Source organism: Prosopis cineraria, unplaced genomic scaffold (genome assembly GCF_029017545.1).
Source record: "Prosopis cineraria cultivar Desert tree isolate PC_DT_omini unplaced genomic scaffold, ASM2901754v1 PC6, whole genome shotgun sequence".
In the NCBI taxonomy this organism is placed as follows: Eukaryota; Viridiplantae; Streptophyta; class Magnoliopsida; order Fabales; family Fabaceae; genus Prosopis; species Prosopis cineraria.
In genome coordinates, this window is record NW_026555337.1 from 12,646,520 (window position 1) to 12,718,608 (window position 72,089).

Below are 72,089 nucleotides of genomic sequence, written 5' to 3' on the forward strand. Positions count from 1 at the left end.
TTTTAAATTATAAAATATAAAAATTTTTGATAAAAGTAAAATTTTATTAATATTATTTTTTAATATTACTTTTCTCATACATCCCCTCTATTTAATATTTTTTTATAAATAAAGTATTAAATGAATAGTATTTTTAAATGTTTGTATTTTTATTTTAAAAATGTAAAGTTATAAAGTGTCAGGACACGACTAACAAATGAAAAGAGAAAATACGATCATAAAACAGGACACGACTACTTTGTTTACAGTTTATATTAATGATACAGCCACTGAGACTGGGGAAATAAAGGAGAAGAATAAAAGAAAGTGTCTTCCTTTTAATTTTCTTTTTGACGAAATTTTACTTTATTTTTTTTTTGGGGTAATCAGTGGGCTTTGAAATGCCCAGTATTATTCTGATGAAATTTTACTTTATTAAATAAAGATTATATGAGCAGCAAAATGAGGAAAAACCTTGAATTATTTTGGTGATTATAACTTCCTTTTTTTCTTTTTGAAAAAAGAATCAATTCGGCATAGCAGCCATATGGAAAATAAAATCCACAATTTTAGATTAAAATATATAAGAAAATTATAATAATTTTTAATGACGACATATTGTCAAATTTTTAGAGATTTATTGCAAAAATTTAATTTTAAGAAAAATTAATGGTAACATTTAAAAATTTACAAATAATTCTTTGATTATTATAGAATGTCTTGTTTTTTCACCAAAAAATATATATGTTTTTCATTATAATGAGATACTTAAATTTTTTAAGATAAAAAATGGAATATAAGAGCTAAAAAAATAACATTATGTTAAAAGAATTGTCACTTAATATGATCTTGTGAACACTAATTTACACTAAAGAAATTGTTTACTAATATCTTAAGATATATATATATATATATATATATAGGGAGAATAACAAATAAATCCCACAAGCAAATAAGTACCATAAAATGTAGTAATTATTTTGTAGTCTCTAGGACTTTGTCTGACAAATTTTTTCTAGCCCTAAGTAAAACAATAAAAAGCAAAGGTTTTAATAAATAAACTAGAGTTATTAATACTAAAAGTAAAATTGTTAGTATATGAAGTGTAGTTGTTAGTTTAGTTATATAATATTATATGCACGTTTTTTATATTAACAACTTTAGCTTGATAATTAACAATTTCAGTTTAATTATTAACAATAAAGTTAGTCATAATTTTAATTTAGACATATAATAACAACTACATTTTCTATGTTAATAATTTTACTTTTGTTATGAACAACATTAATTTAAATTTTAACAACTATATTTTTTTATTATTTCATAGAGGATTATAAACATAATTTTTCAATAAATTATGACAGATAAGTCGGAATCTTAAAATAACTACCCATGGTACTATTTTTATTTACCATTTTCTTTATATATAATAGACAACATTTAAAATATAAATAACGTTATTCATGAATATGATAAACTAGATGGGAGGCGTGCGAATTAAATGAAGTCCCACATGCCTTTATCTATCTATACATACATACATATATTATTAGCATATAAATAGATATACAAATGTTATATATAAATATTTTTAACATATTGTAATTATAATTTTACAATATTTTAAGATGAAATTTGTGAAATTTAAGTTTATAATTTTAGTCCCATGGCATGAATCTCATTTCTAACTTTCCTGAAAAGAAGGGCAGCCTGGCAAAGGATCGAGAGAGTCGCAACTATCTGCTCGGTTCTTACACAGACAGGGGTAATTTTGTCATTTCACTCTCTGATATCATACACAAATTGAAGTGGTAGAGTGAGAGTGGAAAAAATGGTTAAGAGGAACTGAGGGAGAGAGAAAGGTGAATCTTTTAGAGAGAGTGAACAAAGAGTCCTTGTGTGGCCACTCTGGAGACAGGAAAACCAACTCAAATTATTTGGTTTTCTGTAAATTCGTCTGCTTCGTCAATCTCCATGTTCTTCTTATTCTTTCTCTTTTCAATTATTTCTCTGTAACTTACTACTCTGATCTGCATATTCCTTCAGTTTCTTTCTCTCTCTAGTCGTCTTCTTCCTAAGTCGGTACGTTAGCATTTTCTCAATCCGCTGACTGACTCTTCCTCAGACTGTATCGCTCTCCTTTTCGCTTCTTCTGTTGCTTGGAAACCTTCAACCCTATCACCGCTTCCGCCATGTCGACGAAATCTAGGTAAATGGTGCTCGGTGTTTTTGGAGGTGCTTGTGTACTGCGAAGATCTGATTTGTGCTTTTGAGTTGCTTTTTTTGCTGGGAAATTAGGTGTGGGGTTTACTTTAAACTTGTTGCTTAATGAGTTAATGGGTTTGATCTGTGGATTTGGCACTTATTATGCGGTTTTAATCGAAATTTCCACACCGGCAAAGTTTCCCCCCAATCATTTTCCGTCTTTTCGATTTAGATTTCAATGTTTTTGGTCTTCTGTCTGATATCTGAGTAAAGTTTAGAAAATGGGTTTCACTTAGTATGTGTTATTTTTGCTAGTTTTTGATTTTTGCTGATTTTAGTTGTCTCAGGTTTTCGTGATCCCCAACAGTTTTTAATTTTTTCCCTAGAGTTAATCTCTGGCTCTCAATTCATCTTTATCTTAGTTCTTTGATGAGTATGGCTTCTGAAAATGTCGTAGTTACTATTTTTGGGTTCAGATCCATGTATACATGATTGGACTGGACTATAAAAATTCTGCATTTCGTTCATATATCTTGTCCCTTACATTTCATTTAATTTGATATTGATATGGTGTCAAAATTATGGATTTGTTAGATCTAGTTTATCTGAAACTCCCAACAAGGCGTCGCCTGCAACACAAACTCCGAACAAGACATCACCTGCAACGCCAAGAGTTAGTAAACTCAGCAAAGGAGTGCCCAAAGCAGAACCTGAGTCCCCATCACCTTTACAAAATTCACGCCCTTCTGTTGAACGATCGCCACGATCTGTGAATTCAAAGGTCACTGTCGAGCGCAAATCACAAAAACTCGGCACCGCGCCTGAGGTAAGTTATAGTAACTGTACATTGTACTGTCTGTGTGTGTGTTTGTTTCATTTTTTTTCTTGGCTTCATTACCAGATATTTAGCTACGCTGGAGTTGGTTTTTCTGTTGTTTTTCCTTTTCTGTATTTAGATAAAATTTTCAACTTTCTTGCGACATACAAGAAGTCTAACGAAGAAACATCTGGTCTGTACAAGTTCACTTAAGTGTCGGTTGTGCTATTTTTCTCCTGCAGGATTTCAAACTTCAGGTGAATAAATTTTATCCGGAAAGGAAACTTTTTAGATTTCTGAAATTCAAGTGGCTTCTTATCCTGTAATCCGAGATTTCCAAGATTCCTTTTACTATCTCAATCTGGCGATATGCATTGTTCGAGTTTTCAGCAGTCACGCATTTCTTTAAAAGTTGTACGTACTCTAACATGCATTTGTTGTATTCCTTGATTTTCAGAAGCCACTTCCAAGAGTTGCTAAGGGTTCAGAATTGCAGACCCAGTTGACTCAAGCTCAGGATGATCTAAAGAAAGCAAAGGAACAGCTGATTCAAGTTGAGAAGGAGAAGGGAAAAGCAATTGATGGATTGAAAGAAGCGCAGAGAGTGGCTGAGGAAGCAAATGAAAAACTCAAGGAGGCATTGATGGCTCAGAAGCGGGCTGAGGAGAACTCTGAGATTGAGAAATTTCGAGCTGTTGAACTGGAACAGGCTGGAATTGAAGCTGTAAATAAGAAGGAAGAAGAATGGCAGAAAGAGCTTGAAAGTGTGAGGAACCAGCATGCTTTAGATGCTGCTGCTCTTCTCTCTACCACTCAAGAGCTTCAGCGAATTAAGCAAGAACTTGCCATGATTACTGATGCAAAGAACCAGGCGCTAAGTCATGCTGATGAAGCTACTAAAATTGCTGAGATTCAAGTGGAGAAAGCTGAAACTCTTTCAGCTGAATTAGCTCGGGTGAAGTCTTTATTAAATTCAAAGCTTGAAACAGAGGCTGGAGAAAATAAGATTGTATTGGAGCTGAAAACTGAGATAGGAAGTCTCAAACAAGAGCTTGAAAAAGCAAAAGATTATGAGGCAATATTAACCAAGAAAGAGATTTATATCGAACAACTTAATGTGGAGCTTGAAGCTGCAAAGTTGGCAGAATCTTATGCCCACAGTGTGCTTGATGAGTGGAAGAAAAGGGTCGAGCAGTTAGAAGCAAAGCTTGAAGAAGCAAATAAGTTGGAGAGATCAGCATCAGAATCGCTGGAATCTGTAATGAAGCAGTTAGAAGGAAACAACGATTTGTTACATGATGCAGAATCTGAAATTGCTACACTCAAAGAAAAGGTGGGTTTGTTGGAAATGACAATTGGCAGGCAAAAAGGTGATCTTGAGGATTCAGAGCATCGACTTCTCATGGCTAAGGAAGAAAGTCTTGAAATGTCCAGGAAGATTGAGCTTGTGGAAGCTGAACTTGAAACAGTGAAGGAAGAGAAAGCCCAGGCTTTAAATAACGAAAAGCTTGCTGCTTCTAGTGTGCAGACTTTATTAGAAGAGAAGAACAAACTTATCAATGAATTGGAGAATTCTAGAGAAGAAGAAGAAAAGAGTAAGAAGGCAATGGAAAGCTTAGCTTCTGCATTACACGAAGTGTCTGCTGAAGCCAGGGAAGCCAAAGAAAAGCTGTTAACTAGCCAAGCTGATCATGAAAACTATGAGACCCAGATTGAGAATTTGAAGTTGGTCTTAAAAGCTACTAATGAAAAGTACGAGTCTATGTTACATGACTTGTCTCAAGAAGCCAGAGAAGCTAAAGAAAAGCTGTTGTCCAGCCAAGCTGATCGTGAAAAAGATGAGACAGAGATTGAAGATTTGAAAGCAGTCTTAAAAGCTACTAATGAAAAATATGAGGCTATGCTTGATGAGGCAAGGCATGAGATTGATGCTCTTACACATCACATTGAAAAATCTAAAGACGACTTTGAGGAGTCCAAGGTTGAGTGGGAGCAGAGAGAAGTTCATTTAGTCAACTGCATTAAGCAAACTGAAGGACATAACTCTTCTCTGGAAAGAGAATTGGGTAACTTGGTTCAATCACTCAAGGAAAGTCAGGAAGAAGCTTCTGTCAGAAAGGAGGAAGAAGCTCAGCTGAAGGAAAACCTGAAGGAGGTCGAGGCTGAGGTGATTCACTTGCAGGAAGCTCTTAAGGAAGCAAAGGCTGAGAGCATGAAATTGAAGGAGAGTTTAATGGATAAAGAGAATGAGTTGCAGAGTATTGTCCAAGAAAATGGGGAACTCCGAACTAGCGAAGCTGCTTCTATTAAGAAGGTGGAGGAGCTATCTAAATTGCTTGATGAAGCTACAGCCAGAAACAAGACTGAGGAAAATGGCGATCTTAGTGACAGCGAGAAAGACTATGATTTGCTTCCTAAAGTAGTTGAATTCTCTGAGGAGAATGGGCATGCAGGAGAAGACATATCCAAGGTAGATGTTTCAGCCAATCGGGAGGGATTAAGGCAAAACTCGCAGGAATCAAGTATTATCTTGAATGACAAGTCTGAAAAAACTGAATCCCCAAAGCATGAGCATGCGAATGGAAAATCAAAGGAAGATGAGAATAAAGAAAAGGATGATTCAGTTGAAGATGAGTTTAAAATGTGGGAGAGCTGTAAGATAGAGAAGAAAGAGTTCTCACCAGAGAGAGAGCCAGAGCCTGAGTCCTTTGAAGAAGAAGTTGACTCAAAGATAGAAGGTGGTGAGGGATTTGATCAGATAAATGGACCCTCTTCAACAGAGACCATTGATAATGGTGGAAGCTCACCATCAAAGGGGCAGCAGCTGAAGAAGAAGAAGAAGCCATTACTAGGCAAGTTTGGAAGCCTGCTGAAGAAAAAGGGTGCTAGCAATCAGAAATAGAAAAACAAAATACTCACTTCTGGCTTCGCCTGTGGCCAACTATCAGGCAGGTATATTGGATATTAATTTGTTTGCACTTGTTTGCCTTCTGATTTTTACTTCTCGGAATAGCTTTTAAAGGTTCACGAGGTTTGTAATATGGTTGTAGGACCTTTTTTCCTTAGTTACTTTTTTTTTTTTTTTGGATGTGGTTCTTCATGTTGGCAGTAAATTGTATGTGATGATTTTTTCTTAATTCGTTTCTGGTCTTGTCCCTTGCCATCCAATTTAGATTTGACGAGAGAAGTGGCAAGTTGGATTGTATTTTTACTTCATCTGATTTCTAATGAATGTCTAGATAGAAGTTCCATATTTCGTTTCTGATGTTTACTTGGAAGTTGGAACCCCCTTGACGTATGGTGGGAATTATTATTACCCTCCAAATAATGCACACATTGAGATCATATTACTTATACGAAGTATCGACACCCAAATAGAAAATAAGGCCATGTTCAAGTTTCACAGTAGGCTTATCCTTTGGCATGTTTTCAAAAAGGCATCTGCTTAGTGGAGAACTTCAATTATTTTGCTTCTGGGGCTAATCAAGAGACAACAAGAATGTACTCTGAAGCTAGTGAAGTTGGGGATTGAAAGCATTTACCCCCTCATTGACCAATAATTCAATATCCAATATTAATATTAATACAACATATCTAATGAATGTTGTAGATATTTTACTATTTGGCAACTTAATATCTCTCTCTTCTTTCATCTCCCAAAGTCCAAACACCCCTCTCTACTGGCTCCGACCTGAATCTCCCTCTGCCCTGTTGTGTCAGGAATGAGGGAAAGGATTTATCTTTTTATTTTTATTCTGCTCCTGGTTTGATGCAGTATCTATTATACCTTTTTAATTGGTCAATAATGCATACATAAAGGTTGGTTTAATTGATAAGGATTTGATCTCTTGTGAGTTCAAATTTTATTATCAATGTGAGAGCTTTTATTGGTAGGGTATTTGTAAGTGTTTTTTGAGTCCAGTAGCATGTCTTGGTCCCATTGAGTGTTGGAGATCCCACTCACTTAAATTTTTTGAAATCAATAATAGGTCTACCATCCGTTGATTCTGGCATTCTTTTAGCAAAACTATCCAGTTACCTGTTTAATGGCTAATCCAAATACAAGCATTGTCGATCTAAATAGAGAGTTGCTTTTCTATTGTGGTTTTTGTCCATTGGCAATATTCAAACTCTCAACATTAGTGTGGGAGAATTGATTCTTTTGCGAAACCTCCTCATAGTTGGTAGTGTTGGTGGCATTTAACTAGTCCAGTTGTGAAATCATCAAAAGCTTATAAATGGAGTATTATATAGTTGTCATCAAGAAGTTAGGGCATCCGAACCAGATGAGGATGGCAACGAGGCTTGAATAGTTGAGATTTACGTAGGGTTCTAGTTCTGTGTTAAAATTGTAATAGGCCTATAACTCTCAAGTACTAATTTTTTGTTGATGGAAGAATTTTATTAGTAAACCATTTGTAAATAAATTTGTAAGCATTTTTTTTTTTTAAGTTCAAAAGGATGCCTTAATCTTAATAAACTTTCAGGATTCAATTTAGGTAAACTTTATTTTATTAAAAAAAAATATAATTGAGGAGAACTTTATACGGAGAAGATTTTATAATTTTTCATTCAAAATTGCAAGTGGCATGAGGAGGTATGAAAGTTGGTGAGTGCAAGTTTTCTATTGATTGTTGTATTTAGATGTTGCCCGTATAATAGTGAATATGTGTGTGTGTGTGTGTGTGTGTTTTGCCAAATAATGGTGAGGATTATGTATGAGGGACAACGACGTAAAAGTTTCCAAATGATTAATTAATTTAATTTAAATTTTGAGTATTAACTTTTAGAAATTTGCAAATTCAGGCGCTTAATTTTATAACTTTGTTATGAAGAATTTGTAACTTATATTTTAAGTTTTAACAGAAAAAATAAATTTATTTATTTTTCAATAATGTTAAAATTTTAAAAATAAATTATAAATTTATTACAATAAAATTATAAAATTGAGAGTTAAATTTGTAAATTTTTAAAAGTTGATACTTGAGACTTAAATTAAATTAATTAACCTCTTTGTCATTCTCCCTTAAGCAACATAAGACACATTTTTTTCATGCAATAAAAGGAGACACCTATTTTTTTTATTATAATATTGAATATTTATTTTGAGTCAAATAAGGATAAACAATATTTTTTCCCCAAAATTCCAATAACACTTTGATAAACAGTAATATTTCTATTAATTTAAAAAACATGCATACACAATAATTTTTAATAATCTTAAATGCACCCATAAACTCTCTGCTTAAGTAGGACACATAAATGTAAAACCATTGTACTAATATGCGTGCTTGCATGCGGGTGTGTTTTATTTGCATCTCTCAAACTTGAGACCTTATTTAAAGAGAACTATCACTCAAATCACTCAATAGTTACAACCACACATAGAAATTACATGATTTTCATAACTTAAGATTGCTTGGTTTGCAAGCTTTTCATTTTTGGTTGAGATGAAGTTTGGCAAGTTGAGCAACATTGGCAGCCTCCTGAATAGCCATGGAAACGAGAGAGGCATTGGCTGAAGCTTCTTGCTTGAGTTCATATTCAAGTGTTGTTTTGATGATGCTTGACTCTTCTCCTTTCTCTTTCACTTCAAATCGAATCTTGAATATAGTAAATCCTAATTCTAAATATGCTCCTTCAATTAGTTCATTTTCTTTTATTCGATTTTCATTGTCCATCTTTGTCACCTTCTCTTTGCAAGAAACTATTCCTGTTCCCAGTTTACCTATTTTCAATAACATTGGAAAGGAAGAGAAATTGGGTCAGATTAATTAAAATAATGGTAAGATTAACAACAACATCAACACTAGGCTCCTTCTTATTCTATTTATAAACTTCTTTTTTTAGAATATTTTTTTAATTTAAAATATAAGGTGTTTTGTAATATTATGTAAGGCACATGCCCATAGTATTGTTTTCAACATTGACCTCCATTGATAAGGCTTGGTTGGGCTCGGAAGTCCATGGATTTTTCATTTTTTAATTTAAATTTCTAATTATACTAATATACAATTTAACAAATTGTTATTTTTATATAATTCAAAAATTAAAATAAACAAAATAATTTCAACAACTTTAACCTAATAATTTTCAATAATTTCAATCACATATTAACTAGAAAAAAGAAGAAAAATGTAGTGCCTAAATGATGAGCCCGATCTGAGTTGTTCTTAATGGATTTATAAGGATTAGATCTAAAAATTAATTTTTACAAAAATCTCTCATTTTCAAGTCCAGCCTTAAAAAAAATATAAGGTCATGAAAAAGTATAAAGTTTAAATAGATAGTCCAAAAAACCTAGCTCATATTGATGACTCTACTTCTCTCATGTGTCTGGTTCTGAGTTCAAACCCTATATTGGGTGATCCCTCCCTCCCTCTCTTCTTTTCATTGGGGACAAAAAAGAAAAAAAAGACAAAAAAAATAAAGAATAAAATAATTACCAGGAACTATAGTTTTAAGGAAGATACTTCCAAGTCCACCATCACCTTCAACAAGCTCCACCTTCTGAAACAGATTTGGCATTTCTTTCTCCAGAAATCTTCCAAGTCGAACTGTGCTGAACAGATCCCACGTCTCTTTTGCTGGCACTCCCATCTCTAGCTCATGCTCTACACTCCCAAACATGTTCTTTATTTTTTTTTTCTCAATGATTCGGATACATATGCTGTTCTTTTATTTGCTCCTGACTTGAGTGGTTTATATAGGATCCCATTGAAAGATTGTAGGAAGAATTTCAAATAAGGGAATTAATTACTAGTGGGTCCCAAAAAATATGAAATTTTAGTTCAGTTTAGATGAATAAAAATGAAAATAATTTCAACAGTAAAAAGATCAAAGTACCCTCCACTTATTTTGTAGAATTACTAATTGTTAATTTTCTTATTTGCTAATTTACTAATATCACTTGTAAATTACATCAGTTTGTCAGACAAGCAATAACATTAGTTAAATTGCTAACTTTATTTATTAATTTACTAACATCAATTTAACAACTGATATTACTGCTTATGATTGAACAACTAATATTAGATTTTATATAATTATTAGTATATCAATTCATATAATTTACAACTCATATTAGTAAATTAATAAGTGAAGTAAGAAAATTAACAATCAGTGTTTCTACATAATAAGCCAAAGATACTTTGGATTTTTTACCTTCAAAATTATTTTCACTTTTAATCCTTAGACTGAACTGAAGTTTCAAAATTTTTTTGAGACCCACTAATATAAGTCACATTCTTGGTCTTTTTTGAAATTCTCCTGAGATTGTATGAGGAATATATATCACATACTTCCTTCGATTCAAAATATAAGCATTTCCTCTCAATTAATCTTGATTTAAAATATAAGCAATTTAGTATATGTAAAAAAATTTTTTTATTTTACCCCTTATATTTATTAACTTAAATATTTGTGTAAATACATCTCACACTCATCATAGAGTGAGTTGGTAATTGCAACTAGGAATAAAAAAAAATATATTTTTTATGAGAATGAGAACATTATTAATATGTGATTTTTTTTTCAAAAACTGTTTATATTTTGAATCGAAGGGAGTGGTGTCTAATAATTGCCAAAATATGTTACATTAAAAATTAAGGATTTGAATCTAATAAGAGGTGTGTTCCTTGTCGCACAATAAAACCATCAACTCAATTAAGCTGCTGCAAAAAGATTATCATATAATATTCAAGATATATTAAATTTCAAATTTTTGAAAAAGATAACGTACGTGATTGGGTGTTCTGATAATGGGAATTAATTTGAATTTTTTGAACAAAATATATTTTAATAATTTTTAAATATTAATAAAATTTAATAGTTATAATTAAAATATTCATGAATAGATTCGAGGCTCTTGCCAAATGAAAAGGTGTCTATGATGTCACGTTAGATTCAATTAACAGAAAGGCTAGCCGACATGCAATAATTATGAATACCGACTTTCAGCTATACCTTAACACCAAAATGGGAAAACCGGTTTAAACTTTATTCTACACATACATATCTGTACAGTTTGGTTGTGAAGCAAAATCAATAAAAAACTACTTGGTTAAGTTACAACTTGGAGCAGTTTAATAAATTTTGAAATACTAACGTTTGGTTAAATAATCTTTGAAATATTTTTTTTAAAATACTTGCTTCATTAATCTTAAAAATAATATTTAATCAAAATATTAGCATACAACATTTGTCATTTTCCAATAATAAAATTATTCACAATTTTATATACTTATTTTAAAGACTAACAATAATTCTCCATAAATTCAAGCATAATACTCGTGCCTAAACAATTGCTCCCCATGCAAATTTGATCGAACTCGTCTAACATTAAGTTTGTATAGATATTTAAATTGTTTCCACCCCCGTGCATTCTTTATGTATGCAATGTGAAACTTGGAAAACTAAGTATGTGTTGAGTTTTTAGTTTATAAAAAATTCATTTACTGAAAGCTTATTTGGCAAAAATTAGTTTAATAAAAGTTAGTTGTTGTAATAAAATTTATATTTGAATATATTTTTTTAAAAATTAATTTGATAAACTAAATGTTGTTTGAATTAATGATAAATTCTGCTTTTGAAATATATTTATGAATATGTAATGATAAAAAAGGATATTGATTTATGATAATTAAAATTTTTTATTATACAAATATAATATATTAGAAATGTGAAAAATATTAAAATAACATAAAATTTTATGTTAAATAATAAGAATAAATAATATATAGTTTAATACTGGAAAAAAATTAAAACATAATAAGGGTATTATATTCATTTATAAAAGTAAATACAACTCAACTCTCATTTGCAATTTTAAATCCACCAAAAAATAGAGTTAGCAAATTCACATTTAATCCCATCTCAACCCACATTTATACATAATAAGTGTGTGTTTGGTTATTTATACATGTGATTTATTAAAAAATTACTTTTAATTTTTTATATAAAAATTAGGGGTAGCATTGTCATATCAAAAATTAATGGATCACATTTCAAGAGCTAAGAAAAATTAAGTTGCACAAATTCACATTCAATAACTTTTTCAAAACACATTCATAAATGTACCTTCATTATATTTTTTATATTTAAACAACTTTTAACTTTTAAAAAGTGTCGAAAGAACTTTCTAAAAGTTAAAAGTTCTCAAATAGACCCTAACTCTTTGGGATTGTAATTCCAAATGTGATTTTATTTGATGAGCTGGCTCCTTCGTAGTAAAGGACTCTACATATGGATTATAATTCCATTACCCTTCTAGTGCCCAGATCACACTACCTTTACAAGTGCGTGGCATCTTCTTGGCTCCACATGTGTGTTGATCCTTAAGTGTTTTGGTTCACAAATCACTATAGCTCTTAGGGAGTCTAGATTTCTAACTTTATATATAAATGCAAATCCATAACTCTTTCAGCACACGTTGGCTCTGCATGTGTGCTGATTTGAGTTGGTCCATATGCCGTTCCATGGGTGAATCTCTATTATTACTAGAACTTAGTTCACAGGATCATTCGTTAAGTTATAAGATCAAGTGAAATCATCATCTTCAAAATATTTGGTTCATGGTGATGTCATTGTTGCACATGTACATGTCCCGCACTATGTATGCCAATTTTTGTTTGGCGTGTTCTTGTTGGGCACGCCAAATCAACCATTCCACAAATGATGTCTTAAATCTAACTTCCAAATCAAATGGTAGGTTCCTGAGTTCCTTTTCCATAATTTCCTCGGGTGCAAATTCCTAGAAAACATAGAGAACCAAAAGAAAGACATTAAGGTGACGATGATGCTATCCTACCGAATGCTAATACTACTACTACTACAAAAAAAAATCTTTTCATATCTCTTTTTTAGGATATTTCACATCCCTATCATGGGGGACATAGATCCAAGTGACATAAAAAATTAATTTATTCACATCACTTTTATGAGGGACGTGGATTCTAGAGAAACCACGTCCCTCTTTTGTAAACAGGGACGTGATTTCTCCTGAAATAAGTATTAAAATAATTTAAATTTAAATATTTATCATTCTCATTTTATCATTTCAACTAGTTATAGATTTCACAGATCTCAAAATTAAATAAAAGAAAAATAAAATTATATCAAAATTGATGAAGTAACTAAAGATAATAGAGAAGGCTCAATTAGAGGTTAGAAATATCTACAAAGAAAAAAAGCTTGTGGGTGAAAGGGGCACTAACTAAATATTGCTGGCTTAGGGAAAAGAGGAGGAGAAGCTGTGGAACTCGGCCGTGGGTCTTGAAGCTATCCGTCAAATAGGGGAAAGAGAAGGAGACGACGAGAAGAGAGAGTTGTCTATCCAATGCTCACCATTGAATGCTAGCCTTAGGTCTCTATTCAGTTTGTCGGCCATAAATCTCAATGTTGTGGGTCTCGATACAGTGGGAAGGAGAAGAGAGAGTTGTTTTGTGGAGGATATGAGAGATCTGCAGTGGGGGGAGAGGAGAGACGTGCTGCTGTTGAAGGGAAAGAGAGAGAGAAGTTAGGTTTTAAAATATAAAATGATGGAGCGAGGAAGAAGCTCGATTTGATATAAAAAAGCTCACTAAAATCCATATTGCTTTTTTTTTTAAAAAAAAAGAGACATGAAAAATATTCAAAAATTAATAATTAAAAATATCTTATTTTCTACAATCCACATTCCTTTTTTTTAAAAAAAATAACGTGATAAGTTATCACGTCCCTTTTTAAAAAAAGTGACGTGGTAAGTTACCACATCCTTTTTTTAACAAAAGGGACATGAAAAATGTCTAAAAATTAATAATTTAAAATATTTTATTTTTTAAAATCCATGTCAATTTTTTTAAAAAGCGACATGAAAAATGTTTAGAAATTAATAACTTAAAGTATTTTATTTTTTATAATCTATGTCCCCTTTAAAAAAAACGACGTAGTAATGCTTTTTTAAAAAAAAGAGACGTGGATAGTCTTACATATTTAACACTTATTTATAAAATTATTACCGCCTATATTTTTTATGTCACTTTTGCAAAAAATGACATAAATAGAGAAACGTAAAATGTATATTTTGTAGTAGTATATTTTGCTAGATGTAGGGGCTTGATGCTCTTTCATGATGCATGCTTGTCTATAAGAATTGAACAAATATAATTTTGATGTAGTGTCAGTACTTTGTCTTTCATTTATATTGGTTCATGTGTTGAAGGGATTGAAGAGTTTCATATGTTGTGTCTTGCTCTCCCCTTTTAGAGGGAAAGTGGTAGTTTTTTCCATAACCTCATATTCCATTTTCTTAGGGCCACTTGTTGTAGTTTTATCCAAACTTTCATTTCCTCCCATTTTTTAATTGGTGCATGGTAGGTGTGTTCATGGAAGAAGATAGGACCGGACCAGGACACCCTCGTCCTGTGTCCCGTCCCAAAAAGAAGATTAAGATTGAATTTTGATCCCGTGTCCCGTCCTGTTAAAAGTCGAGATAGGACTGGGACAAGATCGAAATGTCCCGCTGTCTGATAAATTGGATAATATCGAAAAAAGATTTAAATAATAATGTTCATTACAATTTTAAACCATGTAATTTATTAAGTTTAAAATCAAAACAACATAAGTACATGAATCACAACAATTTAAAGTTAATTATTAAATTATATTAATCACAACTATACATTATAATAGCAAATACAAGTGATCTTTAGGCTATAAGAGTAACAACAACATGCAAGTCAAGTACAATATCAAATCATTGTTTTTCTACTTTAGTAGAGATGTACTAAACTAATTACTCTTCTAAAAATAAAGTAAGAAATACGTTATAAATAAAAGTTATTAAATAGATAGATATAAAAATAAATTATACTAATATAATTAATATATTATAAAGAAAGATATTGCCATATTTACTCAATGTCATTAAAATTATCAATATAAAAAAATTTAATTTTAAATAAGAATTGCAAGTATTGAAATTATAATTGATATAATTAATATGTTTAAAATAAAAAAAATATATATATATATATATATATATATATTTGGGTCGAGATGGGACGGGACGTCCTGATGGTAATCCCGTGTCCCATCTCGTCCCATCCCGTCCTGAACCCCTTTCCTGTCCCATCTCATAAAATCCCGTCCCGATTATTTTCAGGCCGGATAAAACCCATCTCAATATGATCGAAAGTATATCAGACTAATCGGGATGAGTCCAAGTTGAACACCCCTAGTGCATGGGTGTGGTTTTTTCTCAGCTAACCTTCCCCCTTCCGGAAGCTTTTTGGCATTCTTGGGCCTGGGCCAACAAAAATATGCAGGCTTTAAGCTCAGACTTTATTATTGTTTATATATATATATATATATATGTTTGTTTGTTCGTGTATAATTTACATGTTTTGAATACAAGTTCTCATTCAAAAAGATCAAGTGCCAAATCGCAAACACTTTTTGCAGTTGATTTTGGATAGTTTTCATGTTTTACAGGCATGTGTACAAGCATATACACCCCATGTGTTTTGTGGGATTTATCTCCACTGTTGGATCGCTAGTTTTGACGATTGAAAATCCTTGAGAAAGATTGTTTTGCAACTTAAAGACAAAACAATCACGTTTAAGAGATTCAAGGGAAAAAACCTAGAACAATATTTTATTATTTTTTTATTATTTACAGTATCCTCTTCTTAAAAACAATCTTATTCAAGAGACAATCAGGTACTTAATATGGACACCTCTTCCCTTATAAGAATTTGAAATTTAATTTGATATACTTGTGAGCTTTCATCCCCTTCTAATACACTAAGAATGTATTCAAGTCAATGATGCTGGGGATTAAAAGCATTCACCCTCTTTAACCAGTAACTCAATGTCCATTATTAATTTTAATATAAAATAATAAAAGTTACTGTTGGGAATTAAATCGAGGATAGAAACATGCCCAATGTAGTCTTTTCTATAAGGCACATCAAATGCACCATGTGAGAAAGAAAGAGAAGAGAGAGTTGACAAGTTGGATAGATGAATTTGAAAATTGTATCATGTTAAATCATATCCGTTATGATAGGTATAGGATGATTATTTTGTAATAAAACATATTAATTATAATATCTTAATAAAAAAGATATTCTGGACTCGGTCAATAAGCAATTCTCAATTAATTCTTAATTTTGGCCAAAACTTATTTAATCAAATATATTAATTTAATACTAATTTCACACGGAGAAGATTTTATGATTTTTGGTTCAAAATTGCAAATGAATGCCATGAAGATGTATGAAAACTGCGAATTTTAGTCTATTGAAAAAAAATAAATTCTTGTTAAATATTAATTGTTTTCCCTTTTTCCGACGGCTCTACCTAATCATATCGATTTTATATTTAGATGTTGCCCCAATAATAATAGAGAGGATTATGCGAGATAAGGCACATTTTTTTCCTGTCCCATTTGTACATAGTATTATTTTAATTTTGTATGGAACCTTAAGGAAAAACAAAATTATGACAAATTAGCAGCAAAAAAAAAAAAAATTATCCATATCCCCTGTTGGTATTTTGTGGTTTGATATGGCCTTACATTATCTATTATTTATAAAATGATTAAACATTATTCTTGAATTGTTGGTCACTGGTATGGTGTCTATAATATTAACAATAATGATCCAATGACAATACTAACACCTGATTAATTCTTTTAAGAAGTACAAGTGATTAATAAAATTGATTTTTGATTCAAATAATGATGAACAATAATTCTTCAAAGTTCCAAGAACATGTGGATAAGCAATAATGTTTCTATAATCTCAAACAAATACATAAACAATAATTTTAATGATCACAAATGCCGACACAAACTTTCCGGTTTTTATTTTTGAGGCATAACACATAAATTCAAAGCACAAATCTTTTTTATATGCATCTCTCAAACTTGAGACCTTATTTAAAGAGACACTAACACCTATATCACTTAAATAATTATAACCATAAATAAATTACATGATTTCATAACTTTGAATTGCTTGGTTTGCATTTTCATGGCTTTTGTTGAGATGAAGTTTGGCAAGTTGAGCAACATTGGCAGCCTCCTGAATAGCCATGGAAACGAGAGAGGCATTGGCTGAGGCTTCTTGCTTGAGTTCATATTAAGTGTTGTTTTGATGATACTTGACATTTCTCCTTTCTCTTTTACTTCAAACCGAATCCTAAACATAGTAAACACTAGTTCCAGATATCCTCCTTCAATTAGCTCCTTTTCTTTTACTCGATTTTCATTATCCATCTTTGTGACCTTCTCTTTGAAAGAATCTATCTCTATTGTACCTGTTTTCATTAAAATTGGTGGGGAAGAGAAATTGGGTCAAATTAAACAAAATAAATAACAATAACAACAAAAACATCAATGTTATATTTGTTAGAGTAATATTCCTTTGTTTCAAAATATTTGTTGTTTAAAGTTATTGCACACAAACTGAGAAATGAAATTAATATGTAAAAACATTTTGTAATTTTGCCTCTAATTTATTTTTTTCCTTATAAAGATAAATATTTTGAAACGGAGAGAGTATATCCTATTAATATGTTGACAGTATTTTAATGTTTTTAAGGACATAATAGAAAAAATATCATTAGATAATGTTTTGGAAGTTAAAAAACCAAATAATATGAAAGAATTTTTTCCCAAGAAAGACAGATATTTTAAAATGGAGGGAGTATAATGACTTTATTGATGATTAATAATTTGATTTATAAATTACTGTTTGATTTAATATTTTCATCATATTGGGTTGGGTTTGTTGAGGCCCAAAAAGAAAGAGTAGGCCATTGTTTTTAACAAAAAGGGCCTTCAACCAATGAGCCTTGACCCGGTTTGATATGCTTAATGGAAGTGTAAATATGGTTCCTTTTAATATATTGGTAAAAATTTGCATTTTTCCTATAATTATTACTCTCAACTTGTTTTTATCGAAACTAAAGAAAATTCTAAAACTCATAAATTATATTTTAAAATTTAATAAATTTTCAACTTCACCCCATTAAGTATAAGTATAAGTGAATTTATTTAAAAGGGTGGTTCATTAATTATTTTCTTTCCATTTTACCCTTTAACAATTTCCAATAGCCAAAAAATACTTAAAAAATTATAGGAGAGAGAAATTATTTTTAAAAAATGATGCATTTAAAAATGGTAAATTGAATTTTTTATTTTTTACATATTAATAATAATTTAATAACCTCTTTTTGATTTTAATATGAGATAATTGAAAGTAATTTATAAATAAAACTAAAGAAAGTACCTACATACATACTAATAATGTAATTTAACTTAACATTTAATGGTAAGTAAAGGGAAACACTTGTAATATACTTTCTCTATTCCTATTTATAAATTATTTTCAATATATTTCATTGAAAGGAAGGAACACCTTAATTCTCATTAACCATACACTTCCCCTGGTCCTTAACATAAGACAATTTTAACTATTTTATGGATCTTAAAAATATATCATAAAAAAGTAAGATGTACTTTCAATTTTACTTTTAACTTTAAGTAATAATACTACTATGTTAAATACCTTCATGCTAATGAAGAATGTGTAAAGTTGGAAAAAGTTATTTAATTAGGTGTCCTATATTTTATACCAAAACTTACTTTTAAAATGTATCTTATAAATAGGACTGAAAGGAGTATCTTATAATTTAATAAATTTTCACCTCTACTCCTAATAAAGACTACAAATTATTTTTAATAGTTTTCCTACCATTTAATAAGGACATCAGAAATGTAAAGATAAATATAAAAAATATTGAATTATTCTATAAATAGGATCAAGATTAATATTTTTTCTCTATCTTATAAATAGGATAAAAAAATTCTTCTCTTGATCTTATACTACCTCTGAATCACAATATAAAACATTGACAACTACTTTACAGTTCTAAAAGAAAGTTACGTAAAAATTTAATATCTTTAAAAAATGTTACATATTTTCAGTTAAACTTTACGGTTCTAAAAGAGAATTAGGTAAAACTTTAATCTCTTTAAAAAAATGTTACACCTTTTCAATTATACCATCATTAAACATCTTATATAAATGTCTTAATAATGATAATTGAAATTCTACTGCATTATTTTATCCAAAAGGAATAATGGATGAAGTAAAGACATAGCTAAAAAAAAACAAAGCACTTATAAAAGCTATATAATGTCTTATTATAGTGAAGAGGAGTAGATAAAAAAGAGAGAATAAAATAAATACCAGGAACTAGAGTTTTAGTGAAGATACTTCCAAGTCCACCATCACCTTCAACAAGCTCCACCTTTCGAAACAGATTTGGCATTTCTTTCTCCAGAAATCTCGCAAGTCGAACTGTGCTGAACAGATTCGACGTCTCTTTTGCTGGCACTCCCATCTCTAGCTCATGCTCTACACTCCCAAACATGTTCTTTCTTAATTTCTGATTCTTCAAATATATCTATGAACGCTAATTCTTATGTTTTTGTGTTTTACTTGCTCCAGATGAGATGTGTGGTTTATACATATAGCGGACAAATATTAGATTTTAGAAATTTTTTTATACGCATGTCACACACACACACACACACACACACACACAAAACACATCCACACACAAAATTTCACATGATTATTATTTCAGCACATGGAATCCAATCAATCCATATCACTATACGTATCCTATCTAATTCTTAATATAAAACAAAATTAGAATAATTAATGTTTTTTTCGACTTTATTGCTTAGCTTGTTTATTTATTGTCGCTTTAATTTTTAGAATATTTATTATGATTATTGATTACAAGGAAGGGTAAGATTAAAAAGTTACATATGTTTTAATAATTTTAAAGATATAGCTACAATTTTTTAATAAATGTGAAATTAGTTAACTTCATAGTATTATATCAAAGTAGCATGTACATGCATTTCAATCCAATAAAAAAAGCATTAATTGTTAAAAAATATGAACCACGTGGAGCTACATTGTACACAGTATTTATGAGTAGAGCTGTCAATTAGGGTTAGCCCAGGCTTAAAGGGCCGACCCTTAAAGGGCCAGAGCCTAAACGGGCTGGCCTTAATAAGCCAGATTGTATGTCAAGGTTTCATTTTATAAGACCCGACCCTAACTCTTAGGGCTTGAATTGTCATTTTCCTTTCAAAACAGTGGCCCGGTCCTAATTATTTTCAGGCTTAAAAGGACTGACCTGACGGGCTCGACCCTAATTAATAACTCTATTTATGAGACCAATCCGTCTATCTCCTCCCTCTTATCTCAATTGTACTTTTTGGTATTTAATATACTCCCTTCCATCATTGACACATGGCACTTTCAACCACCTCACTATAATAAGAGAAGGATGGTTAATTCATTGAATCAAAAAATTTAAAAATATATCAGAACATTGAATCCAATCAATCCATATGTACTCCCTCTAATATTCAACATAGGACAAAATTAGAGTAATTAATTCATTTTATTTTAATTTTACTCCTTATTTATTTATTTATTGTTTTTTTAATTTTTTGAATAAATGGCTAAAATATATATTTAGTCTTTAAATTTTACACAACATTTTATTTAGTTCATTAATTTTATAAAGTATTTTTTTAGTCATTCAATTCTAACATGATTAGTTTTATCTCGATAAATTTTTACATTAAACTTTCAAATATTGATAAAATATTTTTAAATGTTGACATATTAAGTTTATTTTTTTAAATAATAATAATTGATTCAAAAATTAATCATTTAAAACTAATGATATGAGGGTTAAATAATTAATAAGATACTTTATAAAATTAAAGGATTAAATTGACACCATATATAAAGTTAGAGGGCAAAAAATGTACTTTAGTCAAATACAATTTATTATGATTATGATTATCAATAGCAAATAAGGGTAATATTAAAAAGTTACATACTTTATAATAATTTTAAGGATATAACAACCATTCCTTGATAATTGTAAAATTTATTAATTTTGTTTTATATTAAGGACCAGAATAGTATGTACATACATTTCAATCCAATAAAAGATACATTAACTATTTAAAAAAAAAAATGAACCACGCAACTTTCACCTACCTTGTGCATGGTATTCACGAGACCAACCCATCTATCTACTCCCTCCTGTCTTAATTATACTTCTTCATCGTTAATACTCCCTTTGACCCTTAATACAAGTCACTCTCAACCACCTCACTGAAACTAAAGAAAAGTAGTTAACTTATTAAATCAATCTTAAATTTTAAATGTGTTTTAACTTTGTACCTATTAAAGAGAGAGAAACACAAGATTTGATAAGCCATATAAAAATATTAAATTAGAATTAATTCTCTTTTTAATAACTTACCAGGAGTAAAATTGGAAAATGTTAATTAATAACTCTTTAAGTGACTAATATTAATTATTAAGGATTTTTTCTACCTGCCTTGTAATAGGGGCAGGAAGGAGTAGTGGACCAAGTTGGAGTAGTTATTTTTTTTAAGCTGTACCCTAAATTATTTTATTGAGGGTCTAATTATGTTGGTGAGAATTGGATGTTTTTATTGGTAATTGCAATAAATTGTTTGTGAGAACTTTCTTCCACAACAATTTATCATGGTATTGATTGCAAATAAGAGAAAAAATTAAAAAATTATGTATTTTTTTAAGAATAAATGAGTAAATTATTCCTTAAACTTTAAGTCTAGCCATGTCATAGACCCTATAAGCTCGTTCATTATGCAAACTAATTCTTCAACTTTTAAATATGGTACAATTTAGCTCTTGTCATTAATAAAAGTTAAATTTGACTATTAGTTGACTAAAAAATGATAGAAAAGGACATTAAAAATTACAAAAAAGTACCAAAAAATTACAATAAAGGATCCAAGAACTATAGACAATTACACAAAAAATTACAGAAAAAATTAAGATCCAAAATTTTTTTGATCATTTTTTGTAATTTTTGAGGTCATTTTCTATCTTTTTCTAATCAATTAATGATTAAAATTAATTTTTTTTAATAATAGAAACCAAACTACACAATTTTCAAAAGTTAAAGAAATAATTTGCATAAATAAATTTAGAGTCTATGATGCTATTAAACCTAAGGCTCATGGGATAATTTGCACAATAACCCTTTTTTAAAAATAAGTTTGTGGATATAACTACCATTTTTTAATAACAATAAAATTGGTTAATTTCGCTCTATAAATAGGAATGAAGCAGGGAGTATTTTTTCCTTTTTTATAATTTTTAAAAATAAGCCAATTTATTTTAACAAAAAAATTATTAAAATACAAAGCTCCTAAGTACTCCCTCTAAATCAAAATATATAGATTCTTTAAGAAGTTAGACTTGATAGCCAGTGGATCTACGTGTAGTTGAGGCCTTAAGGATGACAAATGCCCCTGCTCAACTTGAAAAAATTTAGAAGTATGCATTGTAATTGTTAAAAATTTGTACCACTACCCTAACCATTTTGAATTCCCTGGACTCAAAATAAAACATATTTGAGTTCTAAACAATTTTAAGCCTTTTATATTTTATTTAAACCAAATAGATTTTAAATTTTGAACATATTAAATTTAAATTTAAACTATTATTTGGACACTTTTGTACACATAACTCATATTATAAGACCAAGTAAAAAAATAACCTATCTTTAAATTTCAAAAATGATCTTTTTAATATTTTATTTATAATTAATTTACAAAACTACTCTTTTAATATAGGCTTTTTGTAAATACCAAAAGATTTAAAACATAAAAAATCTTTGGAATTGAAAGTAATGAATGTAAGATAGTCTAAAATTGCCTCTTTTAGAGATGAATGCGAGAGAGATGACGGAACTGGACATGAGAGAGACGAATGCAAGACATTAGAACAGTGTGAGCGAGCCACATTTATGATTGTGACAGACAAATGTGAGATGAGATACGTCGACGGTACTTGAAGGAACGAAGCATGACGGTGGAAAAATGGAGCTACAAATTCATAATTTTTTATTTTATTAGTTTATATATTTGACTCTCTATGATAAATTAAAAGTCTAAAAATTTTTGTAGATTGTGTTTAATCCATTTTGGACAAATGATTATGTGTTTTTCGTATTACTGATTCGTGATACTACGTCATTGATATACTATTGTATATCATTGATATATTATTGCAGATCAACATAACTAGACAATCAAACATATCTATGTATATTAATGATGTAATATTGTAGATCAACAATACAAAAAATGCATAATCATTTACTCAAAATAAATCAAACACAATCCGCAAAAAATTTAATGTTACTGAGAAATGTGAATATGGTAAAAATATGATGATAGATAATAAATTTCAGTCTAGTCTTCTGCTTCCAGAGATGAAAATTCCTCTTCAATGTCTAATGTCCTCTTCCTAGTGTTTTTAGGAAAAATAGAGGGGGAGAGAGAAAAAAAAGCTCTATGATGAAAAACGCACCAATAATTTTATATTCAGAGAAAAAAAGAAATGATTTAAAGAAAAAAAGATTCAGCTAGTTAAGGATTAGTTAATATTGTGTTTTAATAATAAATTTAATCTGAGGATAAAAAAGTAAAATAAATCTAATTAACTTTATGAATGGAACATATTTTAAAATATTTAAAAATTTCATCCATAATTTATAAGAGTTGTATTTTTTAAAGTCATTGAGTTACTTTCCTTTATTATTTGTTGGTGTATAAGTTTATATTTTTTTAATAAAAAACAACGGTACTTGAATTTTTCTTTTTATTATTTTTACATTTATTCTCCCGCATATCTACAGTCCTGTGTCCGTCAATGTCAACATTGGATAGGGCTTATAATTTTTTTAAATTATATCCCTATTTTATTTATTATTCAATTTTTTTCGAAAAAAAGGTCCATTAAAAAATTAATAATATCAATCAATTTAAACCATTCTACACATCTAAAATTTCAGTGCACTTACATGACTTTAATTTATAAAAGTTACATAATTTGGTTCTTAAGAATTCATCATAATCAAGATGTGCATCTTCAAACTCAAAGGACACTTACAAATATCTTTGTATATTTTTGTATATTGGTTAACAAAATCTTCACATCGACAATGAAAGTTTAATCCTGTAACTTTATATGTCATAAGCCAAATCTTGTCGACTGGGTTAACAAATGTTGGACCAGTTACTTGACTTTATAAGCATGGAAATTGGAAAACATGCTTGCATCCAAATTTAGATGTTGTAATTAATGTTACTCTCTTGTAATATTCAGAGTCGTTTTCACGCACCAAACAGAATCTTTTTCATAACATTGTCTGTAATTAACACATTAATAATTCAAGTTTAGTTGCGTGTGTGCGTGTCTGTCTATGATATTTCGGGGTCATAGTTGATTTGAGAAAAGATATGCATTTAATCAAATCAATAATGTTGAATTTTTTAAATCATATTTTATTAAAATATATAATAGGATGTTATAGTTTGGGATAAAATAAGAGTAAGATAACAAATTTTGGAGTTAACTATAATTTTTTAATTTTAATATATACATATATAATAAATTTTAAAATAAAATATTCCATATAAATTTTTAATATGGACAGAAAATTATAATATATATATATATATATATATTTATATTGTTATCAAAATTTTATAATATCAAGTCCCTTACTAACACAATAGAAGAAAGTAGCTTCTAAAAAATATTTTTAAAATCATTTGAGTTTGAATATGCGCCAAGGTTTTACATTTTGGAATAATATATATATATATATATATATTGATGTATGTATGTACGTATGTATGTATGTATGTATGTAACAACTTATAAAATATGCTATCTAATATCTATGGTGTAAACACTTGTTAAATATAATAAATTATTATTTAAAATTTTTAAGTTAAAATGAATGAATTTCTGTTCAAAAAATTAAGATTTTTATTGTTGTATAAACATGTTTGTTTTGGTAGCAGTATAAACAAGTTTTTTTTTTATCTTAATCTTAAAATCACTACAAACATATCCTGATTTTTAATTACATGGGTGGGGAAAATATTGTTAAATAAAATAATTTGTTATTTATTTTAAAAAATTGAACAAGGAAAATAAATTTTAAAATAAAATAATTGATTTAAATTTTAAATTATGTGGGAATCATGCATAAAAAATTATATTTATATTTTTAATTTACATGTGTTAACAAATTCTTACAGAGGTAATTTTAAACACTTAGCAATATATATTAAATAAATTTTAGTTCAATCAAATCAGAAAAAATGGATTGTAAAGTGCTAATAATTTTAATAATAAGACATTGTTAGATCATAATAAATAATATATAAAAAATTTGCATGTATTTATTTATTGAAAACACACATTTTAAATATATAATATTAAGCATATATAAATATTTTTCATTATAAAATAATGTTGTATATGAATAAAAAGAGCCTAGTAAATATTGGGGGTAATTGCCATGGTCAATGAGATTTTAGCCCTCCTCCCCCAAAAAAACACACCTTTCCTATATTAAAAAAAAATTCCATACCCCACAAACATACATTCATATACATGCATAAATACATAAATACAATTTCTTTTTTTTATAACACATAAATACAATATATTGCTATTAAATTAAATAAGTATAAAATATATATTTTACTAGGTTATACAAATATTGTTTGTATTATTAATTTATCATGTCAGCTCTTCATGTAAAAAGAATAAATATTAATATTTGTATTAAATATGTTTGTCAGGCTTTTTATTTTTTCCTAAATTATTAAAAAAACTTGAATAAGTTTATTTTTCATTATTTAAATTTCATGTATATTGATCGATGTTTGATTAAGTATATTATAAGTGTACACTTTATATGTGTGTGCGTGTATATATATATATTCTTTCTATTTTTAAAACTAATATATTACATATATGTTTTTATTTTTAAAAAATATTTTATAATTATACATAATTATTATCTTATATTTTTTTAGTTAATAAGATTAAATTTGGCCCCTACTCTATATCCCTGACCTGCGCACCCCCGCTTGTAATATTCATAGTCGTTTTCACGCGCCGATCAGAGTCTTTTTCATAATATTGTCTGTAATTAACACATTAATAATTCTCTTATTCAAGTTTGTTGCGTGTGTGCTTGTCTTTGTATGATATTTTGTGGTGATAGTTGATTTTCCAAAAGATGTGAATTTAATTAAATCAATAATTTTGAATTTTTTAAATCATATTTTATTAAAATATATAACAGGATATTATATTTTGAGATAAAATAAGCGTAAGATAACAAATTTTGGAATTAACTATATTTTTTAAATTTTAATACACAAACATATATAATAAAATTTAAAATGAAATATCGCATTTAAAGTTTTAATATGGAGAGAAAATTATAAAATAAATGTATTGTTGTCTAAATTTTATAATATCAAGATCTCTTGCTAACACAATATAAATAAGTATTTTAAAAAAATTTTAAATTCATTTTAGTTTAAATATGCTTGTAGGTTATAAATTTTGAAATAAAATAAGCTTACGTAACAACTTATAGAAATATAACCCAAAAAAAAAAATTGTAACAACTTATAAAATATGCTATCTAATATTTAGGGTGTAACCACTTACAAATTTTTAAGATTCAAACTCGAAATCACTGGTTAAACTAATACAACCTTTTACCAATTGAGTTACATGTTTATTGATAATTTTAAAATAAATTTTAACATACATAATGTATGGGGTAATAATTATAGTTATTTAAATTTTTAATATGTATATAATAAAACTTATAAAATGAGATATTTCTCACACACACACACACAAGGTTATAACTCATAGAATTGAACAAGTTATTATTTAAATTTTCTTAGAGGGAAGATATAATTATCGGTCCCTATAATTTTATCAAATTTTATTTTTAGTTTCTATAATTATTTTTTAATGTTTTCAGTCCTTATAGTTTTAAAAAAATTGGGTGACACTTGTTTTTTAGGTATCTATAGTTTCAGTTTTTTTTTAGTATTTTTCATCCTTATAGAGACTCTGAAAATACTGAAAAAAATTACAAGGACTAAAAGTAAAATTTAATAAAATTATAGAAATTGATGATTATATTTTTCCTTTGCTAAAAGATAAATTTAATGATGCAATAGCACATCCTTACCATTAATGAAAGTTATTTTTTACAGTTAGCTAAAATTAAAGAAAAAGATATAAAGAATTACATAAATAAATCTAAGAAAATAAAGACAATGACGTTATAAGAAAATTAAGACCGCTTAAATTTTCAAAATTTTAAAACAAATGTCATATATAATCACTGACAAAACATATATATGATCACAATGAAAGATCATACAATAAGGGGACAAGTATTAAGATTTAGATTTCTAATTGTGGTCACTATATCACTTTCAACTTCTGTTGTTTTCTGTTTCCTCTTTTTGTCAAGTATTGTGTGGATGTAATCAATCAGCCTCGAGATTTTTTATTTTTTTACTGTTGCATAATATTTAATTTGTCCTCATATGAAAGATCGCATAGACGTTGGGACAGGCTTCAATTTGGCACATGACTAGTTTATATGATTTCTTCTTTGAAAAAAAAAAAGGTAGAGAGAGACCAAAACAAATCTTTAATTATTTTTAATTGGACTTTCGTAATTTACATCTAGAATTCTATATAAAATAATAAATCAAATGAAATTTGATTTGTCGCTAATATCCCTTTTAATATATTAACAATATTTTTTTCAAAATTTTATGTAAAATAATAAATCAAATAAAATCCTAACGTCTGACAAAAGTTTTTTGATATATTTTTTCAAAATACCAGTTTAATTAATTTTACAAATAATAGTTGAAAGCTATAATATCTTTTTAAGAAAAATATTAGCATTCATATGAGGGGAAAAAATATCATATTATATCAGAACGCTAACAAAACATGCGGCACTATAGAGTGGAGTGAAATTATTTCAAATCATCAACAGATAAAAAAAAAGACTTGGAGTTAAATAATTAAAGTTAAACAATAATTTTCTTCATAATTTCAAGCACACGCATTGAAATATACAATAACTTTTGTAATAACTTCCAACAAATACATAAATAATAATATTTTCTAATATATCTCAAACGCGTGCCAGAACCTTTTTTTTTTTAGCAAAAAAATGCGTGACCAGAACTATGTGCATGATAATTATATACTTTTTGAGTATGTTTTCGTTTCATCTGATCTATCACGTATTCACGTTGGATCATATGAAAGTGTAAAACCTTATGACACACACACACACACACACACACACAATTCACAAGTCTTGAATACTTACAATTCCTCGGTGGAAAGGATCAACTGCCAAAGCACATAAACTTTTTGTAACTGTTTGATAATTTTGATAATTCTACAAGCATATGCATACATTTATTGTGATTTATCTCAGACTTCATGCAAATTAAACATATTGAATCCTCTATTGGAGACACAATATTATTTAAGACACAATCGAATATTAAATATAGGTATGTCTCCTAACAAAGATGCTTGTGTGATCAAAAAAATACATGTAATGTAAGCACATTTTTTAATGAGAATTTAAATTTTGATTCATCCTCCTTCTTCTAAATCCAACTTTTCAAAACATACATGCATGCGTGAATTTAGTTTGCTTAATGTGCAAGTTTTGTTCTGTTTTTGTTGAGATGAAGTTTGGCAACTTGAGCAATGTGGGCAAGAGCTTGAATAATTAAAATCAGAAACAAGATGGGCAGTATCATTATTGTCTGCAAAATCTTCTTGGAGTTGATACTCAATTGTAGATTTGATCATGCTCGATTCTTCGCCTTTCTCTATCACTTCAAACCAACCCCTAAACTTAGTGAACCCTAGCTTCAAGGGGCCTCCTTCAATTACTTCTAGTTCTTTGATCCGCTTCTCATTGTCTATCTTTGCGAACCTATCTTTATAAGGGCTTAGCCCTAGTATACCTATTAATGTTGATCTCACACCAAAGCCAATTCAATTAATTAACCAAAAATATATTAACAACATATTTATTAATTAGGCCAACACTATAACTTAACTTGACTTGATATTTATTGTTTCATTCAATCAATGCATACCCTGACCTAACTTGTCATATTTAATATTATTTTGAAATAATTAGAAGTTAAAAATATTATTTTTTAAATACTTGCTAAAAATAATGTATCATTGAGACAAAGTAAAATTAAAAAAAAAACCAGTGGTCTTTTTCTATATATATATATATATATATTAAAATTATATAGACATCTTATATGTGTGTGTATTGTTTACAAGAGAAGCCTAGTGTGTGTGTGTGTAACATACATTTTAATCTAATTTTTAACTCCATTAAAAATATTTTTATTAAATACTTTGCAATATTTTTATTAATTAAAATTCAGGACAAAATAACTTACACTTATTCTTATAACACGCACGCACGCATGGTTCAACTTTAAAGATTCTCTCTTTCATCACCTTACTGTTTTTTCATTATTAGTTTATTATTAATGAGCCTCACATTATTTTTTTTAACATTTTTTATTATAAAACTTTTGAGTTAAGGAGCAAAAATAACTCTTAACCTGATAAACAATATTAAAATATAGTAATATCATTGATAACTAATAGACGTTAAGTGTTTCTAACGTGAAGGTGTTGAAAAAGGAAATTTTTAAAATTGAGAGACATAAAAGACTCATAATTAAATTTAGAGATATTTGTGACTTTTTATATATAGTTTAGGAACAAAAATAACTTTTAACTTTATATTCAACTTATACTTAGACCGAATAATGCATCCATATTTCTGTCATTATTCACTATGTTTTGCAAAAACAAAAACAAAAAAGTATATTCTCATCTATGTCTATTTCTAAGAAGGGAAAGAAAGTGAAATATTTACCAGGTGCTAATGTTATCTTAACAACAGTTCCAACTCCTCCATCTCCTTCAACAAGCTCCACCTTCTGAAACAGTTCTGGCATCTCTTGCTTGGCGAATTCTCAGAATCATAGCATGCCGAAGAGATCCCATTCCTCGCTTGCCGGCACGCTGAGCTCTAACTCATGCTCAACAATACTATCAGCCATGTTTGCAATTGTCTGAATTTCTCAACACTGCCTTGCTCCTCAAAAATATGAATGTTTCCATGCTGCTTTAATTTTGAGCTGCTTCTATATGTTGTGTGGTTTATATGTTTACAGTGAAAGATCACGTGCCTGGGGACAAATCTTGTGTACTGTGATTCTAATTTAATTCGCGTGGCCACGATATGCCTCCCATATATAGGATTTTTCCAAAATACGTGGTCCCCAACTTAATTATTTTGTTTCCTTTTTTACTTTTACGTAAGTATTGGGCAACACAAAATTTAATAATTTTTATCCCTATCCTGTCCTTAATATTCCTTCTCTCCTTATATATAAGATATTTTTTGGAAGCTTGTTGATATTTTTAAATAATTGGATAATTTTGCCCTCATTGTCTTGAAAAAAGAAAGAGATATTAATTGTGAGCTCCACAATATTAATTGAGATATTATTATGGGAAAAATTAAAAAATTATGATAGTTTTATGTGCCTTCAATTGAATAACAAACTTTTATTTATATTCGATATTCATTTAAAAACACTTTATATATAAGAATGGAAAGAACATAAGACAAACTTAATTACTTCACATTTATTAATTATGGCAGTTATATCCATAAAATTATTAAAAAAATATGTAAATTTTTAATTTTTCTCTTAGCAATTAATAATCACAATAAATTATTGTCTAGAAATTCAAACCAGTATCAAAATATATTACCACCACACTTGGAAAGTAGCTACATGGCACGCTTTTAACTAAAAAATGGCAACCGATTTTCAAATCAAATCACAAAGGAAAAAAAAAAAAAATCCCACACGCGCACACACAATAATTCTGGATAATTTTATACATGCCGGCCGACATATAAAAATACGCATACACAAAAAATTTCATATGATTATTTCGGTATTAGAGGATTTAACCTTGCCATTGCACAACAGGACGTTATACTTATTTACTAAGGATATATAAACACTGTTTCCATGCTAAGAATATTATACAAAACCTAATAAAAGCTGCAAATTGAACGCATATATAGACTCTCAAGTTTCAACTTTCTTGAGCCCCATGCAATTAATGCATAGAACAATGCCCACCTAATACGTTCTCCGTTCGTCTGTTTTTATATGTAGGGAAAAAATGTATTAATTAAAATAATTATATATTAAAATAAACAAACTTGGATTAAATATCTTATGTTAATCAATATACGTATGCATTATTTACATTATTGTAAATTATAAGGGGTAATTTAAGAAATTTATAATAAATGCTTATTAGTGTATGTGATTTTACTTATGAAAAAAATCAAAAGTAATAAGACAATAACAAACAAAAAAAAGATTCACATATAGAGTACATTATAACTTAAATTATAGTAAGATAAAATGATGATTTGGACTCAAATTCAACGTGGAAATTATAGATAAAGGAACATTATATTCCCAAATACAAAGCCAAATAGTTATTTTTCTTGATTTGCAAGCTTGTTTTTGTTGAGGTGAAGTTTGGCAACTTGAGCAATGCTGGCAAGAGCTTGAATAGCATTGGAAACAATAGAGCCATTTTCTGAAGCCTCTTGCTTTAGTTGATACTCGACCGATGATTTGGCTATGCTTGAATCCTCACCTTTTTCTATTATGTGGAAGCAAACCCTGAACATAGTAAACCCTAGTTCCAGATATCCTCCTTCAATTACCTCAGTTTCCTTGATTCTATTCTCTTTGTCTACCTTCGTGAACTTCTCTTTGTAAGAGGTTGGCCCCAATGTACCTATTTAATCTCACACCAAAACTAAAAAGAATATTGAAAAAACATTATATGTCATACCCAATTTTTTTTTATTTTTTTTATATAATTATCTGATACCTAGCTATGGTGCATGCTGCTATCAAAACATCAACAAAAGATATATACACTCACCTATATGAATTTAATTATTTATATGAATTTATTATAAAAAGTAATTAAAGATATTTACCAGGAACAAATGTTAATTTGAGGACAGTTCCAACTCCTCCATCGCCTTCAACAAGCTCCACCTTCTGAAACAGACTTAGCATCTCTTTCTCAAGGAGTGCTCCGAATCGGAGCGAACCGAAGAGGTCCCATGCCTTGGTCACCGGAACGCCCAACTCTAGCTCATGCTCAAGATGCCCAGACATCTCTGATTTTCTCAACACTGCAATAGCTTGATATCTCCAGAATTTAAATTGTTGTGCTTCTTTGATGAGTTGTTTTCTTCTGAATTGTAATGTGTGGTTTATATGAAGGCAAAGAATGTTATGTGGGCACAAATATATGGATATCTTTGGCTTTAGAGTTTGTGATCACAGTGATTCCCCTTGACGTCCAAAATATGCAGTCCTCAACTCCACTTGATTTTTTTTTCCTTTCTTCTTTTGTGAAGCTGTGGGTGGATGTAATCAATTGGAAGAATATTGCGGACAATCAAATCAAATTATTCTGTTTTTTTAATTAATTATATAGATTTTTTAAAACATATAAATACATTCTGTCTAAAAAAATAAATTATATGAAAATTTTTAAATTAATAACCTGTAAAATTTATTTTGAACATTAGTGCAATAATTTTATATACAAATTTTTTCGCTATTTTATATGATTATTATTTTAGAAAAAACAAGATAAAAAGCCACATCATGAACGTTATAGTATGATGCCTAATCGACTAGTCCATATAAGGCCCATTAATAGCCCAATGGAACAGCGCGCGCGCGCTTTTTTTTTTTTTTTTTTTGACAAAATGTGTGTTGGTAATTTTGAGTATACTTTGGAGCATGGGTTCCAATTAACATTACTCGATGCAGCCCGATGATTTCTTATTTGATGTTTGTCGACAACCTTTTGATTAGAGCTGATAGTTTGGATTAAGCTCGAATTAGTCTGAAAAATTTTAAAATCAAGCTTAAAAAAAGGATGTTTTTTTATGTTCAGGCCCGAATAGGCTTGGAAAAATTCGGGCCAAGCCTGATTGAGTTCGGACTTGGTCCGAATACCCGAATAAAAAAAATTATATTTTTAAAAAATATATAAAATATAATAAATATTAATTAATTTTTTAAATTTTAGATCATTTTATACTAAAATACCATATATTTGAGTCCTAGACATCATTTGAGTATTAAAAAAATATATTTTATATTTTTTATAAAATAAAATAATTAATTTCAAAGTAAAAAATAATTAAAAATAATTTTAAAAATTAAATTTAAGTATTCGGGCCGCCCAAAGTCCGAAAAAATTCAGGCCGGGCTTAACTATTCGGGCTTTTCAAAGACACAGGCCTGTTCGGGTTCGGGCTTACTCGGGCCGGCCTGAATAGGCCCGGCCCACCTGAATTTCCGGCTCTACTTCTAATGCTTGGAGTAGGGACTGAACCACAAATATAACGTATGCTTAACCACAAGGAAAAAAAAATTGCATGGCTTCGGGTGAGAAAGTGAATCTCAACAAGTCTTCCATGTTGTTTTCCCACAGTGTTTGGATGCAACAAAGGAAGAGACTAGAAGCATTGTTAGGAATGAAGAAAGTGAAAATTTCAATGAAGATCCCTTCACCCAACTTAAGTTAAAGCTCATAAAATTTTAAAATTTCATTGCACAATTGAAAGGTTGAAATGAAATTAAAGAACTGGCTAAAATGACTTTATTATCCCTAGTGAAGTTTGGCACTTAAACAACTTGTATAAGGAAAATGAATAATTAATGCATAAAAAATTTACACATCTCATTAACATTATAACACTATTAAGAATTGGTAACTATTATCATCCCACTTATGTTAGTTGTTCATTTTTCTTACATGAATTGCTCTTGTACTTAGCTTTACTTATTCATAATGACGTTATGCTATGAGAGTTGAAAATTCCACTTGTGCCATTTGTTAATTTCCTATACGTCACTTATTTATTTTTTGCACATCAGTTGTTCATGTATTAAGGACAATAAGATCATTTCAATTAGCTTTTAATTTCATTTTCCTCACATATGTAATAAAATTTTAAAATTTTAGAGGCTTTGACTAAAATTAAATTGAGTCTTGGGGTCTACATTGAAATTTGCCCAAAAAGAAAAGAAAACACCAGTTTTGGTATATTGTTGATATTTGATAAGGTGCGAGCAAGTGGAAGTCATCTTGTCTTTCTCTGGCAGGAAGAATCACATTAGCTCGAAATTTTTGAAGCACTATTCCTATTTACCCTATGCAAGTGGCTAAAGTGCCTGTTACAGTTTCCAATGAAGTTGAAAGCTTGTAAAGAAGATTCATTTGGGGAGATTGATAAGTACATATTTTATAATTAAATGCGTATAAATTTTAGTTTGAATTTAATTATATTTATTAAGATTTCATATCTATTTAATTGATATTTATATATTTTTTCCTTATCACTTAATTATAAAATAAAAAGAAAATTTAATACAAAATTCACTCATATCTTTTTATCTATATTTTTTTATCTTTATATTTTGCAGAGAAAAAGAATAAATCAAATAAAAAGAAAGAAGGAAAAGAGAAATATATATATATCAAAGTTCCACATTGACAAGGAACAAAAGAAGGAGCCTCCACTTTAACTATAAATACTCCCTCCATCAAGAGGGAAGGCATCCAATCACTTATTTGAATACCTCAAGAATTCTCTCTGAGATATTTGGAGCTCGTAGAAACATTTTGAAGGTTGAAAGCGAGATCATTGAGAAGTTTTATGAATTATAATTATTTTTCTTCTACTCCTTAATTTTCTCTATGATTATTTTTCATGATTGAGAATTTTAGAATGGTTTTATTTGATTTTATTATGTGTTTCTCTAGGCTTCTATTTTCTTTGCTTTGACTCCTTGCATTTATATTTATGAATATTTTTGCTTTTTCTCAATTGTATATATTTCTCTTGTTCTTCGTATTGATTTAATGACTAGCCACCATTTAATCAAGTCTATGGGTAATCTTGATAGACTAGGAGGTGAAGAGAGAATCTAGATATAGAGAAATAAACATAAATAATTAGGTTAGGGATAGTTCTAGAAATTTATGGTGACTTAAACTATAGCTTCACAGTTTAATTAATTGCTTGGGTATCATGGGAACGAATTCAACACTAATTAAAAAGGGACTAATAATTCAGGAGAATATTAGGACACTTTAGGAATAGTTATCACTATAATTGATCCGAGTCAACTCAAATAGTAGAAACTAGCAACCTATAGGGTGAATCTTAAATCCCAACGCTTTAAGTGATTGTGTTTTCATCATCATTATTTTCTTGATTTATTTTTATTGTTTATATTTTCATCAAATTTATTCATTTTATCTATTTTTCTTGAACTATTAATTATTTAAATTAGTAAAAATGTAACTTCTCTGTGATTCCACACCTGAAATACTTTGAGTAATTTATTACTGTGATCTCGTACACTTGTGAAAGTGATAAGAGATTTACACAGAAAATGTCACATTATCTGATTGGATGGGACAAACCATGTCTTCCTACAGCTAACGGAGGCCTAGGCTTTCGTAAGCTTTCTTCTCTTAATACAGCTTCTTGTGCAGAAAGGCTAGCTTGGTCTCTGATGGATCTTGTGGGCTGACATTCTGAAGGAGAAATGTATAAGGCCTCGGAACGCTGCTACGTGGCCAGTCGAGAGCAATGGCTCTCCAACCAACGTGGAAGTTCACTTGTGACCAACAAGACATCATCAAGCCTGGTATGTGTTAGCGAGTGAAGGATGGCCATAAGGTAAAATTCTTTTCTGACCCTTGGATTAAACCCAATTTTTGCAATAAGGATGTATGTATGAGGCCTATCTTGGAACCAGAAATTAATTCTCTAACTACTGATTGGGTGAGTAATGGCCAGTGGGATTATGCATTATTACAAGGCTTAGGTCCCGTTTTGGTTGTTAGAAAGAAATGAAATGGCATGGAGTGAAAAAATAAAGATAAAAATAAGATTATCAAAATATAGAGGAGGATGGGTGAATCATATTTATAAGGAAGAAGAGTAATTTAGTTTATGAGGTTAGAAATTAGATTTATGAGATTCTTGAAAGGTGTAATTCTCACATTTGTGCTATATAATATTGAGTTTCATCATGGATTTAATAATTCATTTTTATTTTGATTGTTTTAATCCATGCCATTCTCATCCTTTCTGATAATCAAACGGGTCTTTTGTTTTGCTAGATGTTCTGAAGTTAATTATGCATTATTACATATTGGGGTGGTAGTAGTTCTGGTAATATCTCAATTAAGGATATTTATTTTATGATAGGGCATATTGGAAATCCAAGCTCTGCGTATCCCTTTATAATGCTACATGGAAATGGAGGGGCCATGAAAGAATTAGAGTTTTCTTATGGCTCCTGATTCAGGATAGGTTACCTGCAATTAATTTAATTAAGATCCCAATTATTAAATTCTAAAAATTTACAAGTTTAATACTCAGTTTTGTAATTTTGTTATTTGTTTATTCTTCAATAATGTTAAAATTTTAAAAAATAAATTACAAATTTATTATAAATAAATTATAAAATTAAGAGCCAAACTTATAAATTTTTAAAAGTTAACACTTGGGACTTAAATTGAATTAATTAACCTCTTTATCATTCTCCATTAGGCAAGATAAGAAACATTTTTTTCATGCAACAAAAGGAGGCATCTATTTTTTTTTGTTTTTTATTATAATATTGAATATCGATTTTGAGTCAAATAATGATAAACAATATTTTCCCCCCAAAATTCCAATAACACTTTGATAAACAATAATATTTATATTAATTTAAAAAAACATGCATAAACAATAATTTTTAACAATTTCAAATGCACTCACAAACTCTCTGCTTAAGCAAGACACATATATGTAAAGCCATTGTACTAATATGCGTGTGTGCATGTGTTTTATTTGCATATCTCAAACTTAAGACCTTATTTAAAGAGAAATATCACCAAAGTCACTCAATAATTACAACCACACATATAAATTACATGATTTTCATAATTTAAGATTGCTTGGGTTGCAAGCTTTTCATTTTTATTTTTTATTTTTGTTTTGAGATGAAGTTGGGCAAGTTGAGCAACATTGGCAACCTCCTGAATAGCCATGGAAACGAGAGAGGCATTGGCTGAAGCTTCTTGCTTGAGTTCATATTCAAGTGTTGTTTTAATGATGCTTGACTCTTCTCCTTTCTCTTTTACTTCAAATCAAATCTTGAACACAGTAAATCCTAATTCTAAATATCCTCCTTCAATTAGTTCATTTTCTTTCACTCGATTTTCATTGTCCATCTTTGTGACCTTCTCTTTATAAGAAACTATCCCCATTCCCAGTTTACCTATTTTTACTAACATTGGAGGGGAAGAGAAATTGGGTCAGATTAATTAAAATAGTAGTAACATTAACAACAACATCAACACTATACTCCTTCTTATTCTATTTATAAACTCCTTTTTTTAGAAGATTTTTTTTAATTTAAAATATAAGCTGTTTTGTAATATTATGTAAGGCACATGCCCATATTATTATTTTCAACCTTGACCTCCATCGATAAGGCTCGGTTGGGCTCGGAAGTCCATGGATTTTTTTATTTTTCAATTTAAATTTCTAATTATACTAATATACAATTTAAAAACTTGTTATTTTTATATTAATTCAAAAATTGAAATGAACAAAACAATTTCAACAACTTTAACCTAATAATTTTCAATAATTTCAATTACCTATTGACTATAAAAAAGGAGAAAAATGTAGGGCCTAAACTATTAGGTTGAACCCGAGCTGTTCTTAATAGATTTATAAGGATTAGGTTTGAAAATCATTTTATACAAAAATGTCTTATTTTTCAAGTTCGACCTTGAAAAAATATAGGGTCTAAATAAATAGTCCAAAAGACCTAGCTCATATTGATGACTCTATTTTTCTCATACATGAGATTCTGAGTTCAAACCCTACATTAGGTTATCCCTCCCTCCCTCCCTCCCTCCCTCCCTTTCATTGAGAAAAAAAAAAAAAAAGAGAAAGAAAAAAGAATAAAATAATTACCAGGAACTAGAGTCTTTGAAGATCCTTCCAAGTCCACCATCCCGTTCAACAAGCTCCACCTTCTGAAATAGATTTGGCATTTCTTTCTCTAGAAATCTTCCAAGTCGAACTGTGCTGAACAGATCTCACGTCTCTTTTGCTCGCACGCCCATCTCCACCTCATGCTCTACACTCCCAAACATGTTCTAGCTTTATTTTTTTCTCAATGATTCAAATATTTATGACGTTCTTTTATTTGCTCCTGACTTGAGGGTTTATATAGGATCCCAATAAAAGATTGCAGGAAGAATTTCAAATAATGGAATTAATTACTAGTGGGTCTCAAAAAATTTAAAATTTTATTTCAGTCTAGATGAATAAAAGTAAAAATAATTTCAACAGTAAAAAAAACCAAAGTACCTTCCACTTATTTTGCAGAATCACTAATTATTAATTTTCTTACTTTATTTGCTAATTTTCTAATATCACTTGTAAATTATATCAATTTGTTAGACAAGCAGTAAAATTAGTTATTAATTTGTTAACTTTATTTATTTATTTACTAACATTAGTTGTAAATTCTAGTAATTTAATAATTAATATTGCTGCTTATGATTCAACAATTGATATCAGATCTTATATAATTATTGGCATGTCAACTCAGGTAATTTGCAACTCATATAAGAAAATTAACAATCGGTGATTCTACATAACAAGTCAATGATACTTTTGACTTTTTCATAGTTCAAATTATTTCACTTTTAATCCTTAAACTGAATTGAAGTTTTAAATTTTTTTTTAGACCTAGTAGTACAAGTTACATTCCTAGTCTTTATTTGAAATTCTCCTAAGATTGCATGAGGAATATATATATATATATATATATATATGTATGTATGTATGTATATATTTACAAAATATTATTTACTACTTGATTGATTGGCTATTTCCTAGCAATAAATATATCACATACTTCCTTTGATCCAAAATATAAATATTTTCTCTCAATTAATCTTGATTCAAAATATAATCAATCTAGTATATGTAAAAAAAATTTCTCATTTTACCCCTTGTATTTATTAACTTAGATATTTGTGTAAATGAAACTCTCACTCATCATAGAGTGTATTAGTAATTGGGACTAGGAATAAGAAAACAATATATATTTTTTATGAGAATGAAGACTTTATTGATATATGAATTTTTTTTTCCAAAAACTACTTATATTTTGGATTGAAGGGAGTAGTATCTAATAATTTCCAAAATATGTTACATTAAAAATCACTACTAGAAAAGTAGAATTTAGTAAGGAAAAAATTCTCTGCTATATGCCATTTTTTCTAGCTAAATTTCATTTTAGCAAGAAATTGTGTCTCTCGTTAAATTTATAACTAAAAAAAAAAGCTTTTTAAATTTAGTGAGAAATCATATTTCCCTTATTAAAATTAGTTAGAGATTGAATTCCTTGCTAAGTTCAATAACTTTAGCGAGGGATTAGTTCCTCACTAATCCCTCGCTAAATATGCCTATATTTAAAAATAATAATACCACATCACCTATCATGTATACGTCAACTTGTAACATGTCACTAACAACTTTGTACCTTATTAATCACCATGTCACCTATCATCTCGTGCTCCATCACCTATCACATATGCGACAACTCATGCCATGTTATTATTCACCTTGCACCATGTCACTTATTTCTTACCATATCATATGTTTATTATGTTTATGCCAAAGTTAAAGACTTGAATTCTTTACTTCATACCTTTCAAGCCTTACGATTTCTTTCTTTGCTAGTTGAACTGGAAGACACTTGTAGTCATTATATTAGAAATTAACTATATATTATTTAACTACATAAATATATCAAATAATATATTATAAAAATACACACACATATACCATATTAAATTTTATTTAAATTATTATTTATATTATATTTTCAATAAAATATTATTTTATTAATGAAAATCAACTTAAAATAAAGAAAATATTAAATAATTTTATTGTGAATATTTTAGCTAATTTTTAAATTTAATGTTATTTTTAAATAAAAATAATTAAATATATAATTAAAACTCATTGTCAAAAGTTAATTTTTTTTTACAATAATTAGCTAGGGACAAAATCTCTCACTAATTATGTTATTTTATAGAAAAATTGACAATCCCTTACTATTTTTCTAGCTAATTCTCTTATTTTAGAGAGAAATTGGCAGCTCTTTTTATTTTTTTTGCTAATTGTTTTATTTTAGAAAGGTATTGGTTGTCTCTCACTAATTCTCTTATTTTAAAGAGGGATTGATAGTCACTCACTATTTTTCTTGCTAATTTTAAATTAAACTATGAAATTAACATCCCTCGCTAATTTGATATTTTAAAGAGAAATGGACGATCCCTCACTAATTTGTATTTTTTTAATAGTAAATTAAGGATTTGAATCTAATAAGAGGTGTGTTCCTCGTTGCACAATAAAACTATCAACTCAATTAAGTTGCTGCAAAAACATTGTCATATAATATTCAAAATATATTAAATTTCAAATTTTTGAAAAAGATAACGTACGTGATTGGGTGTTCTGATAATGGAAATAATTTTGAATCTTTTGAAAAAAAATTTATCCTAACAATTTTTAAATATTAATAAAATTTAATAGTTATAATTAAGGTAGGCTCTTGCTAAATGAAAAGGTCGCTATGATGTCACATTTGATTTAATTAACAGAAAGGCTAGCCCACATGCAATAATTATGAAAATCGACTTTCGGCTGTTCCTATTTCCTCAACACCAAAATGGGTAAAACGGGTTTAAACTTTATTCTATACCCATACATACATATCTGTACAGTATGGCTGTGAAGCAAAATTAATAAAGAACTATTAATGAGAGTTGGTCCGAGTGATAAGCGACTTGATTTCATTTAAATAAGATTTTGAGTTCGAGCTTTGTGTATGCAGAAAATTTCTGTTGGGAGACTCACCCACAAAAGCCAGGTGCGTAATATGGGTCAAATCCGGATGTAGTTGGGGTAAAGCTCCGATAAATTAGGTGGGCGATGAAAAAAAAAAAATCAATAAAGAACCCCACGGTTAAGTTACAACTTGTAGCAGTTTATTAAATTTTAAAATACTAACGTCTGATTACTTTGAAATATTTTTTTAAAATACTTGCTTAATTAATCTTAAGAATAATATTTAATCAAAATATTAGCATACAACATTTTTTATTTTCCAATAATAAAATTATTCACAATTTTATATACTCATTTTAAAGATAAACAATAATTCTCCACAAATTCAAGCATAATACTCGTGCCAAAAAGAGTATTTGCTAATCTATCTCCAACGCGTGCCAAAAAGCTGTGTTTGATAATTATATATCCATTTCATCTATTCAAGTTGGGTTGGATCATATGAAAATGTTTGGTGTGTTTGGGCGGGCTTGTAGAGTACCTTTTTCTCAATTGGTATGTTAAACCTAACTTTTAAAACCAACAGTAAGTTCTCGGGATCTTTATTTATAATTTAGCTTGGTGCAAGTTTTTGAAAATAAAGAAAATGAAGAAACAGAGATTGAGCAAAATTCAAGAATTGCATAACAAGAGTAGACATGGTACTATTACTATTTTGAAATAAATTGCAGAAACTATTATACGAAAAGACAGAAGAAAAATACCAAAGCGGCAATGCTGATGTTCTACCGAGTGTTGTTGCTCTATTGGATGCATTGGACTTGTTACTCTCTCATGGATGCGTGCTGATATAAAGAAACTACATATAATTTTGATGAAGTGTCTGTGTTTTGTCTTTGTAAACGTTCATGTGTTGAAGAGATTGGAGAGTTATGTATGTTGTGTCTTGCTTCCCTTTTTACAGGCAGAGTGGCAGTTTTTCACATATCCCCATGTTCCTTTTTTTTTTTTTTAAGTGCTTGCTGCAATTTTATCGAAACTCCTTTCATTTCCACCCTTTTTTGAAGTGACGCGTGGGTGCAGTTTTCTCATTAACAACTTCCTTCTTTTTAACTCTTTGGGCTTGGGCCAACCAAAAAATGTAGAGCTTAGCCCAAACAATTGCTCCCCATGCAAATTTGATCAAACCCGTCGAAGAACCTTCAAGCATTCTTTATATCTGCGATGTGAAATTCGGAAAACCAAGTATTTATGTAATTTTTAATTTGTCAAAAGTTTATTTGTTAAAAATTCATTTGGCAAAAATCAGTTTAATAAAAGTTAGTTGCTGTAATGAAATTTATATTTGGATATATTTTTTTAAAAGTCAATTTGATAAATTAAAAATTGTTTGGATAAATGATAATTTTTGCTTTTGAAATATACTTTTGAATATGTAATGACAAAAAATACATTAAATTATGATAATTAATAATTTTTGTTTTACAAATATAATATATTAAAAATGTAAAAAAATAAAATAACATAAAATTTAATGTTAAATAATAAGAATAAAAAATATATAGTTTAATACTGAAAAAATTAAAACATAATAAGAGTATTATGGTCATTTATAAAAGTAGGTACAACTCAATTCCTATTTGTTATTTCAAATCTACCAAAAACTAGAGTTGGCAAATCTACATTTAACCCTATCTCAACCCACATTTATAAATAATAAGTGTGTGTTTGGTTATCTATACATGTAATTTTTTAAAAAAATTACTTGCAATTTTTTTATATAAAAATCAGCGGTAACATAGTCATATCAAAAATTTATGGATCATCTTTGAAAAACACATCTCAAAAGCTAAGGGAAATCAAGTTGGGCAAATCTACATTCAATAATTTTCTCAAAACACATTCATAAAGATACTTTCATCACATTTTTTATTTCTAAACAACTTTTAACTTATAAAAAGTATCAAAAGAACTCCATAAAAGTTAAAAATTAAGTTTCCAAACAAACCCTAACTCTCTACGATTGTAATTCCAAGTGGTGGTTTTACTTGAGGAGCTAGTTGCTTCCTAATAAAGGACTCTACCTATGGATCATAATTCCATAACTCTTTTGATGCCCGAATCAGTTCACTAGCTTTGTGGCATCTTCTTGGCTATACATGTGTGTTGATCCTAAAGTGTTTTGGTTCACAAATCACTAGCTCTTAGGGAGTCTAGATTTCTAACTCTATATATAAGTTCAAATCCATGACTCTTTCAGTGTACTTTGGCTCTACATGTGTGCTGATTTGAGTTGGCACTTATGCTGTTCCATATGTGAACTCTAATATTACTAGAACTCAGTTCACAGGATCATTCGTTGAGTCGTAAGATCAAGTGAAATCATCATTTTCAAAATATTTAACTCATGGTGGTGTCATTGTTGCACATGTACATGTCCCAGACTCTGCATGTCAGATCAACCAATCCTCAAACAATGTGTTAAACCTGACTTCTAAATTATGGTAGGCTCCTGAGTTCCTTTTTCATAATTTCCTCGGGTGCAAATTCCTAAGAAATATAGATAACCAAAAGAAAAACATTGAAGTGACGATGTTACTATAGCTATCCTACAGGTGCTTCTACTCTACTGGATGTAGGGGCTTGATGCTCTTTCATGGATGCATGCTTATCTATAAGAATTGAACAAATATAATTTTGATGTAGTGTCCGTACTTTGTCTTTAATTTGTATTCGTTCATGTGTTGAAGGGATTGAAGAGTTCCATATGCTGTGTCTTGCTCTCCCTTTTTATAGGCAAAGTGGTGGGTTTTTTTTCCATAATCTCATATTTTTTAGGGCCATTTGCTGTACTTTTATCCAAATTAAACTTTCACTTCCTCCCATTTTTGAACTGGCGCATGGGTGTGTTTCCTCCCATTTCCATAACCTCTTAGGCTCGGGCCAACCAAACAATTTAGGCTTCGGCTCAAACTTTATTATTGTGAGATAGATGTGTGTGTGTGTGTGTGTGTGTAATTTACATGTTTTGAATACAAGTTCTCATTCAAAAAGATCAAGTGCCAAATCGTAAACACTTTTTGTAGTTGATTTTGGATAGTTTTCATAATTTTACAGGCATTTGTACAAGCAACTACACACGTGTATCTTGTGGGATTTATCTCCACCGCCCTTATTTGCCTTTGAACCGCTGTTAAAAATTTCTTATAAATGACCAATTCTGTATTAGTGAATCCTTAAAAAAGATTGTTTTGCAACTTAAAGACAAAACAATCACATTAGAGAAATTCAAGAAAAAAAAAACCTGGAACAATATTTTATTATTATTATTTTTATTATCTACAAGTATCTTTTTATTGAAGACAATTTTATTCATGAAATGGTCGAATACTAAATGTGGGCACATTTTTTAATATAAAAATTTTAATTTTAATTTGTCATATTGTGAGGGATCATCCCCTACACCAAGAATGTACTCAATAATGCCAAAGATTAAAAGCATTCACACTCTTTAACCATTAATAAAGAATTTAATGATATAGCTATAATTTTTTAATAAATGTGAAATTAGTTATATTCATCCTATGCCAAAGTAGAATGTACATGCATTTCAATCCAATTGAAAAAAAGATTAATTGTTAAAAAATATGTACCACGTGGAGCTACTTTGTACACGGTATTCACGAGACCAATCCATCTATCTACTCCCACTTGTCTCATTTGTACTTCTTGGTCTTTAATGCTCCCTTCCATCATTAATACATGGCACTTTCAACCACCTCACTGTAATTAAAAAAGGATGGTTAATTCATTGAATCAATTTTAAAATTTAAAAATATTTCAGTACATTGAATCCAATCAATCCACATGTACTCCCCCTCTAGTTTTTAATATAACACAAAATTAGAGCAATTAATTCCTTTTATTTTAATCTTATTCCTTGTTTATTTATTATCGTTTTAATTTCTAGAATACAATGGCTAAAATATATGTTTAGTATTTTAACTTTACATAATATTTTATTTTAATTTTTTAACTTTATAAAGTATCTTTTTAATCTTTTAATCTTAACATTGTCAGTTTTATCTCGACAAATTTTTACATTAAATTTTTAAATATTGACAAAAAATTTTTAAATATTTACATATTAAGTTTAATTTTTTTAAAATGATAATGTTTGATATAAAAAAATAATCATTTAAAACTAACAATGTTAGAATTAAAGGATGAAAAAAATATTTTATAAAATTAAAAAATTAAATTGAAGCTTTATATATAGTTAAAGAATTAAAAGTATACTTTAGTCAAATACAATTTATTATGATTATGATTATTAATAGAAAATAAGGGTAATATTGAAAAGTTACATACTTTATAATAATTTTAAGGATATAACTACCATTTCTTAATAATTGTGAAATTTATTAATTTTGTTTTATAATAAGAGCCAGAATAGTATGCACATGCATTTCAATCCAATAAAAGATGCATTAACTATTAAAAAAATATGAATCACACAACTTTCAACTACCTTGTGCATGGTATTCACCAGACCAACCCATCTATCTACTCCCTCCTGTTTTAATTATACTTGGTCTTTAACACTCCCTTCAATCTGAGTCACTTTCAACTATCTCACTGAAATTAAAAATGAGTTGTTAACTTATTAAATCAATCTTAAAATTTAAAAATGTTTCGGTTCATTGAATCCAAAAAAAATTTATGTACTCCTTCTTATCCTTAAAATAAGATAAAGTTAGAGTAGTTAATTCATTTTTTTTAATTTTACCCCTTGTTTATTTATTGTTGCTTGAATTCCTAGAATACAACTTGTTATGATTATAATTATTAATTGTAAAAAAGGTTGATATTGGAAAGTTACATATTTTATAATAATTTTAAGAAAATAACTATCATTCCTTAATAATTGTGAAATTTATTAATTTTATCTTATATTAAGGACTAGAATAGTACGTACATACATTTTTGTATTCACGAGGCCAACCCGTCTTTCTACTCCCTCCTGTTTTAATTATATTTTTTTGTTCTTAATACTCCTTTCGATCCTTAATATAATTTACTTTCAACCACCTCATTGAAACTAAAAACATGGTTAACTTATTAAATCAATCTTAAATTTTAAAAGTATTTTAATTTAACTTTGTACCTGTTAAAAAGATAGAAACAAGATTTGATAAGCCATATAGAATTATTATTAGAATTAATTCTTTTTTTAATAACTTACTAGGAGTAAAATTGCAAAATGTCAATTAATAACTCTTTAAGTCACTTATGTTAACTATTAAGGAAATTTTCTACCTGCCTTGTAATAGGGGCAGGAAGGAGTATCGGACAAAGTTGGAGTAGTTTTTTTTTTTAGTTGTACCCTAAATTATTTTATTGAGGGTCTAATTATGTTGGTGGGAATTGGATGCTTTCATTGGTAATTGCAATAAATTGTTTGTCAAAACTTTCTTCCGCAACAATTTATCATGGTATTAATTGCAAATAAGAGAAATATTAAAAAAATTATATTTTTAAGAGTAAATGAACAAATTATTCCTTAAACTTTAATTCTAATAGTATCATAGATCCGATAAGCTCATTCATTGTGCAAATTAATTTCTCAACTTTTAAAAAATGGTACAATCTAGCTCCTACCATTAATACAAGTTAACTTTAACCTATAGTTGAGTAAAAAATAATACAAAAGGACATCAAAAATTATAAAAAAATACCAAAAAATTATAACAAAGGACCCAAAAACTACAAACAATGATGCAACAAATTATAGAAAAGAACTAATATCCAAAAAATTTTATATCCTTTTATGTAATTTTTGAGATCCTTTTTTATCTTTTTTTGTCAACTAATAGTTAAAATTAATTTTTGTTAACAATAAAAACTACACCATTTTCAAAATTTAAAGAAATAATTTAAAAAATAAATATTTTTAGAGTTTATGATGCTATTAAACTTAAAGCTCATGGGATAATTTACACAATAACACTTTTTTAAAAATAAGTTTATGGATATAACTACCATTTTTAATAACAATGAAATTGGTTAATTTCGCTCTATAAATAGGAAAGAAGTAGGGAGTATTTTTTCCTTTTTTTTAATTTTAAAAAATAAGCCAAGTTATTTTAACAGAAAAAATTATTAAAATACAAAGCTCCTAAATACTCCCTCTAAATCACAATATATAGCTTTTTAGAGAAGTTAAACATGATAGCAATGGATCTACGTGCAGTTGAGGCCTTGAGGATGACAAATGCCCCCACTCAACTTAAAAAAATTTACATGGGTTGTAATTTTTAAAAATTTGTACCGCTACCCTAATCATTTTGAATTCCCTAGACTCAAAATAAAACACATTTGAATTCTAAACAATTTTAAGCATTTTATATTTTCTTTAGACCAAATAGATTTTACATTTTGAACCTATTAAATTTAGATTTAAATTATTATTTTTTGGTGTATAGGTTTATATATTTTTAATAAAAATAACGGTATTTGGATTTTCCTTTTTATTATTTTTACATTTATTCTCCCACGTAGATACAGTCCTGTGTCCGTCAATGTCAGCATTGGATAGTGCTTATAATTTTTTTAAATTATATCCCTGTTTTATTTATTATTTATTTTTTTAAAATGATCCATTAAAAATTTAATAATCTCAAGACTCAAAAGTAAACCAAGCAATAAAGAAGTTTAAAGCATTCTACACATCTAACATTTCAGTGCACTTACTCGACTTTGATTTATAAAAGTCAAGTAATTAGATCATAAGAACTCATCAAGGTCAGAATATGCACATCCAAACTTAAAGAGCATTTACATATATCTTTATATATTGCCTGTCAATAAGATCTTTACATCGACAATAAAATTTAATCCTGTAATCTTCTAAGTTAACAAATGTTGATCCAGTTACTTGACTTTGTAAGCATGGAAAACATGCTCGGATCCAAATTTAGATGTTGTAATTAATGTTACTCTCTTGTAATATTCAGAGTCGTTTTCACGCACCAAACAAAACAGTCCTTTTAATAATATTGTCTGTAATTAACACATTAATAATTCAAGTTAGTTGCGTGTGTGCGTGTCTGTCTATGATATTTTGTGGTTACAGTTGATTTGAGAAATGTGCTTTTAATAAAATCAATAATGTTGAATTTTTAAATCATCTTTTATTAAAATATATAATAGGATGTTATATTTTGGGATAAAATAAGGGTAAGATAACAAATTTTGGAGTTAACTATAATTTTCTAATTTTAATGGATACATACATAATAAATTTGAAAGTAAAATATTCCATGTAAAGTTTTAATATGGAAGGAAAATTATAATATATATATATATATTGTTATCAAAATTTTATAATATCAAGTGCCTTGCTAACACAATATAAGAAAGTAGTTTCTAAAAAATATTTTTAAAATCATTTTAGTTTGAATATGCGCCTAGTGTACACATTTTGGAATAAAATATATATGTATGTAACAACTTATAAAATATGCTATCTAATATCTATGGTGTAAACACTTGTAAAATATAATAAAGTATTATTTAAAATTTTTAGGTTAAAATGAATGAATTTCTGTTCAAAAAATTAAATTTTTTATTGTTGTATAAACATGTTTGTTTTGGTAGGAGTATAAACAATTTTTTTTATCTGAATCTTAAAATCACTACAAACATCTCCTTATTTTTATTTACATGGGTAGGAAATAATAATTGATTTAAATTTTAAATTATGTGGGAATCATGCATAGAAAATTATATTTATATTTGTAATTTACGTGTGTTAACAAATTCTTACCGAGGAAATTTTAAATACTTAGCTTTATATATTAAATAAATTTTTGTTCAATGAAATCAGAGAAAAAATGGATTTTAAATTACTAATAATTTTAATAATAAGACATTGTTAGATAATAATAGACAATATATGAAAAATTTTCATGTCTTTATTTATTGAAAACACACATTTTAAATATATTATATTAAGCATTTATAAATATTTTTTCATTCTAAAATAATGTTGAACATGAATAAAAAGATCCTAGTAAATACTAGGGGTAATTGCCATGGTCAATGAGATTTTAGCCCTCCTCCCCCAAAAAAACACACTCTTCCTATATTAAAAAAAATTCCATACCCCACAAACATACATTCATATACATGCATAAATACATAAATACAATTTCATTTTTTATAACACATAAATACAATATTTTGCTAGTACATTAAATAGATATAAAATATATATTTTACTAGGTTATACAAATATTTTTTGTATTATTAATTTATCATGTCAGCTCTTCATGTAAAAATAATAAATATTAATATTTGTATTAAATATGTTTGTCAGGGTTTTTAGTTTTTATTAAATGATTAAAAAAAACTTGAATAAGTTTATTTTTCATTATTTAAATTTCATGTATATTGATCAATGTTTGATTAAGTATATTATCAGTATACACTTTATATGTGTGTGTGTATATATATATTCTTTCTATTTTTAAAACTAATATATTACATATATTTTTTTTTTTAAAAAATATTTTATAATTATACATAATTATTATCTTATATTTTTTTAAATAATAAGATTAAATTTGGTCCCCCACTCTATATTCCTGCCCTGCCCACCCCCGCTTGTAATATTCATAGTCGTTTTCACGCACCGAACAGAGTCTTTTTCATAATATTGTCTGTAATTAACACATTCATAATTCTCTTACTCAAGTTAGTTGCATGTGTGCTTGTCAGTCTATGTCTATGATATTTTGTGGTCATTGGTTATTTGACAAAAGACGTGAATTTAATTAAATCAATAATGTTGAATTTTTAAAATAATATTTTATTAAAATATATAACATGATATTATATTTTGAGATAAAATAAGCGTAAGATAACAAATTTTGGAATTAATTATAATTTTTTAAATTTTCATATACACACACAAAATAAATTTTAAAATGAAATATTCCATTTAAAGTTTTAATATGGACAGAAAATTATAAAATTATGTATTGTTATCTAAATTTTATAATATCAAAGATCCCTTGCTAACACAATATAAAAAAGTATTCTTTTCAAAAAATATTTTAAAATTCATTTTAGTTTAAATATGCTTGAAGGTTATAAATTTTGAAATAAAATAAGCATGAATGTAGCAATTTAAAAAAATATAACCCCAAAAAAAAATGTAACAAATTATAAAACATGCTATCTAATATTTAGGGAGTAGCAACTTTCAAAATCATAAGATTCAGACTTGATATCACTAGTTAAACTAACACAACATCTTACCAATTGAGTTACATATTTATAGATAATTTTTAAATAAATTTTAATATATACAATGAATGGGGTAATAATTACAGTTATTTAAACTTTTGATATGTATATAATAAAACTTATAAAATGAGACATTATATATATATATATATATAGAGTTATAACTTATAAAATTGAACAAGTTATTATTTAGATTTTCTTAGAGAGAAGATACAACCATCGGTCCTTGTAATTTCATTAGATTTTTCTTTTAGTTTCTATAATTATTTTTTAGTGTTTTCAGTTCTTATAATTTTAGAAAGATTGGATGACACTCGTTTTTCAAGTCCCTATAATTTCAGTTTTTTTAGTACTGTTTGTCCCTATAAAAATTAAAAACACTGAAAAAAATTATAGGGACTAAAAGCTAAACTCAATGAAATTATAAGGATCGATGATCATGTTTTTCCTTTATTAAAAGCTAAATTTAATGATGCAATATTACATCCTTACCGTTCACGAAAGTTATTTTTTACAGTTAGCTAAAATTAAAGAAAAAGATCTCAGGAATTACATAAATGAATCTAAGAAAATATAGACAATGACATAAATTTTCAAAATTTTTAAAAAAATGTCATATATAATCACTAACAAAACATATGATCACAATGAAATATCATATGGGGGGACAGATATTAAGATTTAGATTTCTAATTGTGGTCTCTATGGGCTTGTCTATTTTTAAAAAATGTTTTTATTTTTGAAAATAGAAAAATTTAAAAATTTGTTTGGATTAAGAGCATTTAGCTTGTACCCGTCCAAATTGATCCAGTTTCGTTTCAATCATATTGAGACGAATCTTGTCCCAACCTGAAAACAATCAAGATGGGACTTTATGAGAATGGACAGGACATATGATTACTATCGAGATGTCTTGTTCCGTCCCGAATTTAATATAATGTACATATATAAATTTTTATTTTAAAATTATACATTAAATATATTAATTATATTAATATAATTTATACTTATATTAATTATATCAATTATAATGTTCTCTTATCACAATAAAATTTAAAAATTTGTTTGGATTAGGAGTATTTTGATTGTTAGAAAAAAATGAAATGAAATGCATTGAAAAAATAAAGATAAAAATAAAATTATTAAAATGTGGAGAAGGATAGGTGAATCATGTTCATAAGGGAGAAGAGTAATTTAGTTCATGAGACTAGGAATTAGATTCATGAATTTTTTAAAAGGTGTTATTTTTACATTTGTGGTATATAATGTTGACTTTCATCATGTTTATCATAAGAAAGAGGGTGATCTAGTAATTCATTTTTGTTTTGATTTTTTTAATTCATTTCATTCTCATCCCTTTAAAGTAACCAAACAGGTCCTTTGTTTTACCAAATGTTCTAAAGTTAATTATGTAAATTTGAATATCTTAATTCATGTGAACAAGTAAAGTGATGTATGCATATCCGAAGAATCCATAGATCACGTGAGAAAGCTCGATTACCTCAAGTGTAGACAGATGCACAACCCACTGATTCCCAGAGTCTTCAAAGAGTGTAGTAGATAATGGAGCAGAAGAATGAGTCGTGTATTTGCGGTCATCGACTGATCGACTTATAAGGGTCAGATCGATAACCGCCTTATTAAATAATTAAATAATTATTTTCTATATCTCTGACTTAGTTAGTTAAGAGATAGGAAATAACTAACAGCTGTTAGGTTGTAAGTTGGGCCATTGCCTATTAGGCTCACTTATATGGTCCACCTATCACGGTCTACACAAAATTATAAGGACCAATCTACTTGGGCTTATTAATTAATGTTAATCCATAATAAATATTCCAACAATCTCCCACTTGGATTGCATAATTAATCTTATCAATTGAGTTACATGTTTATAGATAATTTTTAAATAAATTTTAATATATATAATGAATGGGGTAATAATTACAGTTATTTAAATTTTTAACATGTATATAATAAAAATTATAAAATGAGATATTATATATATAGAGAGAGTTATAACTTATAGAATTGAACAAGTTATTATTTAGATTTTCTTAGAGGGGAGATACAATCATCAATCCTTGTAATTTCATTGGATTTTGCTTTTAGTTTCTATAGTTATCTTTTAGTGTTTTTAGTTCCTATAATTTTAGAAAGATTGGATGACACTCATTTTTCAAGTTCCTATAATTTCAGTTTTTTTAGTGCTTTTTGTCCCTATAAAAATTAAAAATATTGAAAAAAATTACAGGGACTAAAAGCTAAACTCAATGAAATTACAGCGACTAAAAGCTAAACTCAATGAAATTATAAACACCAATGATTATGTTTTTCTTTTGTTAAAAGCTAAATTTAATGATGCAATATTACATCCTTACTGTTAACAAAAGTTATTTTTTATAGTTAACTAAAATTAAAGAAAACGATCTCAAGAATTACATAAATAAATCTAAGAAAATATAGACAATGACCTAATAAGAAAATTAAGACCGTTTAAATTTTCAAAATTTTAAAAAAATGTCATATATAATCACTAACAAAACATATGATCACAATGAAAGATCATATGGGGGGATAGATATTAAGATTTAGATTTCTAATTGTGGTCTCTATGGGCTTGTCTATTTTTTATTTTTGAAAACAGAAAAATTTAAAAATTTGTTTGGATTAGGAGTATTTAGCTTGTTCCCGTTCAAATTGATTCAGTTTCATTTCAATCATATCGGGACGAGTCTTGTCCCAATCTGAAAAAAATCAAGATGGGACTTTATGCGAGGGGACGAGACATGTGATTACTATCGAGATGTCTCGTTCCGTCCCGAATTCAATATAATGTACATATATAAATTTTTATCTTAAAATTATACATTAAATATATTAATTATATTAATATAATTTATACTTATATTAATTATATTAATTATAATTTTCTCTTATCACAATAAATTGGTGTTTAGACATTCAAACCCATGTCAGAATATGTTACCACCACACTTGGAAAGTACCCATATGGCACGCTTTTAACTAACAAAATGGCAACCGATTTTCAAATCAAATCACACACACACACGGACACAATAATTGGATAATTTTACATGCCGACCGACACACAAAAATACGCATACACACAAAATTTCATGTGATTATTTCGGTATAAGAGCATTTAACTGTGCCATTGCATAACAGGACATTATAATACTTATTTACAAAGGATATTATATAAACACTGTTTCCATGCTAAGAATATTATGCAAAACCTAATAAAAGCTGCAAATTCAACACACAAACTCTCAAGTTTCAACTACCTTGTGCCTCATGCCCACCTAATACGTATTCCATTACTCTGTTTCGCGGGGAGGGGGGGGAATTGTATGACAGTTTAAAAAATTGATTAATTATAACAATTATACATAGAAATAAATAAATTGGATTAAAATGCCTTATACTAATTAACATAAGTATGTATTAATTATTTTTTGTTATTGTAAATTATAAGGGGTAATTTAAAAAATCTGTAATAAATACTTATTGATGTACGTGATTGTACTTATAAAAAAAATCAAAAGTAATAAGACAATAACAAGAAAATAGATTCACATATAGAGTACATTATAACTTAAATTATAGTAAGATAAAATGATGATTTGGACTCAAATTCAACCTGGAAATTAAAGATAAAGGAACATTATTTTCCCAAATACAAAGCCAAATAGTTATTTTTCTTGACTTGCAAGCTTGTTTTTGTTGAGGTGAAGTTTGGCAACTTGAGCAATGCTGGCAAGAGCTTGAATAGCATTGGAAACAATAGAGCCATTTTCTGAAGCCTCTTGCTTTAGTTGATACTCAACCGACGATTTGAGTATGCTTGAATCCTCACCTTTCTCTATTATGTGGAAGCGAACTCTGAACAGAGTAAACCCTAGTTCCAGATATCCTCCTTCAATTACCTCAGTTTCCTTGATTCTATTCTCTTTGTCTACCTTCGTGAACTTCTCTTTGTAAGAGGTTGGCCCCAATGTACCTATTTAATCTCACACCAAAAGTAAAAAGAATATTGAAAAAACATTATTATATGTCATAACAAATTTTTTTTTTATATAATTATCTGATACCTAGCTATATGGTGCATGCTGCTATCAAAACAGCAACAAAAGTAATTAAAGATATATATATATATATATATGAATTTATTATAAAAAGTAATTAAAGATATTTACCAGGAACAAATGTTAATTTGAGGACAGTTCCAACTCCTCCATCACCTTCAACAACCTCCACCTTCTGAAACAGACTTGGCATATCTTTCCCAAGGAGTTCTCCGAATTGGAGCGAACCGAAGAGGTCCCATGCCTCAGTCACCGGAACGCCCAACTCTAGCTCATGCTCAAGATGCCCAGACATCTTTGATTTTCTCAACACTGCAATAGCTTGATATCTCCAGAATTTAAATTGTTGTGTCTCTTTGATGAGTTGTTTTCTGCTGAGTTGTAATGTGTGGTTTATATGATGGCAATAAATGTCATGTGGGCACAGATGTATGGATATCTTTGGCTTCAGAGTTTGTGATCACAATGATTCCCCTTGATTTATTCATTTTTTCCTTTCCTCCTCTGTGAAGTAGTGGGTGGATGTAATCAATTGGAAGAATATTGCGGAAAATCAAATCACATTATTCTGTTATTTTTAGTTATATAGATTTTTTAAAACATATGAATACATCCTGTCTAAAAAAATTAAATTATATGAAAATTTTTAAATTCATAACCTTTGAATTTTATTTTAAACATTAGTGCAATTTTTTTATGTACAAATTTTTTTGCTATTTTATATGATTATTATTTTAGAAAAAAAAAAGATAAAAAGCCACATCATGTAGGTTATAGTGTGATGCCTAATTGACTAGTCCATACGAGGCCTATTAATAGCCCAATGGACCGGCGTGTGTTTTTTTTTTGGACAAAATTGCTGTTGGTAATTTTAAGTATACTTTGGAGCATGGGTTCCAATTAACGTTACTCGATGCAGCCCGATGATTTCTTATTTGATGTTCGCCGACGACCTACTATTGCTTGGAGTAGTGACCGAACCACAAATACAGTGTGTACTTAACCACCAAAAAAAAAAAAAGAAAAAAGAAAATTGTATGGCTTCGGGTGAGAAAGTGAACCTCAACAAGTCTTCCATGTTGTTTTCCCACAGTGTTTGGATGCAACAAAGGAAGAGACTAGAAGCAGTGTCGGGAATGAAGTGGGCTTGAGACATCGGAACTTATCTTCGGGTACGGATTCAAAGGAAATCGAAAGGGAAAATTTCAATGAAGATCACTTGACCTAACTTAATTTAAGTTAAAGCTCATAAAATTCTAAAACTTCATTGCACAATTGGAAGACTAAAATGAAATTAAAAAATTGACTAAAGTGACCTTATTATCCCTAATGAAATTTGGTGTATAAACAACTCGTGTGACAACAATGAATTGATATATGAAAAATTTATAACTCTCATTAATAGTATAATATCACTAAAAATTTGTAACTATCATCCTACTTATGTTAATTGTTTATGTGCTTAGCTTGACTTATTTATAGTGACGTTATGCTGCAAGAGTCAAAAATTCCACTTATGTCCCTTGTACATTTTCCATACCTCATTTATTTTTCACACATCAATTATTCAAATATTAGGGATAATAAAATCATTTCAACTGGCTTTTAATTTCATTTCCCTCACATGTGTAATGAAATTTCAAAATGTTAGAGGCTTTGATTAAAATTAAATTGAGTTAAGGAATCTTCATTGAAATTTGCCCAAAAAGAAAAGAAAACCCCAGTTTAGGTACATTGTTGATGCTTGATAAGGTGCAAGCAAGTGGAAGTCATCTTGTCTTTCTCTGGCAGGAAGAATCACATTAGCTCGAAATTTTTGAAGCACTATTCCTATTTACCCCATGCACGTGGCTCAAGTGCCTATTACAATCTGCAATGAAGTTTAAAGCTTGCAAAGAAGATTCACTTGGGGAGATCTGCACAGGGAATGTCACATTATCCGATTGGATGGGACAAACTGTGTCTTCCTACCGTTAACGGAGGCATTGGCTTCTCTTGATAGAGCTTGTTGTGGAGAAAAGCTAGATTGGTCTCTGATGAATAACCCTGGATCTTGTGGGCTGACGTTCTGAAGGAGAAATGTATAAGGCCTCGGAATGCTGCTACGTGGTCAGTCAAGAGCAATGGCTCTCCAACCAACGTGGAAGTTCATTTGTGACCAACAAGACATTATCAAGCCTGGCATGTGTTAGCCAGTGAGGGATGGCCATACGGTAAAATTCTTTTCTGACCCTTGGATCAAACCCAATTTTTGCAATAAGGATGTATGCATAAGGCCTATCTTGGAACCAGAAATTAATTCTCTAACTGCTGATTGGGTGAGTAATGGCCAGTGGGATTATGCATTATTACAAGATTTAGGTCCCATTTTGATTGTTAGAAAGAAATGAAATAAAATGCATTGAAAAAATAAAGATAAAAATAAAATTATCAAAATGTGGAGAAGGATAGGTGAACCATGTTCATAAAGGAGAAGAGTAATTTAGTTCATGGGACTATGAATTAAATTCATGAAATTTTTGAAAGGTGTGATTCTTACATTTGTGGTATATAATGTTGAGTTTCATCATGCTTATCATAAGAAGGAGGGTGATCTAGTAATTCATTTTTATTTTTATTTTTTTAATCTATTTCATTCTCATCCCTTTCTAGTAACCAAACAGGTCTTTCGTTTTACCAGATGTTCTGAAGTTAATTATGCATTATTATATACTGGGGTGGTATAGTTCTGGTAATATCTCAATTAAGGATATTTATTTTATGATAGAGCATATTGGAAATCCAAGCTTTGCAACCCTTTATAATGCTATATGGAAATGGAGGGGCCATGAAAGAATTAGAGTTTTCTTATGGCTCCTGATTCAGGATAAAATACTTGCAAATGTGAGACGGAGTAGGTGGAGTAATGCAAATCCTGTTTGTGCATGGTGCAATAATGAATGAAAGTATATTATGCATATTGTTTCTGATTGTCATATATGCCAAGTCGTTGTGGCTTAACTTAGTGCATCCCAGATGACAATCTGAATTTTTTTTACAAAGAATCTAGCTGAGTGGGCCTATTTTAATCTCAATTAAAAGTGATTTGTATATATGCTGAAGTTAAGTGACCTCAATTGTGGGGAGTTTCTGTGTACAACCTTTGGAATTGGTGGAACTTACATATTATTGTAATAATTGATGTGAAAAATTAACTTTTTATAACGGTTATATAATCAAATATGAAATGTCAACTTTTCACTTTTTTCTTTTTTACTATCCCTAATAATTGATATAAAAAATTTAAAATAATTGTTCTTAAAAGTTTATCTTGCAGTAGTGCATGAAACCTAATTATCCTTATCAGGTTTATTGTGATCTTTATTCTTTATCCCCATCTTTGAGTAATATGTAGATTGTACGTACTGGGCTTTAGCCCCTCTTTCTTATCCAAAGAAGTTGAGTGTATTTTCGTTTGTCATGTGGGTTTCTCATCTCTTGCTTCACCAAACACTTTCCATAGAGATGGAGTTTCGAGAGCGGGCGATTTTTCTAATATTACTTTTTGCAATTTTTCTTTAAGTTTCATGTTGATAGATAGATATATATGTGTGTGTGTGTGTGTTGTTGTATACGTGAATGTCATCCCTCTTCTATATAAGTAACTAGAGTTATATGAGACGAGATTAGAGTGCTAATTCATGCCTCAACTTTTTTTTTTTTGCTCCTTAATATAAGATAAAGTTAGAGTAATTAATATTTTTTTAACTTTATCCCTTATTGGTTATGATCATTTAAATTTTTAGACAATAATTTATTATGATTATTAATTGCAAAAAAAAGAGATAAAATTGGAAGGATATATATTTTTTAAAAACAACTTTAAGAATATAACTATTCATTCTTAATATGAAGGTAGTTAAATTTGTCTTATTTCAAGGATTATGTGCGTCTATATATATATATATATATATTGATGTTTGCTTTCAGCGGACCAAAGTAGCTAGAAAGGGTCCTATAGTATTGTTAAATTGTACATGTTTAATTTTCACCAAAATATGCGTAATTTATCCTTTTGAAATAAATTTGTCCTTTTATTTTAAAAAAACTATTTCATGAGATAATTTTTCGTACACACACACACACAAAAAGTACATGCGATTAGTATAAATTACCATGCCATCATGTGATTATTTCAATAAATATTAAGATACATTTCACATTAAAGTATCACAAAAACAAATATATATATATATATATATATGATATCATGTACATATAGTAGATTACGACATTTTATTTCAAGAGAAGTCATTAAAACATATATAGATGAGCTAGCTAGCTAGGCTTGTTGACCGACAAGCTTATTGTTTTTGTTGAGATGAAGTTTGGCGACTTGAGCAATGTTGGCAAGCTTTTGAATAGAATTTGAAACAATAGAATGAAGCTTAGCTGGAGCACCATGCCTGAGCTCATACTCAACTATTGACTTAATAATGCTTGATTCTTCTCCCTTCTCTATTACATGCAAGCGAACCCTAAACTCAGTGAACCCTATCTCTAAATATCCTCCTTCTATTATCTCAGTTTCTTTGATCCGATTCTCATTGTCTATCTTTATGATCTTCTCTTTGTATGTCGATGGTCCCGATGTACCTAATGAAACTCACCCCAAAGTCAGTGCAATATCTGTCAAAACAATATTTTGCATAATTTGTTTTGTATACTTGATTAATTATTCTCATAATTGGGATAAGTATAATCATGCAAAAGATTAAAAAGATCAATAGGACAAGGTATTGAAACCCAAACCAATTATTGAAGTGATCAAGGTATATTAGTGGTTCAAGGATCAATAATGATTCAAACTGTGATTGAATTGAGGTTAATTTGTTTATGATTAACTTAAGACAATGCCATTTTAGACTAATCAGTGAGAAGAGAGAAAATACATAAAATTTAACTCATTAACCTGTCCAAACTTAGAAGCCACGCCGATCAAGGAAGTGGTTCACTAGTTCACTAGTTTGACCAGCCAAACCGGGATTAGATTTTGATACCATGTCATATAATGAGGAAAAGTGATCGATTATTTATATTACCAGGTACAAATGCAAATTTGAGGATAGTTCCAACTCCTCCATAGCCATCAACAAGCTCCACCTTCTGAAACAAACTTGGCATCTCTTTCTCAGCAAGTTCTACGATCCGAAGGGTGCCGAAGAGATCCCACGCCGCACCGGCTGGCACATCTAGCTCTAGCTCATGCTCGAGTCTCCCAGACATCTCGTTGATTTTTTGCTCTGATGATGAATTATAGCTTGATTCTTCTGATACAACATATGAAGGCTTCTTATGTTAAGGTTGCTTTCAGATTCTTCTGAGTCGTCTCATATAGTTTATATCGTCATAATTAATGAAGAAGATTAAATAACGACGAATCTTAGAATTTTTAGTCACAATATATTGGCTCCCTAAGATTCCCCAAATATGCTGTCGTATACTAACTTTTTTGTGTTTTTTTCTACTTTATTTTATTATTTTTTAATTTGTAATGTAGTATGTGGATGTATGAAATTTTGGATGATTAAAAAGATGACTATGACGTGATTATCTTGGTACAACTAAACAAATACGAATTCAGGATTTTTTAGATAATTAAATATATTCTTAAACCTTGTTAAAATTATATAATTTTTCTTGTTCCCAAAACTTGAATAGCTGGCCCAAAAAAACTTGTGTAGAATTTTAGGTCAAACTACCCCTCTTGAATTTTAAGTCCAGTAGTATCATAGACACTAAACTTATTCCCTTAACTTTTAAAAATAGTACAATTTAGCCCTTGCCATTAATAAAAGTTAACTTTAATTATTAATTGATTAAAAAATAATAAAAAAAGCATCAAAATTATAAAAAAAATAAAAAATTATAATAAAGGACCCAAAAATTACAAAAAATGATAAACAAATTTTGGACTCTTTTGGTAGTTTTTGATATCCTTTTGTAGACAACTTACAATCAAAGTTAACTTTTGTTAACTGTACCATTTACAAAAGTTAAGGCAATAATTTACACAGTAAATGAATTTAAGATTTATGGTATCACTAAACCTAAAGTTCAGAGATAATTTGCTCATTTATCCTAGAATTTTCTTAGTCATATATAAATGGTAAATTATAGGCTTCTGATAAATTTTGTTAAAATTATACAATGTATTTTTCTAATTCTTAAATTTAAGAAAACAGTTATTGAAGATATGAAAAATAAATCATATTGATTTCTTTTATGTATCAATGTAATTACAAAAAAAGTCTCGTTTCTATTTTGAATGATAGTTTCTGTATAATTTTAAACGAAAGGGCATGTCTGTTTAAAGTGTAGTTTCAAAACACACACACACACACACACACACACACACACACACACACACAATATTTTTTTTGAAAGTCTATGTTGGTACTGAAAAAAATTATGTAATTTTAATAAAAATGAAGAAAAACCTGTATTGAGTTTGAAAATAGAAGAAAAATCTATTTAAGTTTGGAAAAAATTAGAAAATATAAATAACTTATTTTTTATGACTGCATGATGCCAAAAAAAAGTTTAGATGAGAAATATTAACCAAGTTTACAAACTATTTAATATCTTGGGTTTTTAAGCGGAGTTAACTTAATATTAAATTGAAGTACTGAAGTCATTAATCTCTCTCTCTATCTCACCCAACCACACTTGCATCCACACAAAAGCACAACCACAAACTTGGACTATTATTTAACTATTCCATTACGTAATTTCCACACAATTAATTACATTATATATAGTAGATTACGACATTTTTAAGTCATCAAAAGATAATTATCAAAAATATTTTGAGTCAAACCATAAAACATAGAGGACTAATCAGTTGGGTTGATTAGCAAGCTTGTTTTTGTTGAGATGAAGTTTGGCCATTTGAGCAATGCTGGCTAGAGATTGAATTGCATTGGAAGCAATAGGGGCATTGGCCAAAGCATCTTCCTTAAGTTCATACTCAACTGTAGATTTGACAATGCTCGAATCTTCGCCTTTCTCTGTCACTTCAAACCGAACCCTAAACAGAGTAAACCCTAGCTCCAAATACCCTCCTTCGACTACTTCAGTTTCTTTGATCCTATTCTCATTGTCTATCTTCGTGAACTTCTCTTTGTAAAATGCTGGCCCTGGTGTACCTAATCAAATTCACCCCAAATTCAATACAATTAATATTAAGAACTAAAAACAGGAAAATTTAGGTAAATAATTTGCGACGAATGTAATAAAGATCTGTCTTTACCAAATATTTTCGTCGCATTTATTTTGCTCTTGGGACGAATTTTTGTACATCACAAATTTACGTCGTAAATTTAATTTTAATCATGGTTATATAGGTTCATCGACAATAAAATTCTTTTGACAATTATCTATAGAATATGAGGAAAAGCTAAATACTTACCAGGTGCAAATGTTAATTTGAGGATAGTTCCAACTCCTCCATCACCTTCAACAAGCTCTACCTTCTGAAACAAACTTGGCATCTCTTTCTGAACAAATTCTCCAATCCGAATCGTACCGAAGAGATCCCACGCCGTGCTTGCCGGCACGTCCAGCTCTAGCTCATGCTCAAATTTCCCAGACATATCTTTGATTTTCTGGATTGAATAGCTTCTTCTGATCCAAAAGATGAATGCTTCTTTTATGTTTCTTTGGGATGCTTCTGAATCTGATATAGTTTATATGTTTATAATGAAGGCCGAATAGCGACAAATCTTAGGCTCTAGAATTTTCAGTCACAATGCTTCTCTAAGATCCCAAAATATGCTTTACGTATGCCAGCTTTATTTGTGTTTTCCTTTTCTTGTCTCTATTATTATTACTCTTTTGTCTAGTAGTGTATAGATGTATATGAAATGGGAATAATAATAATAAAACAGAAAAAGGGAATAAACTTTGTGGATCAGTATCTAGCTCGGTGCAAGTAAACACATGATGAACTCATCAGGGCTTTATAGAAAATATTATTGGTTTTTTCTTAAATCTTTAATATTATATGAATTTTTTTACTTCCATATATAACTCGTAAGAGTTTTTCTGATCAGTGATATAAAACGTAAATTGTACGGACTTCAAAAGAAAATCTGTTAATATTATAAATTTATGTCTTCATCTCTATTTTTAAAAATGGAAAAAAATTCTAAATGAAGATAGAAATAAATTATATTACACAAATATATTTTCTATCTTGATAACAGTTTGTGTATGTAATTATCCAGCGAAAACATTTTCTTTGATGAATTTTTGGAAAAAGATGCTACTGAGGTGAAATATATTGTGTTAGCTGGGTTGTCATATAATTTAAATGTTAACTTTTGTACTTTTGATTATTACCCCCTCTCTCCCATTCCAATGTAAACTCTTTTTGAGTTATGAATGCATTTCTTTCTGTCATGTGCCAAAAATAGAGGGGATCAGCATGAAATATGCATCTGAACATACATCCTTTAAGCCTATTCCAAAAAAATTTCTTTCTTGATAGTACTTTTCATTTTAATGAAACACTAATATTTTTGTGAAAATTCTGACAAAATTTTCTCTATATGTAGGATCTCCCGAGACCTTTACAATACAATATACATCCAGCAATACAGAGCTCTGCTTCTCAACAATAGGTAGACAATATAATAAAAGAGAAGCAGGACCCTAACTATAGTCAATGTGAAGCACTCTAAATTGTATTCCTAAAATATACTACATAGATTTTAGAATTTACATGAAAAGAAAGATATTCTCATAATTAATATTTACATTAAAAGATGTTTCCAAAATAAATATCCACCCAACTCAACAAAAGCCCTACAGTGATTAGCAAGACATACAATATTAGCTATACTATATGTGACCCAATCAATTACTTTTTAGTAAATAACGTCTCAACCATAACATTTTGCAGAATCAAAATGAATAAACTATGACATTTACATAAATTAAAGAGAATACAATTTAATGTAAATAAATTTGTAAACTCAAAACAAAAGTTCTATAGAACTTCAATATCAAGAAACTTTAAATCTATAATGATAGAGCAACATTTAACATTTGATTTTGACAAGTTAAAATAGTTAAATAAATAAATAAGAATAGAATATTTACTAATTAAAAAGCATTAAGTATGAAATCACCAATTTATTAAAAATTCATATTTTTAGAGATTTCTCAAAATAATTCACAAATGTGGACAATGTATCCACGAAGGTGAATAACCAAGAATACACATTTTACGAGGGTAAGTAACCAAATATAATCAAAGTTATGAAACAAACGTGGACGCACAGTCCGCGAGGGTAATGCTAATCAAACGCAGCTTGAAACCACAAAAACAAATATAGGTACAAACCCATGAATAACAAACATGAAAATAAAGCTCATAAAAATCAAACTAGCTAGTCATTGACCATAGTGCGCCAAGAGCTAACAAAACTGCCGTTAGCAACCAGTGTTATGTGAAAAATTCCCTCCAAATCCATTTTCACACATGCGAGAAAGTTATCATTATTAAAATACAGTTTTTATTTTCAAAATCAAACTTACATGAAGAATTTTGAGCATTAAAAACTTGCCAAAATACAATTTCATAACGGATGTCCATGCTTGCATCTATTGAGAAACCAATATTACCAAAACTGATAAAAATAATTTCATCAATCTTGAAAGTATCTTTAGTAAGGAAAAACACATACACGTTATAATCTAAATATCCTTCAACATCTCTTTACAATTTCCCAAGACAAAGATAATTTAATTAACAAAGTATTAAATATGTAATATAATTTTTATTAAATGATCTATGAAAAAAATATTTTTGGAAAAAGAATCTTTATTGATGAATTAGTTAGAACGCTACTCACTTACCTATAGTATCTTCAAAGTTCAAAACTCACTTCTTACAACTCCAATCAAGTTACTCTTCTTACAAACACTCTATAAAATATAATAAAATCTTAATGAACTTTACTTTTGAACTAACAAGTCTCTTTTTAAGAGAATCCATTTAACCTAAATTAATAATAACAACTTTGAAGTTTTGGCAACAAAATTCATACATAAAGATTACTTCTTAGGTTTTTTTTTTTTACCAAACACCTAATGTGCGACACTCCATACCAATCAATAAAACTTGTAATCATTAATTCTCTTACCCAACCATTTCCAAGCCTCCAAGCATGATTTCTAAAATAATAATATACTTTTCAAATTATCAACCATATAACTCTCAATAATCCAGAACTCAGATAAAATCTCAATAACTTCTTAAATAAATTCCTTTGGCAAAACCCAATTTAGATTTACAAATAATACTGTCCAAGCATTATTATTCATGTCACTAATTTCTCCCATAATGCTTTAGCCATGCCAATTTATTTACTAGAGATAAGATTTTCTCTTAGGCTTTGCATCAAACACTCTAGATGCATTATTTCCAACCATAAAATTAGAATTTTCTAACCTTCCATCTTTTATCCAACAATTTATCAATAACTTTACTATCCCCAAAAATTTAAGTAGTTACATACCAATTCATAATCAAATTCCTTAATTTGCAACCTACAAGCTAAATTCTCCTAAGGAGCATTTTATCGAATACCTTATGAGCATAAATCTTCTAACTAATATCAAACTTCCTTTTCCTTAAATTTCATTTCCCAAATTTTCTAATATCAATAATTGAAATATTCCAGCTCTCCCATTTAAATCATTCAGCAGATATAATTTTTAATACTCAAGAAAATTCAACTTTCCAACTTTGCATTACTCACAATTTTGCAGAAAAATGGAGGAAAAACTGACAATCTCCACCCATAATCATATGTACACAGCAACAAGGAAGTGAAAGATTAAAGCTTCTTACCCCAACAAACCACTAACAACACAAAAAAGGAAGGAGAAGAACACGGTGAAGAAACAGAGGAGGGAAGATTTTTGCTTTTTGGACATAGCTACAATGGAGGAAGGAAAAGAAGAGGCTGACAGTAACCTCCAACAACAGCTACAAGACCCTCGTACGTGCACCTCTTCTCCAACGACCTACTTCTCTTATAGATGACGCCGGCGATAACAAGAGAAGGGGAATTTTGATCTGTTACAGCAACCAAAGAGGAGAGAAATGAGGAACCATAATGAATGCTGTCAAGCTTGCCTACGAGCTGATCGAAAATGGAAAGAGTATGAAGAGATCTTAGGAGAAAGGAAGAGCTCTCTCACTTGGTCTGGAATGATTGAGAGAATGAAGAAGCAAAAGATCAAGAATGAACAAAGGCCCCACATAAAATGTGTCTGCCTTCTTCTTTGTTTTTTTATAAGGATAAAATGGTAATTTGTTAAAGGCTGAAGAAAAATGATAAAAACTTTCACCCATGATCTTTGAAAGGTTCAAACTTAGGACCAATTAAGTAAGTAGTTGCATTGCCTCTACTAGACCAGCTCTTCATATTGCTAAATTGCTAAATTTATCCCAAAAACTAATAAAAATACTTTTAAATTTTATTAAAAAATTTTGGGTTATTACACTTTCATTAAAAAAACATTGCGTTGAATTATGCAGAAAACATGGTGATGGCTAGAGAGGTGGATTTGGAGGGTAGTTAACGTTTGAGAATCAAAGAGGTGGTGAGATTGTTGTAGTTTTGTGAGTATGTGTCAAAAGAAAGTCCCATATTGTATAAGTGGGAGGAGTTTGATTTGTATAAATAATAAGGAGTGGTATCAGGGCAACTAAATGGATACAGCTAGACAGCAACATGTAACACACTAGAAATGTAGTTGATAACAATTGATTTGTCCTTGTTGTGTGCAAGTTAATCATGTAAAGCAATGGTTTTTGTTTTACCAAAATTATTTTTGCAAGAAATGTTTTTGCTATAATTCAAAATCATTGGGAGCTGTCGCAATTTTACAAGTATGGTGGAGTAGTTCGTAAATGATAATGTCCTTGAGCACAACTTAAATTGCAAACTATGCTGCTACTACCAACAAAGATGGAGCCCACTTGAGATGAGGTGGCTATCAATGTGAAACTTGTAGCAAGAGAGGGCAATCAATTTGCCAATGCCTTGGAAAATTTGAACTTTTGGCTAATGGAAGGAAGTGGATTGAGTGAGGTTGTTGTGTTTGATAGAGAGGTTTGCTTCTTTTTTTTTTAACCCACAAGTATCTTTTCATTAGAGGCAATCTTGTTTAAAATACCAACAAACATTAAATATGGGCACTTCTCTTAACAAGGATCTAAACCTTCGTTCCTCACATTGTAAGAAACTAACTCATTGTGTTAAACCTACCTAACAGTTGGTATTTTGGGTTTGGTTTGAGAGGGGTTGAGTTGTTCTTTGGTGTACTTTGTTTTTATTTTTTTTAGCTCTTGCCCTATTTCTTCACCAAAAGACATTAACTTGCATTGGGTTTTTAAAGTGAAGCTTGCTTTATATATTATATTTAAGGATAAAGGGAAAAAAATACTCACAAAATGGTTAGCCAGGGATACCCAATATCCTAAAGTAAGGAAAAAAGCAAAAATATTCACAACATTACATGGATGGATGCAAAAGTAACCAAACCATTAACTTTGACTTAATGCCGTTAATTTTGACCATTAAATGCTGAATGTGCATGTCACGTGTCAGTTTTTTTTGATGTGGACTAATAAAGGGGCAAAAATACCTACAAAGTAGTGGCCAGGTGTAAAAATACCCATAATATTACCATAGTTGGTGCAAAAGTGGCAAATTCATCAAATCCCTTAAATGTTAACCGTTAAGCTGATACTTAAGCAGAAGTTGACTATTTTTTCACTAATGTAGACAAAAAATATTGCCAAATGAGTTTTTACAGATGTTGATCGATCATCGTATGAGTATCCATAATATTACTTAAATACTTGCAATAGTGATCAATCCTTCAAAATCTATGCCACATGGTTTCTTTCCATCACCACATATCTCACCCCATTCCTTCTTTCCTCTCCACTCATTCTTCTTATCTGCAAAACCTAGGATTCAACATAGTGAGATTGGTTGTATACAATTAAAGATTGAGACTGAGCACACCTCCTATACCGCCTTACCTTAAAAATATTGTCATAACCTTAATAATAGGTTTAAAATTTTTAAATGGTTTTTGCCACTACTGTAAAGAAACAAGCAATTTAATTTAATATTTAGTCATAATGACATTTTTTTCACATAATATTCATACAATGACTGATTAATTTCTAAAGAATTTCATTTAGGAATATTTTTTATCCATGTCAGAGAAAAAATGGTCAATTTCTTCTTAGGTGTCAGCTAAATAGTCAACATTTAAAAGATTTAATAAATTGATTACTTTTGCACTAACTCTAGTAACATTATGGGTATTTTTACTCCTGGTCAACAACTTCGTGGGCATTTTTGCCCTTTTATTAGTTCACGTCAACAAAAACTGACATGTGGCATATACAATCAGCATTTAATGGTTAAAGTTAACAGCATTAAGTCAAAGTTAATAAATTTGTCACTTTTACACCCACTCATGTAATGTTATAGGTATTTTTGTCATTTTTCTCACTTTAGGATATTGGGTGCCTCTAGCTGATTACTTTGTGGGTATTTTTGCTCCTTAACCCTATATTAAATTGAAGATTTTTGGGTCTAAAAATTTAAGTATTTAAGTCTTGTCATTTTTTTAGGATAAAGGGGAAAAAATACTTAAGAAATTATCAACTAAAAGTATTCAATAGCCTAAAGTGAGGAAAGGTGCACAAATGCCATGAAGCTATTTTTTTGATGTATTTGTGACCAAATCATTAAATTTTCATATCCACAACATGATGGTCAATGCATTGACTTTTAACAATTTAATCACAGATGCACAAAAAAAAAAACTTCATAAGCACTTGTATACTTTTCCTCACTTTAAGCTATTAAATGCTCTTAATCGGTGATTTTTGAGATATTTTTGCCCCTTTTACCCTACTTTTTCATATAAAGGACAAATTGTTCCAAATACATCCAAAATTAAAAGGATAAATTGAAAGGATAATTAAATCAAAAGCAAGCATGAAGCTAAAAGAAGAAACTAAAACATGGGAGGACGCATTCTCTTGCACCGGTCTCAAACGCAAACTCCCATCTTAGATTAAGTCACGATTACAATGAGAAAGGAAGTTTAAGATAAAAGAAAGGAAGAATCACATCTAGAGCCCCTTGGAAGGCAGAAAATTGCAAGGAAGATCTAATATATAGAATATGAAATTTTCTTGCAAACTAAAAGGACACAAGTGAAATTATGTTTCGAGATAAAAAGTTAATAATCCCTCTAGTTTTCATGGATGTTCTTCTTAATGTTGAAAGTCCCTCTTGAAAATAACAGAATTTTGTATTGTGCAAATATAAATGTTATCTTGTTAATATAGGATGTTTATTTGTACATATTTATAAATTTTTTACAAAAAAAGTTGAATGAATTATAAGTTAACAACAATAAAACCTGTAGTTGATGCTTAATGAGATCTGAACACTACTTGTCAATATCTAAACATTTACTTTCTATGCCATCCACATCTCATGCGTGCAACGCACAACAACTCACACTCCATCTACAATGCTAACTTTCAATGCCCAACCAACAATGAACCCAAGCCATGGATAACGAAAATTTATTACATCACAAAAGTTGCACAACGTATTAATTAAGCAATAATAATGAAACAGATTTTACTAACATAGAGTTTACACTGATGGATTTAGATTTAAATTTAGATTTTATATTTAAAATCTTACATTTAAAATTCATGTATTTAAAATTTTTTATTTAGATATTATACAAAATTTCAAATGAAGAAGAAAAATGAGCAAATATTCAAAACAAAATGAAAGAATGGGAGTAATAAGTTTACCTATATTTTTTAATTAGTGAGAGATGAAGATAATGTAAGAGTCAAAGTGATTAAAATTTCAAACAATTAGAATATAAAGAGAATTGGAAATTAAAAAAAATACAATAAAACACAGATTTGGATAATTGAATCAACCTAAATCCATAAACCTTTTACATATTCAAATGGGGGATTTGGTTCAAATTAGAAAGTATATGAAATCAAATTAGAAATGACTCATTAATAGTTCTCTTCTTCATGCTCGTTTTTGTTGAGATAATTATTGGCAATATGAGCAATGACAGTCAAAGTTTAAGTGTTGAAAAGAGCATTGACTGTAGCCTTATCCTTGAGATCATACTCCACCATTAATTATTAAGTATGCTTGATGAATAATCTTCACCTTTCCCGTTCACTTGAAATGCTTATTCAAGCCACACGAAAACCCAGATCATCATCAACTATATCTACTTCTTTGATTCGTTTCTAATTGTCGATTTTTGTGAACAGCTCTTTGTAAATTGATTACCAAATCTGATCCAGATCAAACAAGAACAACTAATTCAATGAAAATCCATTTCATTAAGCATTATTTTTTCATTTTTATTCTTCAATTTTAAAAAGTGCTAAAACCTAATTAAGTTGAAAAAAAACAATGTAAGCTTAAAATGATAGAAGAATGAATGATTGTACATGAGTTCGACCACATGACTTATAAACATATATACATATATCATGATAGTGAAAATTGAGTCAACTCAACTAGTTAAACCAGTAAATTATTGAACAAAGTGTCTTATATAGTTCATGAAATGCTTTATTCATAATTGATCTAACTATAGTTTAATTATAATTTTAATCATTAATCTTTGAACTAGTGCCTTGATAAGTTTGGCTTTCAATATCTTAACACACAAAAACATCTATAGATATATAGGTATAGGTTTAACTACAATAATGTGATGAACAAGTAAATGTGGGCTTGGACTATGAAAAAGACATTAATGGGCTTGGGCTTTGTAGAAGCGACGGGTAGGGAAGAAGTGAAGATATATTGATGGGGAAAATGCTAACAAGGGTGTGGATGAATTTTGTGAATGTTTCTCTCTGACGTTTCTTCTTCTCTCTGGCTGTTGTGACTTTGGAGTGTCTCATTCTTCTTCGATCTGCAATTCTTGCGTTCCTTCCCCTTATTTCCATTTTCTTGCAGTTTTGTAATTTCCCTTTTATTGGATTCCTGAACTGTCGTTTGGGATTGGGAAATTTCAGTCAATCAATGCGTTTAGGTATTTTGAGTGACAAGTAAATTTAGTTTCTGAACAGTCCCAACGCCACCATCTCCTTCAATGACCTCAAGCTTCTGCAGATGAGGGAATTCTCTAGCAGCTTTCCGATTTGAAGCGAACCAAACAGATCCCAAGTCTCGCATGCCGGTGCATTCAGCTCTGCTTCATGAACAAGTTCTCCCATCATCACTATTATTTATTTCTCTGCCTTTGTATATCTTCTGATATGCTTTTGATTCTTTTCCTTTGGCTTCATTTGTGTTTCTAAGGTTATATACATATACATATACATATCTATATATATATATATATATATATGAATGATGAAATTCATGTGCAAATTTAACTCTGGTTAAATCAAAAGTTGGATATTAGACTAAATTTTCACTTTTTCAGTTAGCTAAGCATCAAGGAATATTGACTTCTGTTTGACATAATTCTTTTAATTTTTAAATAATTTACTTATTTCATCATATGAATTTGAATGTTATATATAATTACGTTAAAACTCTTTTTCTAAAAAACCCATTTTAGAAAAAAAAATTGCAATAGTAACACAAGTTGGTGATTAATGAATAAAAATATTGTTTTTTTATTTTATAGAAACAAGATAAATAATATTCGTGATGTCTGTAATATTATTTAATAGTAACTATTTATTATTTTTTGTCAAGAGTAACTGTCTATTATTATTTTCATTTAAAGAAGAAAAATATTTGTATATTATTTCATATTTTTAAAATTAGAGAATTTTTTTTAACAGTGGGTATGGATTTGAACGATCTGTCAAATCCAAAGTGATATGTTACTTCTCCAACACTAATTTCAAACTCTTAGGGTGTCTTAATATATATATATATATATATATTTTTGGACTATCTCTAACTACCGTGCATTCAAACCTAATTTTTGCGGTTAAAGCTTGTCCAAAAAAAGAAAATATTAATCCCCATGTGCGTTGGCACACAAGTGCGTACAAATGGTTATAGATAATTTGGCGGCTGAAGAATTCTTGAATTTAGATTTGGTGAGCGGCCGTATTCACTTACTTAATGAATATCTCATGTGACAATAACAACAATTTAATTTAACTAAACGTTTGTAAGAGATTTTGTTATGTGATACTCAAAAGATATCAAATCTCAATTCTTTTGGAGATGATCACATATGTGATGAGTGATTTGATTGTGAAAATTGTTGTGAACTTTTGAAAGAAAATGTATTTTAATAATTTTAAAAAAAATTAAATCTAATAGTTATATATAATTGAAACACTCATTGAGTAAAAAGTCTTACGTACGCCAATTACCAAATTCAAATCCAAAACTTTTGGGATAGCTTGGATTATTATTGTTTGGACAACGTCTAATACCAATTAATTAATATTAATTAACCAT

At 28.9% G+C, this 72,089-nt stretch overlaps 7 protein-coding genes and 2 pseudogenes across 8 annotated transcripts; 1 reads left to right on the plus strand and 8 right to left on the minus strand.

Annotated features, from left to right (window-relative positions):
- The first annotated feature begins 1,810 nt into the window (after window positions 1-1,810).
- Window positions 1,811-6,254, plus strand: LOC129313571 (WEB family protein At3g02930, chloroplastic-like). Of its 2 annotated transcripts, none has more exons than XM_054956807.1 (3): window positions 1,811-2,188; window positions 2,779-3,010; window positions 3,459-6,254. In XM_054956807.1, the coding sequence occupies exons 1-3, from the start codon at window positions 2,172-2,174 to the stop codon at window positions 5,901-5,903; spliced, it is 2,694 nt and encodes an 897-aa protein (XP_054812782.1). In that variant the 5' UTR covers window positions 1,811-2,171; the 3' UTR covers window positions 5,904-6,254. The 2 variants fall into 2 exon arrangements, with proteins under 2 accessions (XP_054812782.1, XP_054812783.1); XM_054956808.1 differs by lacking the exon at window positions 1,811-2,188 and adding an exon at window positions 3,141-3,258 and having other exon boundaries at window positions 2,894-3,010.
- A 1,903-nt stretch (window positions 6,255-8,157) lies between these two features.
- LOC129312729 (norbelladine synthase-like) lies at window positions 8,158-9,664 on the minus strand. Its single transcript, XM_054955411.1, has 2 exons — window positions 9,448-9,664; window positions 8,158-8,729 (listed from the first exon to the last, which is right to left on the minus strand). Exons 1-2 carry the CDS (start codon window positions 9,629-9,631, stop codon window positions 8,437-8,439), a joined length of 477 nt encoding a protein of 158 aa, XP_054811386.1. The 5' UTR covers window positions 9,632-9,664; the 3' UTR covers window positions 8,158-8,436.
- Window positions 9,665-16,974: 7,310 nt separating this feature from the next.
- Window positions 16,975-19,423, minus strand: LOC129313890 (norbelladine synthase-like; annotated as a pseudogene).
- A 9,191-nt stretch (window positions 19,424-28,614) lies between these two features.
- LOC129313891 (norbelladine synthase-like) lies at window positions 28,615-30,538 on the minus strand. The gene is made up of 2 exons (XM_054957288.1): window positions 29,939-30,538; window positions 28,615-28,994 (listed from the first exon to the last, which is right to left on the minus strand). The coding sequence occupies exons 1-2, from the start codon at window positions 30,018-30,020 to the stop codon at window positions 28,615-28,617; spliced, it is 462 nt and encodes a 153-aa protein (XP_054813263.1). The 5' UTR covers window positions 30,021-30,538.
- A 943-nt stretch (window positions 30,539-31,481) lies between these two features.
- On the minus strand, window positions 31,482-32,385 carry LOC129312316 (norbelladine synthase-like). The gene is made up of 2 exons (XM_054954856.1): window positions 32,111-32,385; window positions 31,482-31,902 (listed from the first exon to the last, which is right to left on the minus strand). Exons 1-2 carry the CDS (start codon window positions 32,292-32,294, stop codon window positions 31,595-31,597), a joined length of 492 nt encoding a protein of 163 aa, XP_054810831.1. The 5' UTR covers window positions 32,295-32,385; the 3' UTR covers window positions 31,482-31,594.
- Window positions 32,386-35,608: 3,223 nt separating this feature from the next.
- Window positions 35,609-38,373, minus strand: LOC129313892 (norbelladine synthase-like; annotated as a pseudogene).
- Window positions 38,374-53,970: 15,597 nt separating this feature from the next.
- LOC129314493 (norbelladine synthase-like) lies at window positions 53,971-54,858 on the minus strand. The gene is made up of 2 exons (XM_054957945.1): window positions 54,619-54,858; window positions 53,971-54,422 (listed from the first exon to the last, which is right to left on the minus strand). The coding sequence occupies exons 1-2, from the start codon at window positions 54,800-54,802 to the stop codon at window positions 54,115-54,117; spliced, it is 492 nt and encodes a 163-aa protein (XP_054813920.1). The 5' UTR covers window positions 54,803-54,858; the 3' UTR covers window positions 53,971-54,114.
- A 3,908-nt stretch (window positions 54,859-58,766) lies between these two features.
- On the minus strand, window positions 58,767-59,833 carry LOC129312675 (norbelladine synthase-like). Its single transcript, XM_054955346.1, has 2 exons — window positions 59,589-59,833; window positions 58,767-59,142 (listed from the first exon to the last, which is right to left on the minus strand). The coding sequence occupies exons 1-2, from the start codon at window positions 59,770-59,772 to the stop codon at window positions 58,829-58,831; spliced, it is 498 nt and encodes a 165-aa protein (XP_054811321.1). The 5' UTR covers window positions 59,773-59,833; the 3' UTR covers window positions 58,767-58,828.
- Window positions 59,834-61,228: 1,395 nt separating this feature from the next.
- LOC129312493 (norbelladine synthase-like) lies at window positions 61,229-62,261 on the minus strand. Its single transcript, XM_054955135.1, has 2 exons — window positions 61,958-62,261; window positions 61,229-61,694 (listed from the first exon to the last, which is right to left on the minus strand). The coding sequence occupies exons 1-2, from the start codon at window positions 62,139-62,141 to the stop codon at window positions 61,387-61,389; spliced, it is 492 nt and encodes a 163-aa protein (XP_054811110.1). The 5' UTR covers window positions 62,142-62,261; the 3' UTR covers window positions 61,229-61,386.
- Window positions 62,262-72,089: the final 9,828 nt, after the last annotated feature.

Excerpts from the sequence above, each read along its gene's own strand:
- LOC129313571 (XM_054956807.1), top strand. Across the intron at positions 3,011-3,458 it reads AACTCGGCACCGCGCCTGAG|AAGCCACTTCCAAGAGTTGC; the intron begins GTAAGTTATAGT and ends CTTGATTTTCAG.
- LOC129312729 (XM_054955411.1), bottom strand. The coding sequence starts at position 9,631 with ATGTTTGGGAGTGTAGAGCATGAGCTAGAGATGGGAGTGCCAGCAAAA. Across the intron at positions 8,730-9,447 it reads CCTTAAAACTATAGTTCCTG|GTAAACTGGGAACAGGAATA; the intron begins GTAATTATTTTA and ends TATTGAAAATAG.
- LOC129313891 (XM_054957288.1), bottom strand. The coding sequence starts at position 30,020 with ATGCCAGAACTGTTTCAGAAGGTGGAGCTTGTTGAAGGAGATGGAGGA. Across the intron at positions 28,995-29,938 it reads TAAGATAACATTAGCACCTG|GTATACTAGGGCTAAGCCCT; the intron begins GTAAATATTTCA and ends CAACATTAATAG.
- LOC129312316 (XM_054954856.1), bottom strand. The coding sequence starts at position 32,294 with ATGTCTGGGCATCTTGAGCATGAGCTAGAGTTGGGCGTTCCGGTGACC. Across the intron at positions 31,903-32,110 it reads CAAATTAACATTTGTTCCTG|GTACATTGGGGCCAACCTCT; the intron begins GTAAATATCTTT and ends GAGATTAAATAG.
- LOC129314493 (XM_054957945.1), bottom strand. The coding sequence starts at position 54,802 with ATGTCTGGGCATCTTGAGCATGAGCTAGAGTTGGGCGTTCCGGTGACT. Across the intron at positions 54,423-54,618 it reads CAAATTAACATTTGTTCCTG|GTACATTGGGGCCAACCTCT; the intron begins GTAAATATCTTT and ends GAGATTAAATAG.
- LOC129312675 (XM_054955346.1), bottom strand. The coding sequence starts at position 59,772 with ATGTCTGGGAGACTCGAGCATGAGCTAGAGCTAGATGTGCCAGCCGGT. Across the intron at positions 59,143-59,588 it reads CAAATTTGCATTTGTACCTG|GTACATCGGGACCATCGACA; the intron begins GTAATATAAATA and ends GAGTTTCATTAG.
- LOC129312493 (XM_054955135.1), bottom strand. The coding sequence starts at position 62,141 with ATGTCTGGGAAATTTGAGCATGAGCTAGAGCTGGACGTGCCGGCAAGC. Across the intron at positions 61,695-61,957 it reads CAAATTAACATTTGCACCTG|GTACACCAGGGCCAGCATTT; the intron begins GTAAGTATTTAG and ends GAATTTGATTAG.